The sequence below is a fragment of the Sardina pilchardus genome, chromosome 1 (genome assembly GCF_963854185.1).
Source record: "Sardina pilchardus chromosome 1, fSarPil1.1, whole genome shotgun sequence".
In the NCBI taxonomy this organism is placed as follows: domain Eukaryota; kingdom Metazoa; phylum Chordata; class Actinopteri; order Clupeiformes; family Clupeidae; genus Sardina; species Sardina pilchardus.
Window position 1 is genome coordinate 45,723,190 of NC_084994.1, and position 72,089 is coordinate 45,795,278.

At 44.0% G+C, this 72,089-nt stretch overlaps 2 protein-coding genes across 13 annotated transcripts in view; both read left to right on the forward strand.

Annotated features, from left to right (window-relative positions):
* The first annotated feature begins 5,506 nt into the window (after positions 1 to 5,506).
* Positions 5,507 to 59,630, forward strand: LOC134092998 (serine/threonine-protein kinase Nek6-like). 12 transcript variants are annotated; one of them, XR_009940270.1, is made up of 10 exons: positions 5,535 to 5,627; positions 13,578 to 13,666; positions 15,658 to 15,822; positions 22,590 to 22,728; positions 22,848 to 22,955; positions 29,926 to 38,706; positions 39,688 to 39,803; positions 48,244 to 48,337; positions 49,319 to 49,434; positions 58,940 to 59,630. XR_009940270.1 is itself a non-coding variant. In XM_062546228.1 (6 exons), the coding sequence occupies exons 3-6, from the start codon at positions 15,674 to 15,676 to the stop codon at positions 30,697 to 30,699; spliced, it is 1,170 nt and encodes a 389-aa protein (XP_062402212.1). In that variant the 5' UTR covers positions 5,507 to 5,627; positions 13,578 to 13,666; positions 15,658 to 15,673; the 3' UTR covers positions 30,700 to 39,303. The 12 variants fall into 12 exon arrangements, 2 of the variants coding, with proteins under 2 accessions (XP_062402212.1, XP_062402221.1); XR_009940271.1 differs by lacking the exon at positions 48,244 to 48,337 and having other exon boundaries at positions 58,940 to 59,033; positions 59,192 to 59,630; XR_009940275.1 differs by lacking the exon at positions 48,244 to 48,337 and having other exon boundaries at positions 29,926 to 38,526; positions 38,613 to 38,706.
* Positions 59,631 to 63,847: 4,217 nt separating this feature from the next.
* LOC134079110 (uncharacterized) overlaps positions 63,848 to 72,089 on the forward strand; it is a 17,771-nt gene continuing 9,529 nt past the window's right edge. The window contains exons 1-2 of the mRNA XM_062535286.1: positions 63,848 to 63,946; positions 67,096 to 67,218. The gene's annotated coding sequence lies outside the window, so the exon portion shown is untranslated. The remainder of the gene's footprint in view (positions 63,947 to 67,095; positions 67,219 to 72,089) is intronic.

Below are 72,089 nucleotides of genomic sequence, written 5' to 3' on the forward strand. Positions count from 1 at the left end.
AAAATTGAGAATGTTAAAACATTTGCTGTTGATATTGTGGCAAAACTGGAGGATGCTGTTGTGCACTGCTTACACAGACGAGACCAACAGTGGGCAGCACAGCTGAATCAATTAAAACTCACCAGCACCCCCAAGTTGTCTCCCCTGAGTCCGAGTGCAGATCAAACTGTAAGGTTTCAGTATGACACTCAAAGTCCCTCCAGCCTCACTGGTGTAAGAACAACCAAACTCCCCATTAAATTGAACTTTCCTGAATTTGGCGGTGACAGTAAAACCAAAGACCCCATGACTTACATAGAATTATGTGAAGAATTTCTGGATTTAAGACCTACACCAGTCAATGAAATAGTGGCCACATTGTCCTCTGTTCTGAAAGGCTCAGCCAAAAGCTGGTGGAAAGCCGAGCGAAAGAATATCCACACATGGGAGGAATTTAAAAGTGTTTTTCTAGCTGCATTTCTGGCCACTGATTTCGTTCAGGAAATTGAAGAACGGTTGCGCACTCGTATCCAAAATCCCAATGAGTCCATTAGGGACTTTGCCTATGATTACAGAGCCCTCTGTCTAAAATGGAAACCGGACATTGAGGAAACTGCTCTTGTACGCCGCATTCTCAGTAACGCCAATCCAAAGATTGCCTCAGGCCTACGTGGAACAGTGAGCACGGTGGCTGAGTTGGTAAAAGTTGGCAGCATGATTGAGAATGATATAGCATCAATGAAAAATTACTGGACACGAGTCAATAACGATAAAACAACTAAATTGCAACCAAAGAATAAGAAAGCTGAAGTGGTTGTTGTGAAGTCTAAAACACAGTCCCACACTCAGCCCAAACATCCACTTTCTCTCCTTGCTGTTAAAATCTCTATCAGAGGCCTCCAGGGAGCCGCTCTGCTGGACACAGGGAGCACATTTTCTCTGATGCGAGATAAACTGTGGCAGCAGATTAAGAAGCCACAGGAACACCTAACACCTTGTGGTGACCAGGAGTTTGCCCTGGCCAATGGAACAGCTAAGAAGGCATTAGGCAAAGTTAACTGTACCCTTGGCCTCCATAACACCTACTGGACTCACTCCATGTTTGTCCTCTCTGATGAAGATCTGGCTTTCCCTCTCATCTTAGGCCTGGACTTCTTACAAAAGAGTGGCGTGCACCTGGACTTCATGCAGGGTACCTATGGAGTGAGAAGTGGAGCAAAAATGACATACTATCCACACACTGACCAGAATGAGTGGGAAAATGAATGGTGTACAGTGAAACCAGCAAATATTCAGCTCTATTATGCCTTGCCTCATAGAGACCCAGCACCTAACACCCCTGTCCGTCTAAACATCCTGTCTGACTTACCCCAGAAGCCTAGACCTGAACTTCTACAGCTGATGACTGAGTGGCCATCCGTCTGCTCTGGAAAGCTGGGGAGAACGACCGTCGTGGAACACACCATCCGCCTGACTGATGACATCCCTCTGCGATGTCCAGCTTATCGGGTGTCACCACTCAAGAGCGAGATCATCCAACAGCAGCTGAAGGAGATGGAAGCTGATGGGATCGTTGAACCATCCTGCTCTCCATGGGCCTCTCCAGTTGTCCTAGTCCCCAAGCCTGATGGGAAATGGCGATTCTGTGTTGACTACAGACGCCTGAACAAGAAGACACTGTTTGATGCCTATCCCATGCCAAGGATCCATGACATCCTGGAGTCCTTTTCTGGCGCATCTGTGTTCAGCACGCTAGACTTGCGCTCGGGCTACTGGCAAGTCGCAATGGACAAAAGCAGCATTGAGAAGACCGCCTTCATCACGCCATTTGGTCTCTTCCACTTCCTTTCCATGCCTTCGGCCTTAAGAACTCGGGAGCCACATTTCAGAGGCTTATGGAGAATGTCTTGGCAGAGTTGAAGGGTGTTTGTTGCTTTGTTTATATTGACGATATTATTATTTATTCAAAATCAGAAGTTGACCACATCGCTGACTTGAGGAAGGTGTTTGAGAAGCTCCATCACGCCTCGCTGACTCTCAACCTAAAGAAATGTCATTTTTTCAAGACCTCTTTGACTTTCTTAGGCCATCAAGTGTCCAGTCAAGGAATTGCAGCCAACTCTGAGAAGCTTAAGGCTATACGTGAATACCCCAGGCCTACAAACATCAAAGAGCTCCAGAGGTTTCTTGGTCTTGCCGGCTGGTACCATAAATTCATCAGGAACTTCGCAGATCTGGCCGCCTCTCTGCACAACCTCAAGAAGAAGGATGTTGAGTGGAAGTGGACCGAGGACTGTGAGAGGAGCTGGGAAGGACTGAAAGAGGCACTCCAGTCTTCTCCAGTGCTTGCTCATCCAGACCTGTCGAAACCCTTCAAAGTCTCCACTGATGCCAGTGATGTCGGGTTGGGCGCAGTACTGACACAGGACGACAATGATGGCGAGCATGTCATTGCATTTGCCTCCCGCATACTGAATGAAGCGGAGAGGAACTACTCCGTCTCTGAAAGAGAGTGTTTGGCTGTTGTGTGGGCCGTGGAGAAATGGCAGCACTTCCTGGAAGGAGTCCAGTTTGAGGTGGTGACAGACCATGCAGCCTTGGCATGGGTCTTTAACACCCCCAAAACTTCGTCACGTCTCACACGCTGGACCTTGAGGCTTCAGCCCTTCACCTTTACAGTGCGGTACAGGAAAGGTACATTAAATGTCGTCCCTGATGCCTTATCACGGTGCCCGGTGCCTACTGGGAATACCACCATGATGACACCAAGCCTTGCTGTGTGCGCTGTGTCTACAAAGAGGGCTATTGATCTGCCTAACTCTTTGGATGAAATCTCTGCTGCCCAAGGACGAGACCCCTACATCACAGGCGTCCGGGAGCTAATGCCTTCCCCTGAGACCATTCATCCAAATCGCATCGCCTTTGTTGACCAGCAGGGGCTGCTATACAGGCGAGTGCCAATCGCCCAGGACGGACATAAGTTCCAGCTGGTGGTCCCACAAGAACTGAAGACCGCCTTCTTGTGGTATTACCATGACAACCCTCTGGGTGGGCACTTTGGTCGCCTGAAGACCCTAATACACATCTTGGATGTTGCCTGGTGGCCAGATGTCCGCAAAGACACCTGGGCCCACATCAAAGAGTGCTCTGTCTGCCAGCAACATAAGCCTTCCAACTCGAGGCCTAGTGGTCTGCTGCAGTCGACCCAAGTGTCCGAAGTTGGCGAGATGGTGGGCATTGACCTCATGGGCCCATTTCCTCGCAGCCGCAAGGGTAACTACTATCTGGTGGTCCTTGTGGATTACTACTCCAAGTGGGTAGAACTGTTCCCTATCCGTAATAGCCGGACCCCTAAGCTAGTGAGGATTCTCACAGAGGAGATATTCACCAGATGGGGTACGCCAAAATATCTCCTGTCCGACAGGGGGAGCCAGTTCACCAGTAACCTTTTGAGAGCAGTCTGCAGATCATGGGGAGTGACCAATAAGTTCACCACAAGCTACCATCCACAGACAAATCAGACTGAAAGGGTCAACCGAACACTCAAGACCATGATTGCCTGTTATGTTGATGGGAAACATAGGAACTGGGACCAGTGGGTCCATGAGTTCCGTTTTGCAATCAACTCCTCATGGCAAGAGTCCACTGGCTTTGCACCCGCCATTCTCCATCTGGGACGTGTTCTCAAAGGCCCTCTTGACCAACTTCTGTCAACAGCTCCGCCACCAACGTCTTCACAACATGCTCTCCTGGAAAGACAGTTAGAATTGTCAAGACAAGTCGCTGTCAATGTGAAATGTGCTCAGAGCAAACAGGCCAAGTACTACAACTTGAAAAGGAAGAACGTGGAATTCTCAGAAGGGGACCTGGTGTGGGTCAGAACCCATCCATTGTCTGATGCCTCAAAAGGATTCACTGCCAAACTGGCGCCAAAGTGGACTGGACCATGCACTGTAAAAAAGAAATTAGGAGCCATAAATTACAGAGTTCAGTTCCCTGATGAGTCCACTGACAATATCAATGTGGTGAATCTCAAGCCCTACTTTGGTCCTTCTCTCGACATATCCAGTCTGGGGGGGGGGGGACTATGTAGCCTCAGCCACATAAAGTGTTTTCAAAATAACTTGAAATGAACTAACAAATTAGTTATGTTTACATTTGAGCCAAGTAGGCTTATTTATAGCCTATTTCTTAAATAATAAAAATGTCTATGTAAATGAACACATAGAAAGCCTGGCCAGGCGCTGATCCGTTTTGTTACATTCTCCCTTTAAAGAATATATGGGCGTTAGCGTAAATATAGGGTGAGCATGCAGCCTAGGAAGTCTATAGGGTTTTTCACTGTCACTCACCTTGTCACCGTCGCACGCACCCACCTTCTCACTCTCTGTCCTATGGCCATAGACCCTTTATATCACATGCTCCGTTTTTGAATGAGACGCGGAAAGAGGAATGAATGGGGGTAGACGAATGCCGGTAACGCAATGGTCTGATATCCTTCAGAATTTCTTTAACAAGTCCGAATTAATGAATGTCAAGTATTGTGCTATTTTTGTATGGATTACTCTTCATCATTACGCCCGTTTTTGCTATGGAATCTACTGTCGGACTTTCGCAAATGAACTGAATTACAAAGAGGTGAGATCGCTCCTTTTTCTCTCTCTATTTTTTGCTGGCGGGATCTCCGTGAAATTGTCTACGTGTTTTTTTGACCGAGCTTACGGATTATCTGTTTTTTGGATTTTATGGACTGTTGGAAGCTTTGCTTTTTTTGTTGGAAAGCGCACGGCTGTGCGCGGGGTTTTTGCTTTGGAGTTCGCTGCTTACGCAGTGTGTGGACTAAAAGAATCTGCCCGATTGGGCTGCTATCTCTCTCTCTACCTTCTCACAATTCACTCACACAAATAAATACTCACTTTGAAAGATAATTTGCACGTGCGTTTCATGAACTTAGAAAATTTGTTGACGACTCACATCGAGTTTGTTACAACGTTAATTTTAATTCCCATGACAACTGCCGTTCTAGAGCCGGTAGCGTACCGGTAGCCTACGTTACAGTTACGTTACGTTCATTGCTACTGGTAGCTTAGCTTGCCAGGTGAGCGGATGAAAATGAATTCTTACAATAATGCCCCAAAATCCCACCAATCGACCTCCAGATGGTCTCCTTATGGTAAATGTTGTGGTATAATTTGTTGGTCATGTCATATAGCTCTATATGTTCACTCACAAGAACAACTAGTTGTTCGGCTGGCATTGTTTTGGTCTTGTGAGGAGAGATGACCAGGCTCTATACACCTATCCCCTTTGCAGTTGGACTTCCCCTCCTCAGTGTCTGGCCCGGCTCCAGACAATGAACGTACCTTACAGTGGGAGAGGTGGATCAACGAGTTTTTCTCCTCGATTTTTACTGCCGTTTGTGTGGTCAGGATGACTTGGTAGGGACCTCCCCACCAAGGATCAGCCCCAACACTTTCGTTTTACAGCCTTGATAAACACCCAGTCTCCAGGTTTCGCTTTCAGTGCCTGTGGGGGAAGAAGAGACGAGGGAACAGTATTTGCTTCTAAACACTCTCTGTGAGTTTTAATCATATATTCTGCTAGTCCTGGTTCATCATCAGGAGAGGATCGACTGGGAGTCAGATCCGGTATACTATATGATCTTCCAAACAATATTTTAAATGGTGTCAAACTCGTTGCGCTTGGTGTAATCCTTATGCTTAGCTGTACTTTGTCTAAACAGTCTGGCCATTGCCATCCTGTCTCAGCCATAGTTTTTCGTAGCTTGGATTTGATCGTGCCATTTGCTCTTTACTAAACCAGCACTCTGTGGATGATAACTGCAGCTTTTCAGGTCAATTTTGAAGTGTTCTCCAACTTTGTCTATCACAATTAACTAAATGTGTGCCATTATTGCTTCGTATGACTTTAGGCATTCCGTAACTTGGAATAATTCTCTTGCACAATGCTTTTGCTACTGTCATAGTGTCTGGTGTGTGGCATGGGAATAATTCCACCCTCTTGGAGAATGTGTCTATAATAACCAGAACAGATTCCAAATTCCTGACTTTGTTCAATTGAATAATACATATGTATGGTGTGGAATGGGTGTTCTGGCGGAAACTGTCCCCGTTTTGGGCGGGCGTGCATGTCCTTGTGTGTTATGCTTTATGCAGATGACACATTGATGACAACATTTTTTTGAGTAGCTTGTGAATCCATATGTGGTATAATGTTGGTTTACTAGTGCACACATCTCTCCTGTTGAGACATGGCTTTGCCCATGACTCAAAATAGCCGCCCATTTATACATTGATTTAGGTAAAACAGGTTTTCCTTCAGGGCATAGATGTTGTCACGTAGTATACAACCATTTTTTCTCCACATTGTTTGTTGTGCTTTTGTAGCGTGTTGCTGCATATTTTTGAATATGTCATCTGTCTCTGTGCTTTGCATAAATATCCCAGTGGCTTTCTTGGCATGTTGGCATGTTGCCTTTAGAAATATAATCAGTTTTGTTGGTGTGTGCTTCACATTTACAGATAGCTAGGCTGCGTGGTAATTATATACAGGTTTAAAAGCAATACTTCATGTTTTACAGGTTTTCTTTTGTACCCTCGTCGGTCCCAATGGGCACAGAAAATGTGTGAGGCAGCGAATGCATACTGGCAGTCTGTATACAGTGACATCTTTTTTAGCATAATTTGCAAGCTGTTGTTAGAGCAACCAGTTCCACAGCTTAGTTTTACAGTAACTCACTGGCAACACTTACTGTAGTGTCTCCCTTGTGTTTTCCAGTAATTGATACCCTTACCGCAATTTTCGTATACATGATACCCTTACTGCAATTCTATTGTACAGTTTGATGGCTTTACTTTAGTTTTATTTTACAGTAAATAATAGACTTACCACAAATGTCCAGTTGCGGTAAATAATTCAATATAAATCATTTAATAAATTCCATGACAATTATAGTCAATATAAATGTTTTATTATTCTTTACCATAACAAATTACACACATTAGATGTTTTCAAAAATACTTTTATAGTAAGTCAATTGAACACAACAAAAGAAAACAGACATAGTAGATATATCCATATCATCCCCCAATCAGTTATTGTCTTATTAATTAGCAATTATGTACTAAATCTTCATGTTATATGAGTATGAGTATGAAAACAGTGAAATTAAAATGAAAAACTCGTTTTGCCATTTAATGTTCAAAGGGTCAGTGCAATTATCCTCCCAAATGTAAAAATAAAATTAAATATATACATTTGGCTTTTAATTTTCCTGATAAACACGATACATTTGTGACAAAAATAAAAAATAAATTGAAAACGTCTATTTGTCATTTCATTTTCATTACCATCCTGGTATATTACTACCAAAAATTCAAATAAGAATGTTAGTTGGAAAATGAAAATGCAAACTTCACTTTGACTTTGCCTTTTCCTGACAATGTGCTTAATGTATGCCAAAATGATAAATAAAATTAAAACTGACACCTGCTTGCGATTTATTTTCCATTTCTCAATTTTCATTTTCATTTTCAAGTTCACAACATGCAAATGAGCTGCATTGTTAATGAGATGTATGGGTGGTGGACTATTGCACTCTCCCACAGAAATGAGGAAAACAAAACATGTTAGGCATACATTTGTTCATTTTATACTCAGTGTCAGGGTCCTCAGTAGCATGTAGAGGATCCATATGGAGCCACAACAGCTTGGCACCTTCTTCTCATGCTGGTCACCTGGCTACATTCTGCTGTGGGATGGCATTCCATTCCTCGATAAGGATCTGTTAAGTCAGCCAACCTGGTTCTGTTGGTGACTCTGGCACGTACAGCACGCCCAAGCTGATCCCACAAGTGTTCAATTGGGTTGAGGTCTGGACTCACGGCAGGCCATTATATCCTCTCCACTCCCAAATTCTGGAGGTCCTCTCTGATGATCCCAGCTTTATGGGGGCGAGCGTTGTCTTAATGGAGGATGGCATTTGGTCCCATATTCTGGAGATATGGAATTGCCACTGGCTCCAGAATCTCATCCCGGTATCTAAACTCACCTGGTAGCACTTGAAGCCCAAAACGAGATGTCTGGCAGCAGAACCCTATTACTGGCCATTTTGGCACATTTTTGGTTGGCACTACTCAGACATTTGGCTGTATTGCTCATTCCATGATTGCCCTATGCTTACAAGCTATACCTCATTGTAAAGGTGACAAATCAACAATAAAAATGATATGAAACACTTTGCTGGTTGGTATTACTAAAGGGGAGATATAATGGGCCAAAGTCAAGTTTCCTTACTTTTTGTGAGCGGTTTAGTTCTACAAATCAAACAAGGTAGATGATTTTATAGTTTACATTATGGTAAAAGCACCAATTAGGCTACCAGCCCTTTCGTTCGGAAATTCTAAAACAACGGTGCATTTTAATACTACACCAAAATAACATTTGATTAATACCTTACCTTTTTCAGTAGTCACAGGTGTGTACATTTGAACAGAATCTGGTTTGGTTCTTACCAGGGCGTTAATCTCCTGAAATATCATAGTTTAGTGCTGGCCCGTTGGTTCGCCTATTCCACTGTAGCTCCAAGCGGTTAAGTATCGGTTTCATGTTTACAACACTCTTCGAGTCATGCCGTGACGGTAAAATGTAATTTCTGCTACATAGCTTATTTATTGCGTGGGTGATTGAGTTTCCATAGGTATCCGCTGTCTTGGTTTGTATGGAAAGTGACACATACAACAAGACGGGAACATAGGGGACGTGCAGCGTAGGCTACAGCAGGCCTAGCTGGTTTCGTTTCAGCACTGGCTCGCGGTCATCGAGATGCAATACTGACAAGAAAGCGAGATGCAATACTGACAAGAAAGTCGGGGGCAATCATTGCCAAAAAAGTGACCACAAGATGCATTATCGACATCAACGACGGGGGCAATCATGAGAGTAAACAATGGCACATGGCCAACTTCCACAGCTGAATTACTAGGCCTATAGCCTAGTCTCCCCCTAGTGAATACCTCCAGTTGGGTGCGTAATGCTGCAGCGAGTCAGTACACACACAGGACACAGCAGGTCGCACACGGGCGCATACGCTTACGCTTGGTCTTGGATTTGACATGGAACTACACTCTCATCTGGCGTAATAATCAAGGCAACTTGCAAACTACTGGCACTACTACGGCTTGATGGGGACTATTTTCAGATTCTGCGTACAATATCACTGCGCCTATGGTACGTTTGCAAGTTGCCTTGATTATTACGCCAGATGAGAGTGTAGTTCCATGTCAAATCAGCCTAGAAAAATGCCAGGTTTCATTTTCAGTTGGTCTTATTGCACTTTCTAACTTGAGGAGACACATTTTAAATGGGAAAATTACCAGAAATCTTAGTCACTTTTAAACATGAAGCTAGCAGGCGAGAAGCTACAGTAATGGTCTAATCCGATTCAATGATCTATGCTAGGCTGAAGCTAAAAGTTGTATCGCCAGACTCACAGAATGGCTGGATGAACGGGAACAAGGTAAATATCGATTGTTTTGCTCGAGGGGAGGTGGAAAATGAGCGTATTTCCAAAAATGGCGGAATATCCCTTTAAGAGATGGAGGGAGGGAACCGTTATCCAAAGATTCATTATATCTAATCGGGGAGTTATTCGTTTATCCTGAAATATTTTATATATTTCAATGTGGATTCCATCAGGTCCAGGACTTTTTCCTCCCTTCATGCTGGAAATGGCCAGAGACAGAACTTCAGCAATTAGTTCCAAGTCCAGGGATTTTACAGAATCATCGTCCAGAATTGCAAAACTTAACAAATCTAAAAATTCCTTTCGTGTTTTAATAGTTGTAGATGAACAGTCTGTGTAATATAATTCTTTGTAAACGTTTCTGAAAGTTCTATTAATTTCCTGTGGGTCACTGGCTTCTAAACCCTCATCAGTTGTAATTGTATTAAAGGTAGGGCCTATAGCCTACTATGCAGGATTGGCGATTTCATCGCCGGTTTCGCTTTCATTTTCGCTCGTTTTATGCTTGCATATGTGACCTGTACTATAATAGCTTAAAATGACTACGCCACTCTCAGTTATAAGGGTGAGAGAACCCTGTACCATACAGTTAAGGCAATCCCCCGGCAAGTCCACTTTAGTAAAGAAACTGAGTAGGATACAGCTGTCATATAATCAAGTTCTTATTTATTTCACAGAAGGGTTAAAGGCAAAGAGGACAATAGACTAATCGCCAACAATAGGCTAAGACAGTAGCAGTGTGCAAAAAGGCAATGGTCTTAATGACTGTGCAAATGGCAATAATTGTACTAATAAGTTGTAATAAATAGTTTGTATTACGGTAGCATTTAGTAAACAATGACTGAATAATAAATATGGTCACCAGAATACTATTAAAGGACTATAAATAACATTCAACAGTCTGACAATACAATGTGCAAATTCACAAGTCACGAGCTTAAGCTCAATATGATCAAGATATTACTGAAAAGCTAATATTAAGACTCATAGATGAAATGATAGTACCAACCCGTAACACAGCACACAGCAAAGATGTTTCACAAAAACAATAAACAAACAAAACAAACAAAAGGCTATAAAGCAATACAGCCGTCACTTAAGCGTGTTCAAAATACACGGCACACCAGTGAGAAACTTGGGTTGGCTACACACACACACCTTAGACGACCTGGGTATTACCCAATCAGTGACCGATATTGCACTTAGCCCGTATAGATATAAAGAATGGGAACGGAAGTCAGCGGCGCAATGCATTCTGGGACAAAAGGGGCGTTTTCCTCCATTTGATGAGGCCGCGGCGCGAATTATAAACAAGAAACCTATGGTAATTCGAACAAGATCGGCTAGCCAAAACAGTAACACTAGATGTAAACATCTAGGCTACTATGCTAAAAACTACTAGTAGAAGTAGTAATGGACCGTACAGAGACAAGCTCCTGCCGGACGCGAGGAAACGTTATATAGAAAAGATGTCTTTGATCGGTAGCATGGATCCCTATGACAGACCGTCTGGAGAGTGGACGTGAGACCCTGAAAGTGATACAAAGACACTCCGTTGTTGATTTTTTTTACCTGACGATCGTAGGCACGGACGTTACATCCAACAACACAACAGGTTCGTCCCATGATGTGTGAAAAACAGTGTTAGAAACAGCTAGTTAGCAATGTTTTACGATGTTTACAATGATACAGCATTGGCAGCAGCGTACAAGTGGCCTCACTTATGTATCCCAGACGCCACCGCGGCGCAACCGCGCAATGTTCGACACGTCACATTCCCATTCTCTATAGATATTGCACAAGTCAGAATGCTAATAAAGCTAATATAGCCTACTAGAGAGGGATACTAAATCACTGTAGATATTGCACTAACCCGTGAACACTTAAATATTGCACAAACCCGTTGAATATTACACAAAGCTAATACAGACTAATTGACATGAAATACTAAATCACGATAGATATTGCACTAACCCAATTAGGCCTCTATACGGAGACTGAAACACTAGGCCTACGGTCTATATTGCACATTGCCCACCACGTCCATGAGAGCTCAATACGAAACAAACAAAGAAAACAAACAATAAAATTCGACTGGGAAAAACAGTGGTGCCCCCCTCTAGTAGCAACCTCAATTATAAACACGGCCGCGGCAAGCCACCGTGTAGTAGTATAGGCCCGTCCTAAGAGTAGAAACGGAGATTTTACCATTAGAGGAATTGACTGGTTCGTCACACTTATACTTAGCATTTGGCATGAAATACACAATATAAAAACAGGTGTAGCATAGCTTAAACCGGGGATGATACAAGAGGAGAACACATTACCTTCCGTTTGATTCTCTTAACCCCAAAACTTGTCTCGTTGCATATACGGCGTTACAGCTGGGCTCACACCACCAGCGAAACTTCTTGACTAATACTCCAGTATGAAAAGGCTCAAATTCGTTGCATATACGGCGTTCAGCTGGGCTCACACCACCAGCGAAACTTCTTGACTAATACTCCAGTATGAAAAGACTCGAATTCGATTCAAGCTACAAACAATTCAAGCTAGCGCTAAAGCAAGCTAGGCCACGCTTGCCAACGACACAGGTGCACTCAGGTGAATAGGCTCGGCGTCTCATACCAGGGGCTTTGCGGATATGACGTTTTAAGGCCTAAGGGAGAGCTCATTCATCTAACTGTGGTGCCGCTGGGTCCTAAAGCCTGGTCAGGTATATGCAAGGGGGCAGGCATATTCCCGGAAGTAGAAACACGAAATGAGCTGGTGATCAACACTCTGCTAACTCCCTTGGACGGCCATAGATTTCAGATTTTTTTGCGATCCCATAACTTCATGTAACATGTGCCCTTTGTCTCCCTTATAGCTTCTGTGTATTCTATATAGGGTATCGAAGGCAAAATTAATTCATTTCTTCCCCGTATATTACGTTGGTTTCCCGTAAAGAAGTATTTTAGCATGTCTGTTGTAGGGAAGCTAACGTTCGCCCGTAATGTTTGGATAAGAAGCTGAGTGAGCCTGCACGAAAACCATGACGGAGAGTCATTCGCAAGATCGGTGAAAATGCGTGTAGCCTACGGTAGCCTACTGTTTGATATGGTAAAGCATTACCTAGAGGCAAGTACACATACTAATAATATTAAAAAACGAACGTTAACAATTTCAGAGGTTTTCGATCTATCAGACGAGTTACAGCAGGCTAACGTCATAAAATGAGTTTGAGTCTGCGCAGTACGATGAACAGGAAACGAATTTTTGTTTCAGCCCCCTCTCATTGAGAACGACGGAGTCTGTTTGTCCATTTCTTTTAGGTCTATGGGTATATGCACAGACAGACGGGGGAAGAACATGTATAGATCAGAAAGTAAACAATACTGCCATTGGCTACATCCACCCCCACTTTCAAAGGGAACCGTCCCGGTGACCCACCCCATTGGACTGGTCCAATAACCAAAAGCAAGTCTGAGGTCCCAGGTCCTAAAGCCTGATCGATCATGCATATGTACAGACAGAGATAGGGTAAAGGAGGTGATCTAATAGATCAAGAAGTAAACACAGTGCTGCCATGGGCTACACATATTTCTCTGCAGAGCTTCCCCTACAGCTTTAGCGCGTATATTTTACAAAACTCCTCAATCGGTCAGTCTGCCGTGCCTTTTCATGAGACTTTACATGACACTTCCTGGAGTAGAGCATGGGTGCGTGCCCGAGGTCTCCTGAAGTTGCAAGTGTGGTTCTACCGCTACAGACCACTAGAGCGGCCAAAAAAAAACACCGTTCGACCGGTAATGACTCATTTAATCATATATTCTCAGTTTCCAACTGCTTAATACGCCTGGCTAAAAGCTTACTGGCTTTTTCACCTTGCTCATAGTAAGATTGTTTCAATTTCATTAGGCTTTTGGTTGCCTTGTTTATTGACAAAACATTATATGTAGCTCTATTTTCAGTCTGTTCTTTAAATAACGCTTCAGAGGGTTTATTAAAATAATCTATTTTTATCTTTTGTTCTAATTGTTCCATCTCTTTCTTCCAACTTCTATGTTTAAAGCTAGTGTGATTAATCATCTGACCTCTCAAGAAGGCTTCAAAGGCTTCCCATCGCACAGCAGCAGATGTTTGATGAGTATTCATTTCAAAGTAAGAATTGATTTGTGCCCCAATACATTGCAAAAAGTCTGGATCTTTTAGCCAGAATGTTTGTAGACGCCATCTAGTGGGCCTAAGAAAAGCTTTGGGTGTATTCAAATTAAACAAAACAGAGGCATGCTTTCCATAGTGTAATAGACTGGGTTTCTAAAGCCCAATTCACACCAAAGATTCCCGACGCGACGAGACTGAGTTGCAGCGGTGTGAATTACAAGTTGCACGTAGTTGCAAGCAGTCGCAAGCCGTCGCAGAGCATTAAACACGTTGAGTCGCAGTCGCAAGGTTTTAGAGCGTCGGGGCTCGTCTCGTCGGGACGCTTTGGTCTGAACCCTACTTAATGCGTAGATAACAATAATGTGGTTCCCTTAGTCACATGACGTGTGTTTTGAGTAAGTAGGAAGCATGGAGGTATTATATATCAGGGGTTCCCAAACTTTACCACCTGCGACCACCAAAATATCGGTGCCAGAGACTGGCGACCCCTAACTACCCCAGGATGTGATTGAAAAAATAAAATAAAATGTGCGCACAGGCCATACGGACTTAACACGGGCTTAACACAAAAGAACAGAGCAGCCTGTTATGATTAAATGTACTTTAAGATAAAAGCAGAATACATCCATCCATGTAACATGAGTGCACATTATTGCTGTCATGTGCAAACTTAACTTTGAAACACACTTTCATTTCCATTTTAACATAAGAATAACTCAGTCAAGGTAATATTCACAAAATGTTGTACATTTACAGTCAACTCCAAAAGTATTGGAACACATGCTAAAGTCAACAATATAAAATCATCTTTTGTAAATTGATCTTAATGCTTAAATGAAAAAATGAGGAAATATTCAACCTTTAAAGTGTAAGTCCAGCAAAAATGTTCTGTGAATGAATAATGTATTGTAAATAAATATATGTTTTCCTTAAAATACAGGAGTCATAAGTATTGGAACGCCGTTAACCTATGTGTTAAAATTCCCATAGAGGCTAGCAGATTTTTATTTGTTTTATTTTTTAAATGGCAGTTATTTCATGTATCCAGGACACTATGCAGTCACCATAAAGTCACCAGGGCCTTTGGGATTAAAATAAACCCACATCAACACAAACCTATCACCATACCAAGAGATTGGCATGGTTTTATTTCAGTTAGCCTATTAGCTGGTTTCATTCTCATTGAGCTCAATATGATTCAATCCAGCTAATAGACTAATTGAAATAAAACTATGCCAAACTCTTGGTTAGAACTCATCTCTAATAATAAAAGTTATCCGTTCGACTAAGCTCGTGGCCCGCATGGATAAAAAACATTTGCACGCTTTAGAATGGCAGAAGCCAAACTAAAGGACTATAAAGAGGTAAAGCAGGCTTTTCATGATTATATCGGAGTGCATAAGTAAGGGATAATCAACGACGCGCCGTGCGTTTATAGGAAAATAATGCACGTTCGAAGTGGTAGTAAGGACCCGACGCCGCAGGCGGAGGGGACTTTACACTTCGATAAGTGCATTATTTTCCTATAAACGCACAGGGCGCGGAGTTGATTATCCCGCTTATACCACTGCTACTATCATTTTCGTTTATATTGCCGCCGTCTTAGATACAACATTGCTGTTTTTACCGTTACATTCACATTGGCGAATTAATATTCAAGTGTAATAAGCCCAAAAGAAGGGAACTACTTCATAGCCGTGCGGTATATAGAAAAATAATGCACGTTCCAAATAGCGCATCACAATAGGAAATTTGACCAAGCAGTGGTATAACATTCTTTATAAGTTGTATCCTGCGCCCTCTGAGTGCTTTTCTATAGTTATTATGCATTTATATTCAGTTATGTATTCAAATATGCAAATTATCTCATTAACTATGTGTGATATAAAAATGTCCCAAGCACAAATGGATTCTACTCAAAAAAAGTACTACAGAATAGTCACTTCGTCCATCTGCTAACTTTTACTTCATTCTGTTGTGATTCCAAGATCCCATTTTCTTCTGATGGCACAGCAAGACGCCAGCACTCTGGGCGAAGGCCAATTTGGGAAGGTCTACAAGAAGTTGTATAAGGGCCAATGGGCTTGTATTAAGAGGGTTCCAGAGGACCGCATCAGCGAGAGAGACCTAAGGAGAGAGTACAAAGTGTATTGGTGAGTTACGTCTGTGGGCAGGAGTTCATGGTGAATGGTACTGTGCTGCGTGGATGTCGACACTGAGTGACACTGGGTATTAAAGAAACACACGACCATTTTGTTCATACTAAACCACGTTATTCCCTTAAAGCTGCATTTTTCAAATCATATTAGCTTGAACCTGAACTGTCATGGGATTCTGGAAGTAGAATATTAAATAGACTGTTTAGTAAAAATCCCGAATTCTCTAGAACCCTCTAAAGCCTGTAATCGTGCTTGCAAAAATCAAGCACTCCCTGTTTTGTTTAAGCAATCACGTTAGGGGGGAGGAATCGCTACCAAACACATCTAACCAAACACCTCCATGTTTTCCATATTAAAATACAGTTACACGAGTAGTCACATGACCAAGTATGGTGAGACAAAATAAAACGTGGTGCATTTCTAAGCAGGTAAAAGGGATAACTATATTGTGTGGTGGAATTAGCCTAGAAATCTAGACGCACCCTAGCAGGCCTAGCGGGATGGTCTAGGGTCGCACCGTTGAGGCCAAGCCTGCGCTAGGCTCCAGGCCAGCCTAGCCAATCAGAACGCTCTATCTGTGTGCGGAGTCCTTGAGCCGGCCTTAGCTCACCTTCGGCTTCCGATATTGACGCCAGGGGGCTGGACCATGCGTCCTCGTTCGACGAGTTGGGTGTGAGACTGTGTTCAACAACCATAGAGAAAAATAAAAGATGGATGAGGCTAACGAAGCGCGCTCGTTTGAATCGGCTTTGGAAGAGTTAGACTTGGGCTTTTCTTTGAAGGTTGGGCAGAAAGAAGCACTCAAATCATTCGTTTTAAAGAAGGATGTATTTGCCGTTTTGCCGACTGGCTACGATTGGTCACAAATGCTGGCCTATTACGTGCAGAGGCAGTTTGAAAAACAACTGTTCATCCCACCCACAGGCTTCAGCTCGGTGAATGGTCCGACCCCAGACTATACATTTCTGTGTAGTTTGGCTTGCCAGGCTATGGCGGAATAACATTGGGAGCACTTAGACTCTGCGCAGTAATATCCTCACTCCAAAGTGAAACTGAAAGTGCAGGAGTGAGGATATTACTGCGCCACACAAAATAGTTATCCCTCTTACCTGCTTAGAAATGCACCACGTTTTATTATGTCTCACCATACTAGGTGTTTGGTCGCTTCTAACCTCATCTCTGTTTGGATCCTAATGAATGCATTGGGCTAGTTAAGCGCGCCAGAGCCAGTGAGTGCACGCATTGAAACGTGAGATGTATGTATCAACTCGTCTTAGTTAAGGGAATAACATAGTTTAAAGGAATAGTTCGGAATTTTGGACATAGGACCTCATTTCCAACTTAGTCGGGGTGATATAGGTCGGTGAAGACCATTTTCAGTGAATTTCTGCGCTTCCTTGAGTTGCAGCGCTCATCTCGTGCTAACCCGGTGCCGAGATAACGCAAGTCAACGGTAACATCCAGCCTGCCACTGAAAACACTCCTCAGAACACCCGAAACAAATAAATTATAATGTCAGACTATCAATGCACATGCCTGTGTTGATAGAACAATGTTAGAAATAAAACAAACCTTGCATAACATTGCAATAGCCTACTTTCTTCCCTGTATGACAGTGGCGGATTGATATTGAGAAACTAGTCCCTCAAAATGTAATAAATCATTGAGTTGCAAGGTTAGTTTTATTTCTAAAATTATTCTATCAACACGGACATGTATATCGATAGTCTGACGTTTTAATTGACTTGTCTCAGGTGTGCGGTGGAGTGAGTAAGACTGTTGTTGATGTCAGACTGATGTTACCGTAGAAATGCGTTAGCTCTGAACCAGCGTTAGCAAAGGGGGACGCTGCAACTGAAGGAAGGGGGTAAACGCGATAAAAACGGTCTCCACCGACCTATATCACCTCGGTAAAGTTGGAAATGAGGTCCTATGTCCAAAATTCCGAACTATTCCTTTAATATGAAAAAACGGTGAAGTGTTCCTTTAACATGAATAGTCAAGTACACCAGCACTCTTGTGTCCTCGTTCTTGCAACATGGTGTCCAGTGTTGCCACAGTTACTTTGAAAAAGTAATCCGATTACTGATTACTCCTTTTAAAAGTAACTTAGTTACTTTACTGATTACTTGATCCCCCCCCCCCCCCCCCCGCCCCTTTTACTCGTAACCGAAAAAATACAGTAACGCATTACATGCATCACTGATGGTGTCAGAAGTGTATTAGCTTCAGGTAATGAACGGTGCGTCAGCACAATTACGCCGTGAGTGCATGCACATGCATATTTCGGGGTTTTTTTCTTTGTTTTCACTAGTTTAGCACAGTATGAATTGCTAGCGCTACAGGCTAACGAGCTAGTTTCAGCTCCGTGGCTAACGAAGATTTGTGGACGAGATGGCATACAACTACCCGATCCCGACCCCCAGTCCACACCAACAGAGCAGAATTATGCCCAAATTAAAAAGGAATTCCTCAGCATTGTATTCGCATGCCAACGCTTTCATCAGTACCTGTATGGGCGCAACAATGTCACAGCAGAGACGGATCATATGCCTCTCATCGCTATTTTCAGCAAGCCACTGCTGAATGCCCCAAAAGCGCCTACAGAGTATGTTGTTGTCACTACAGGGCTACAACCTCACAGTTGTGTACAAGCCCGGCCTGGAAATGTATGTGAGCAACACACTTAGCAGGGCCACAGTAGCTGACATATGCACTAACTCCAGGCTTGGTGTGCACACGGTCTGCAGTCTGGAAACTGAACAGAGGGAGATAGAACACATCAACCAGGCCGACTATTTCAACGTCACAGACAAGAGACTCTGAGCAGAACTGAAGGTGAGAGAATATTGGGCGTACAAGGAGGAGCTCAGTGTTCAAAATGGAGTGCTGTTCAGAGGAGACAGGGTTATTACCCCTAAAGCCCTGTGTCATGAGATGTTGGTAAGGGTACACTCAAGCCACATAGGGGGTGAGGCCTGTTACAGGCAAGCACGTGACACGCTGTATTGGCCAAGGATGCGAGCTGAAATCTTAGACTTTGTAGGCAAGTGCACAGTCTGCAATGAGTATGCCATTACCCAGCAGAAAGAGCCTATGATGTCCCATGAACTGCCAACACGCCCATGGCAGATAGTTAGCACTGACCTCTTCCAACAGAATGGCAAAGACTTTCTCCTGATAGTGGATCATTATTCGGAGTTCTGGGAGATTGATCTCCTCCCAGATCTCTCGGCCGAAACCACGATCAAGCGCTGCAAAGCACAGTTCGCTTGCCATGGGCAGCCTGATCGGCTTATCTCCAACAATGGTCCTCAGTTTTCATCCCGCGAGTTTAAGCGGTTTGCAGAAGACTGGGAGTTTGAACTCATCACGTTATCTCCGGATCACCCCAAGGCCAATAGCAAAGAACTTATGCAAGAAAGCTCACCGTGAGGGCGAGAATGCCTGGACAGCGATCCTGCAGTGGCGCAACACGCCGACCGAAGGGATGGACAGTACTCCGGTGCAGCACCTGATATCAAGGTGTCTTAAGACAGCGCTACCAGTGGCCAACAAGCTGTTGGAACCGTGTGTGGTGTCTGGAGTGTTGCGTCACAGGAAGCAGATCTCCAAAGCCAGCTATGACAGCTCAGCGAAGGACCTACCAGAGCTCACGGTAGGCCAAGGCGTATGAATGAAGCCAATGTCTGGTGATCGGACTGGCATCTGAAGACGGGGATCCTGCGTGCAGAGTGTCGCCCCCACGGTCCTACCTGGTCGAGGTAGAGGGATCGCTATACCGCAGAAACAGGGTAGATCTGTGGCCGGCAGAGCCAACTACACCACAAAACTTAGACAGTCATGTGCAGGGAAGCTTGCTGAAGGAGCTGAGGGAGGAGCTCCCCATGAACCAAAAGGGGCCAGAGTCACCAATCGTGGAGCCTGGTGGTCACACAGCATGCGCTTTCCCACCTAGGCATGTCAACAGCCCAGCTGTGGATCCAACATCCACACCGACAAGGCCCCGCATTATGGTCGGCTGACCAGGGCACCAAACAGACTTGATCTTTGAATAGTTTGTTTGTACACCATGAAAATAAAGGTACATGATGCACAAGTGTACAACTGTATTCTGTTTGTTGACAGTGTGTTGGAACATGTTATTTCGTTTTGTATTTTTGTATTCAGTAGGCCGGTGGTCGGCAATAGGCGGCCCGCGGGCCAGATGCGGCCCGCAAGCAAAAAACATCTGGCCCGTGAGATCTTTTGAACCAGAGAATGAAAAAAAAAAAAAAACTTTTTAAAAATCGGACTGCCAGTCTCAAACATGCTCTTTATTTTGAAACGTAACTTTCCAGAACAGAAGATTTTCAATCAATCTAAATGCTCAGATATTTGTTTAATCTGAATACGAGTGAAGCACGCAGCGAGGTGCAGCGTGAACGCACAACATGCAAAATCAAATGAAGTCAGTGGACAGCGCTGGTTCTCAAATTCCAAGCTAGTCCCTAAAACACATGTTGTCATTCAAACAACGGACATAGGCTTATGGTGATAATTAAAACACGACTTCTTTTAAACAGGCCTGACATCAAACAGGCAATTTACGCACATAGAACTGTGAAAAGTAAAACACGAGTTTCAAACATTAATAGCGTGCGTGTTATTTAGGAACGCAACCTTTAAATTAGCATGCTTACTTTCGTGGTGCCGTCTTGTGCTCTTTGCATGCTGAGAAACCGTTAGTTGTTACAGATCAGGCATGTGGGCTTTGCATTAATACAATTAGGGAGGATGAAGGCATAGTTCTCTGTCCATTCATCATTAAAGATCCTGTTTTCGCTGTTAACTTTTCTCTTCAGATTTTTTCATAGTGCCATTTTTTGACAGCTAACAGCAACGCGTGGAAATGTTTTTCTGGTGTTTTTTATTATTATTTTTTAAAGACACAGGCATATAATAGCGCCCCCAATGACCAGTCGACAAATTTAACCTACATCAGCCTGCTTAAATGTCTCTGCTCTGTCATTTCAAGAGCGCCTATCATTTTTACCTCCTCCGATATTAATTAATTAAATTAGCCATTGTTTTGGTTGTGAACTTGTGGCCCGCTATGTAATGGCTCGGAAAATATCTGGCCCGAGGCCAGACTTAATTGCCGACCCCTGCAGTAGGCCTTAGTTCTGTACCTTATGCTATTTCGTTTTGTATGCCTCAGTTATACTGGTAGCCTAGTTAGGTTTAAGTTCTGTGCCTCAGTACACTTATACAGGTAGCATAGCTTTTATTATGTAAAAGGAAGATGTTACAGGATGTACTGCCACCTAGTGGTTGATTATGCTCTACTACACCTAGTCTATGCTTTACGACACTAGGAGATTAAAGTGTAATTGCACCCCATAATTCCACCCACTTCACATTTCTGAAAAAGGCTTTCAAATTGAGCAGAACGTTCTGAAATTTGGAAGGGAGGGGAACACGCGAACCATTGTGATTTTGTGTCAATCTGGGAATGAGTGCTGCAGACATGGCTTATCACAGGTAATCAGGGCAGCAGACGACCCGGTGATGTAGAGTCGCCAGAGAAGTGCAGTACAGTAGTGCAGTAGTGCAGTTTTGAATCAAAATGCCATGGCATGTTTCAACCTGTAGAAGGTCTCGTCTCATGAGGGGGAGGGGTTTGGAGGGCAGTTTGGAGCTTGGTAGAGGTTGAATTTTCTGACTTTAGACTCGTAATTTTGAAGACTTGCCGACGGCAGCTTTAACTAAGATGAGTTAATACATGCCACACGTTTCAATGTCTGCACTCAATGGCTCTGGCACGCGGCACTACTTTGATAGCACTTAGTTAGCCCAGTTAATTCATTCGGATCCAAACAGAGATGAAGTTAGAAGCGACCAAATACTTACCTCCATACCATACATTATAGTTATTCTTCTTACCCGCTTACAAAAACACCATGTTTCATTTTGTGTCACCATACTTGGTTGTGTAACTACTCGTAACTGTATATAAGGGAAAACTTGGAGGTGTTTGCTCAATTCTAACTTCATCTACGTTTGGATCTGAATGAATGAACTGGGCTAGCTAAGTGCTATCAAAGTAGCGTCGCGCGCCAGAGCCATTGAGCCAATAGCTCTGTCAGTTAGCATTGCGCTAGCTGTGCTATGCTTTAAAACCGTTCTCCTTAAAACTGAGGTTTTGGAGTTTAACACGCAGCTGCGCACAAAGTTGAATGTGATTGCTGTGTAATAACTCGCATAGGATCAGCTGGTTCCAATAGATAAACTCAGGTTAAACTGCCTGGAAGCCGGAAGTACTCTGATTTTGAGTTTTACCCCAGCAGATGTGGTCTTAATTTAACAGTCTTAACGCATTTCAGGATCTTTACGGGATAATTTTTCATAAATATATCATGAAATAGTCTATGGTACTTTTGTGGAAATCTGAATCTGCCCTCGCCTTATCCAGTAGGCTATTAATGAATAGTTTCTGACATTCTGATATGTCTTTCAAACCGGAATTGTACATACGTCATGGTTGACAACGTATCAGAATTTCAGAAATAGTCTCGTCTGCAGTCGTCTTAAGGGGGCTACATGAAGTCAAATGCGCCTATCTTTACAGACCAATTGACAATACTTTCATCGATTTGAAATGGGTATGTGATTTAGGATAATGTTTATAAATAGAGGCCATGACAAAATTAGACTAGAAAGATTATTCGATTATAATTAGACATATAATTGTTTTGACATATAACATTATAAAATTGCAGTAACGTACACCATACAAATGTGGTGAGGCTTCTGGGTGTCCCCTGGAGTCAGGATTTGAAATGGAACATTCCTCTGGAGTTCATCTCAGGGGAAGAGCTGGAGACAACAATCTTCCGCCCTGATAAGTCTAAAATACTGGTTTGTATATGAGCGAGTGTGTGAGTGATCTTTGATTTGCTATTGCCAACTGGATTCTTGTAGATACATTGTTCTTATAAAATATGTTCTTTTAAAAACAATTCAAATGTGTCCTACAGTTGACCCCTACTGTCTCAGGAACCATTATCAAGGGCATGTGTGCAGGGCTGAGTCATCTTCACAGTAAAGACATTGTGCACCAGGACATTAAACCTGACAATATCATGGTAAGAGCTGCACCATTCGGACAAGGAAGTTTGAATCAAACTCTCAATTGAGATGTTTGCTCCACATTATGAAGTCATTGAATCATGTTTAACGCTGGTTTTTTTGCATTGTGAGCAGCTTAAAGTTCTCATCTCATCGTTTTTTCATTAATTTTGCGGTGATATTTAGTATTAAAGGAGAATTCCGGTGTGAAATTGAGCTTAACTGTACCGAAACATGTTAAGGTGTACTCACACGTGTTGTAAGACGCACTTTCGCTCACCCCCAGCATTCCCTAACTCCTCCGTTTTCAGCCTAGCTTGCAGTAGGCTTGAATCTATTAGATTAGGCATCACGTAGCCTATGCAGCTAAATCGCTATTTTTAAACCATTAAAAAGGTTCAAAGTAACTCCACACTGCATTGGTAGACTTCTGAGGGTCCTGACATTTAAAACGAGATACTTAGAACTTTGGAAGTGCACAGGAAGTTTATTAAAAAAGACTGTTTATTCAAGCAGTACCTTCATAGAATCTCTCCGCTGGGCGCCATCTGACGAGCACAAACGAACAGGAAAGACAGGGGGACATATTGCAAACATTTTGAGCTTTGTTACTCATCATGCTCATGTAGACAGTATAACTATATATTTCCTATGGAATTACTTTAGCAATATGTTCCCCTTCCTGTTCGTTCGTGCTCGTCAGTCGGCTTATCGCGACTTGATTCCAAGATGGCGCCCAGCGGAGAGATTCTATGAAGGCACTGCTTGTAAACAGTCTTTTTTTAATAAACTTCCTGTGCATTTCCAAAGTTCTCAGTATCTTGTTTTAAATGTCAGGACCCTCAGAAGTCTACCAATGCAGTGTGGAGTTACTTGGAACCTTTTTAATGGTTTAAAAATAGCGATTTAGCTGCATAGGCCATGTGATGCCCAATCTAATAGATTCAAGCCTACTGCAAGCTAGGCTGAAAACGGAGGAGTTCGGAATGCTGGGGGTGAGCGAAGGTGCGTCTTACAACACGTGTGAGTACACCTTAACATGTTTCGGTACAGTTAAGCTCAATTTCACAACGGAATTCTCCTTTAATGAATGCCCTGAGAGCTGGTTTTAGACGAAAAAATGCTTTGCTGGGTCTGTCATGCTGTTTTAGCTTGTTGCGGGAGGTGGGAGGGGACGAACGACAGGACACATTCGCTAATCTACTCGCCTCTGATTGGCTTAGAGCACTGTGACGTAGGGCTGCAGCTATCGATTCTTTTTGTAATCGATTAATCTAGCACTTTATTGATCGATTAATCGATGAATCGGATAAAAAAATGTTGCGTTTTAAAACAACCAAAACAAATAATGCATAACGAAAATTATATGGCTATAAAATGATCACGCATTTCTAAAAAAAAAAACAGCCAAAACTAAGCCCATTTGTTAAGTGGCAGTGACAATAACTAAACAACAATACAGTTAAATCAACTTACCTATTGTAAAACATGGATAACATGTAAAACTGTAAATACAAACTTAAATAGTAAAGGCCAGGTATATGTGTGGTCGGAGTGGTGTGAGGTTAATGGAATTAGCAACTCAGAGAAAGGAGGAATGAGGATGGGCCCAAAGTAGGGTTGTTAATGAATAATCGAATATCGAATAATGTTTGTTAAGGATTTATTCGAATAAAATAAATGCCTAATGAATAATCGTTTTAGTCTCACGCAATATGAGAACAGCAACATTTTCCGGTATTTTGTGCGCATGACAAAAACAAGCAGAGATGAAGCGAGCGAGGAAAATGACCTCTTCTTTATTTAGGGGCTCATGGGAACGGGGTACCTAATAAAACGTAAGCAGGAAGTGTTGTGGTTAGAACAACGTGAAGTGCAAGAGTTAGAGAAGTGTGTGTTATGTTAATGAATGCGGGAGAACTGTTTTGTGAAGCATCTCCATGTTAAACGAAAAGAAGCCTATTAAACTGGTATTCCGAGACATAGTCAGGGGGCCAATTCTGAAAAGGGCTTCCGTTAAGACTTTTGCGGACATGTTTTGGTACAAGCGGTCACCCTATTTTTTTAGTTAGAAGACACCCATTGGTAAGATATTATGGTGGTTGTCAAGCTAAAAAAATTTTTTTTTGACTTGTGCAAGCAATTTCAGGCCAGTTTTTTGGTTTCCTGCTCAACATGACATGCCAACGATAAATGTTGAATATCTCCACAACCACAAGGACCATATAGATAAAAATGGTATCGAATGAAAGCTAACACTCGTGGGATGTCTGCTGAAGTGTCAGAATTAACATTTATTGTACAGTATAAGAGACAACAGACCTAGAACATGAAAAAAACAATCTCCGCCTAAAGAGAACCAGTTTTCAAAGTGAATATCAGATTGGAAACATAACATAGTATTCCAAAACCTCTATCAATCAGTACCCCTATCTATGGGAATGAGTCAAGCCAAGTTTAAGGCTTGTAGGGAGAGACAGTGCACTGCTGCACATGTTGTAATACTTTAATGTTATGGTGAAAATGTAGAACTGTAGATGGTGGTCTATGGTGCTATTTGACTTCATTAATGTACCAGGTTGTGACAAATTATGTTTAATGGACATATCACTATAGTTATCAATTCTACCCAAACATAACTGCTCTCTCAGTTCTTTAGGATTAGAGGTTAGTAACTAGTTAGCAGTAATAACTTTGTAATAGTCGTATGGCAAAAGTATTTTTCCCCATCCAAACAGTGGTGCTCGGGTATAGGCAGCCAACAGAAGAAGGCACATGAAGGATGGCATGCTTTCCCCCAGCTTTTAACCACAGAGGTCAGGTGCTTGGAGCTTGGTGAGTACAGGTCAGGTGCTTGGAGCTGACGATATGTGAATGTGAGGAAAGTGCAAGTCAGTGCAGTACCAGGCAGTGTCGATGTCCCTGACCAGGACTCAGACTGAGCACATGGACATGGTCCCTGGGTACCTTCTGTTGGCTGCCTACCTGAGCACCACTGCTTGGCTGCACTGTAAAACCCGGGAAGTTAACTTAAGTGTAAATAAGTCATTCAGCTTAGTTATTTCTATGTGTGTAGTTTGTGTTGGGATAACTTTAAGGAGTCAAGTAAACTATACTCATTTTATTCACCTAATTTCAACTTGAGTAAAATACAGTCATGGCTGAAAGTGTTGGCACCCATGTTAAAGTTGACTAATAAGAGGGATATAAAATCATCTTTTGGAAATTGATCTTAATGCCTTAAGTAATAAAATTAGGAAATATCCAACCTTTAAGGACACCAACTTTCTATGTGAATGAATAATGTATCATAAATAAATAAATGTATTGGCACCCCTATGTAACCCTATGGGAATTTAACACAAAGGGTTAACATAGGGGCAGGCAGATTTTTAAAGGCCACTTATTTATTCATGGATTCAGGATACTATGCATCCTGATAAAGTTCCCTTGACCTTTGGAACTAAAATAGCCCCACATCATCACACACCCTTCACCATAACTAGAGATTGGCATGGTGTTTTGTTCAGTTGGCCTATTAGCTGGTTTGATTTGCATTGAGCTCAATGAGCATCAAACAGGCTAATAGGCTAACTGAACAAAACACCATGCCAATCTCTAGGTATGGTGAAGGGTGTGTGATGATGTGGGGCAATTTTAGTTCTAAAGACCAATGGAACTTTATCAGGATGCATAGTATCCTGGATCCATGAAATAAGTGACCTTCAAAAATAAAAATCTGCCTGCCTCTATGGGAGTTGAGAACATAGGGTTAACATAGGGGTGCCAATACGTATGACCCCAGTCTTTTAAGGAAGAATATTTATTTATTCATGATACATTATTCATTGCATGGGGTGCCAACACTTTCAGCCATGACTGTATATGCCACTCATTTCAATTAAGTAATCATGGCAAGAAGTATATTCACAATAAGAAATGGCTGACCACACATTACATTTCCCAGGATGCCACTGTCCATAGTATTCTTAACACATTATCACATATTAATCTTGACTGAAATTGAATCTTAAATGCAAAAGTTAAACTATATTTACGGCTATACTATAGCTGTTATGTTATTGTGTTATTTACATTGACACCACACACCATCAAGCAGATGACTATCCACAACAGACTTGGCCTGTGGGCTGATGTTAAAATCTTAGATCATGTGTAATGCTTCTGACAGACGCAATGATAATCTGAAGATACAGTATATCATGATGGCCAGTACTGCCATGGTGATGAATATTATGTTTCACAATTACCATCATTCTGCAGTAATCCTATTCATTTAATAGAAATTTAAACCTATAAAAAAAATCCTGAAATCCTTACTCCTGAAGCTCATATCCTGTCCATAAGAGGGGTAATATAGTTACTCAATGTAAACATGCATAATGTGTCTGTATATATCTCCCCAAGAGACAATGCAGACAGACAACAGGAGTCTCAATCACACCATTGGGATACTCAACTTTGTGACACTTTCAAGTGACTATAGGTCAAAGTCAAATTGGGAAACGCAATCAACTTTGCATTAGGCCAAGAAAAAGTGAACTTCAAAATGTTCTTTATATTTTGAGAATGGGCTTCTCCTTAATGGTATATCTGATCATATTCTGAAAATCATCAACACAATATTTTTGCCCATCACCTGGTAAACAGTAAGAAGCCACAATTAACAGCTAAGAGAACAAATACTTATTAGAAAATCAAAGAAGCATTTACCCATAATCCATAGAAAATAGCTCACACATTGAGTACATTGCATTTTTTCGTGTGTAGGCCTACATAATTCTTACTTGTCATGATGACTTACTTGATATGAGTGGAAGAAAATAATTCACTCAAGTTGTTATAAGTTGAATAAAATTAGTGTAGTTTACTTGACTCCTTTAAGTTATCCCAACACAAAATGCAATACATACTGTACAGTATACTAATAACTGCAGTTGAATGACTTATTTACACTTAAATTGAGTTGCCAAACTCAAATGTCAAGGCATCCGGTTTACTCAAATAATTTCAGATAAGTTAGCTTCCCAGGCTTTACAGTACTCAAATAATTTGAGTTCAGTTAACTTCCCGGGTTTTACAGGGGAAAAACATACCTTTGCCATACAACTATAACAAAGTTGTTATTGCTAACTAGTTACTAACCCCTAACCCTAAAGAAGTGAGAGAGCAGTTATGTTTGGATTGAATGAATAACTATAGTAATATGTCCATTAAATATAATTTGTGTCACAACCTGGTATATTATAGAAGCTAAATAGCACTATACACCACCATTTTTTCACCGTAACATTTAAATATTATAACTTGTGCAGCATTGCATGTCTCTCCCTACAAGCTTTTAACTTCGTCTTGACAACCACCCTGATATCTTGACTATTTGTGTCTTCTAACAAAAAAATAAAAAAAAATAGGGTGACACTGACAGCTTGAACCAAAACATGTCTGCAAAAGTCTTAACGGAAGCCCTTTTCAGAATTGGCCCCCCTGACACAACAGTGGCCCTTGTGTTGTGATACTCTTGTGGTATTTATTGATCATTATTTGTTAATGATCATGCTTGTACACAAGTTGGATTATATTGCACATTTGCCCAAAATTACAGTAGGTAACATGGAAGAAAAAGGAAGCACTTTGGGGGGAAAATCCGCTTTTTCCATTTTTAAGAATATAGTGTTAAAATGGACAAAATAACATTTTCTAAGCTGACAACCTGTCTAGAACTCATGTTGAGGGGTTAAATATCAATACTGGATAGGTTGTATGCTTGTACCAAAAAGTGTCCGACAAAGTTTTAATATCAGTTTTGGCCCCCTGACTATAGCAAGCATAGACAGTAAAAGATAGCAAACTAGTGGGAGGCGAGGCCATGAATACTAATTCTCGGTGTGACATCACACCGTTGGGGTTTTCTCATTCGCTCATTTTTCTCTGTGATTTCTTTCATTGCCTGATACAGGTAATAGGGAGGGAAAGTAATCTCATCGCCATCTAGCGGTTGCGTTCCTAGAGGCTAGCGGGAGGGGATGGGATTTTCTTTTAGAAAAAATACATCTCGGCGCATGATGGGAACTTAGTTAAATGTCCTCAATATGCTATGCATTTAGGTCAGCTCTATTGCTTCTAGTGGTCATACTTTATTTTTTAGGATCAGTTTAATTGTTTTGAGTTTGTTTGTAACATGGTGATAACGAACTACAGTACTAGCTACAGTAGCATTTGACGTCACCAGTTTGGGCGCTTCATCTCCAACTGATCAAAACGGCAATTTGCTGAACTGGCTTTACATATTTTTGTAATAACAGAGAGCGATGTAAACCGCGTGGTAATTACCTTTATGTTGGGACAACTTGTGTTGTGCTCCTACTCACACAAGAGTTGGCAGTAAGTCTGATTGTCTACTAACTAACCAACTAGCTAACAGGCTAATAAACAAACGATGCTAGGCGAGTAACGTCGTGGAAGGGTGTCACGTCATTTGAAGTTGTAGTCCATTTATGAAATGAAACGAGCAATTACGTTTTTTTTTATTAAGGCGAAATAGGGTCTGATATTTTCACAGTTAGTAGATTATTACAGTATGAAGACTGAAAAATATTTTTGGTGGATAAGATCGCTGGAATAGCTGCGTAGTATTTTTTTGAAAAGTCGGTCTATGGGACTTAACATTGGAGCTGCTCTTCGATAGGAACGCAACCACTTGGGGCGCTGGTTTTCACTTTCCCTCCCTATGGGGGTAGAGGAAAATGTTCACGTGCAGCATGCAAATACAACTCGTAGAGACCTATAGTATTTCAACAAAAACAAGTATTAAACAGTTTCTCGCGGAATGAGACCTTTAAATACCTTCGTCTTCTACCTTAATAGCGTCACACCCATGGTATCTGACCTTACCCACATTACACAAAGATATTGCAGAGTGCCATTCTTTATAATTGTTTCTACTGCTGTTGTGTACTGTTACAGGTGGAACATGGAACAAACCGCGCCGTCATCATAGATCTAGGACTGGCTAAATTCTTCAAGGGTGGAATAACGTCGGCCCAGAACTTAGGCAATTTTGCTTACTCCGCTCCTGAAATCCTGCTGCAGAACGGTGTGCGGGACAAGCGCTCAGACGTCTGGGCAATGGGCAAGGTCATCGCTGAGCTGCTCATCAGGCCCAGGGACAGGCTACCTACTCTCAACGTCACATTCAGGAAAATCTGGCCAATCCTACCTGAGCCTTACAGGGGAACAGTGTCCAAAATGGTGTACAGCAATCCTGCTGCTAGAACCCGCATGCCGATAGTGGAGGCTGAGATTATACAGGCTTTAGCTGGTGTCATGAAGCTACCTATGAAGCTGCCTAGACGGGAAGTGAAAGCAGAAAGGCCACAACAGGTTCAACGAATGCCACTGGCGGCAGAATATCCACAACGGGGTCTGGGACAGTCACAACGGGTTCTGGGACAGTCACTATGGGGTCTGGGACAGTCACGATTGGATCTTGGACAGTCACTATGGGGTCTGGGACAGTCACGATTGGATCTTGGACAGTCAATATGGGGTCTGGGACAGTCACGATTGGATCTTGGACATCAGCCACTATGGAGTCTGGAACATTTGCTTCTGACACAGTCACAAATGGATCTTGGAGACCCAAAACTTGCTCTGGAACAGTTCCTATGGGGTCAAAGACAGCCACAACAGGTTCGGGGACAGTCACTATGGGATCTGAGACAGCCACAATGGTTCTAGGACAACGCCACCATCTGGCCAAGCAGTATATCCCTTTGCAGACTGCACCGAACATTCCATTGTTTCATACTCAATGGCCTCATGGCACAAAAAGGTGTATTGTGTGATTATGCTACATGGCAGAGATATAATATACCCACCACTGTAATCAGGAGAAACAGGGCTTTCAAATGGTATAAAATATAGCTAATAACTTTTAAGAGAACATACATGTTTTTTAAATATATCTTTAAAATTCAACCCCAAAAAACACGAAAATAGCAATTAGTCAAGATTAATCTCATTTTCCCCAATTTGTGTTGTAGGTAGAGAGAGAAAAACCTAGAGTATATTAGAGATTCACAATTTTGTCCTCTATTCACTGAAAAAAACAGAACCAATCTGTCACCTTTTGTTCAAATGTTATGATACATTTATTGGACCTTTGCAGATGGCACAACACATTCCGTTTTTTTCATACTGATGCCCCCGTGACACAAAAAGGCTTGTTGTGTGGATATGCTAGATGCTAGAGATATAATATACCCATCATTGTGATCAGAAGAACTAGCCCTTTAAAATGGTATACATCATGGTTAATAAGTTTAAGTGTAACATACATTGTTTTTAAACAAGACCTTCAAAATTCAACCTTAAAAAACACAAAAACATATATTTGTCAAGATAAATCTTATGTTTTACCTAATAGCTATCGCAGATATAGTGTGTGAGATATAGACAATGGTGTGCTCTCTTCAGTGAAAGAAACAGAATCAATTAATTACCTTTGGTTCAAAAGTTATGATCAATTTACTCATAACTGCAAGTTGAAGTGACGAGTAGAATTTTTAAAAAGTAGAATGCTTTCATTCCCTGATTTCAACTCCAAAATACACAGATATATTGGTAATGTAGTAAAATAAGTGTATTTAACCATCTCAGTTGTATAGCTAAATGTGGCATGTTTTACCTTGCCTTAAGAGCCAATAACCTTTGTGAGTGAGGAAAGACTAAAGGTGAAGTAAAGACTAGCTGATGGAGAATGCCTCTCTCTGTGTATCATTCTGTTACGAAAACAAGAATAGAGAAAAGACACTGACACAAGTTTTCTAATGGAAAAAATGTTTTTCATTTTATTTTAAAATTGATCAATTATATGAAATCTTTAGGAACCCAGGTATAACACTAAAACAAACAAGCAGTAACTACTAGAACTAGAGTAAGAAGACAACACTGTAACAAGCGTCTGCGCTTTCTACTTGACATGGGCCTGTCAGGGAATGGCTAACCAAACCCAAAATAGATTGTCATAAGAATGCTAATTAGTAGAAATGTAAATGTAAATGTAATGAAACTGTTACCACTATTCCTGACATTATTATAACAAGTAATGCCCTTGTAACGATAAAAAATGTGCACATGCGCAGTTGCGCACGCACGTGTGCACACTCAAACACAAACATTGTTACTCAGCTGAGGATGATGGGAGATCACTCCCCTCCAACTCCTCTTCTTCCACATCCTCTTCACCCAGTAGCTGGCTATCCAGGTACTCCTCCCATGTCCATCCCTGCATGATCCTGTAGTTTATGCTCACCGATGACCTGGAGCTCCTCAACGGTCAGTTGTCTCCTTTCCCTGAGAGACTCCATCAACCGTGCATACTGGCTCTTCTCCCCCTCCATCTAAAATAATGAGGAGAAAAAAAGATAAGCCTGTAAATAACTTACTTGGTTGTTACAATACAATCTGAGTCACCTCTAACTATGTCCTTTTTCACTAAAGACACGGTCACTGGAAGGCTGACTGATGATTTGGAGAAATAACACACACACAAACATAGTTACCCAGCTGAGGATGATGGGAGATCACTCTCCTCCTCTTCCACATCCTCTTCACTCAGTAGCTGGCTATCTAGGTACTCCTCCTCTGCAGTGTCCATCCCTTCATGATCCTGTAGTTGATGCTCACCGATGACCTGGAGCTCCTCAGCAGTCAGTAGTCTCCTTTCCTTGAGAGACTCCATCAACCGTGCATACTGGCTCTTCTCCCCCTCCATCTAAAATAATGAGGAGAGAAAAAAAGATAAGCCTATAAATAACTTACTTGGTTGTTACAATACAATCTGAGTCACCTCTAACTATGTCCTTTTTCACTAAAGACACGGTCACTGGAAGGCTGACTGATGATTTGGAGAAATAACATTAGCCTGTGAACTCACTTGAAGCAAGTTAGTATTAAATCCTTGACTAAACATTATAGACCAGCTTGCAAACCAATATTGATATAAGACAACTTGAGCAAGAAAATAAGACAGAAACTATCTAGAGAGCGCATGTACAGTATATATGCACACACACACGTGCTATTTCCTGGCAGCGTAAAGACGAAATATTGCGTCTCGACGTGGAGTAGAGAAAATACCCACTTGAGTTCACAACATGTTAACGTTAGTTGGCGAGTATCGCCATAACCTTGATCAAGAAAATTATAGTCTACGACCTAAGCAATAGTTATGACACTATACTACACGTCTTCAGTTATGCACTCATACAAAAGTAGCCGACGATAAACGAAAACCTTGCGTTAGACCAGAGAATGGGTATTTCTCAAAGTCAAGAGCTCGTCCTTGATAGAATGCTTTCTTTCAAGTCGAGTGCTAGAGAGACAAGGCTACACACCTTCCCAGTACCCCCTCCAGCCGTCAAGATCACATGCAATGGAACAGCCTAGCGAGTGTGGAAGTGCACGTCAATTGTGCACGGTTCCGGCTGCGCGCTTAATTAGAACCGTGGAAATTGTGCTGCTTTTACAGGAGTTCCGACAACTGCAGCTGCACTTTTCTCTAAATAAACTTTTTGGTGTAGCCTACAGTATTTCCACTTTCGACTTGGTCTTCACATAATCACAATCCGTAGTTCATAATTATGTTAGTGGCAATGGAAAGTTATACCGGTAATTGGCAACAGCAACGGTAATGTTAAACTTCTACAAAGTTCGTATTGGGCGAAATTCTGAGATAAATTAATAACAAGTCTATCACAACTTGTTCATGCACATTGACATATGCATTTATGATGAATATGCACAATAACTTGATAAATGCCTGAGCAAATATACAATGGCATTAACAAAACACTTGATAAATCATATTTAGCCTACATTAACACGCACTGCTTCTTTGCATCTACTTTCCATCTCCCTCTCTCTCTTTTTTTTTAAACCGCACCGTCAGAAAATTTCTAATTGTTCATACGCAAAGGATTGTGGGTTATTTCTTCACTCCGAGGATCCATCGATGCATCCTCCAAAATTCTCCGAAATTCTCAGAACGAAGGACTCAGTACTCGCTAGAATTTGAAAGCATCCTTGACTTTGGAACAGTGCTTGACGAGATTTGATGACGTAACGTCCTTGAAAAAGTGGCTTGGAAGGAGCAATCCTTGACTTTGAGAAGCACCCCACGTCTAATAAGGGGAGAACTGCCACTGGCCGGGTTTCCCAAAATTGTTAAGAAGCTCTTAAGTGCTAAGAACTTCTTAGGAGCGTTGTAAGAATGTTCTAAGAACGCTCCTAAGAAGTTCTTAGGACTTAAGAGCTTCTTAACGATTTTGGGAAACCCGGCCCTTGTCGTTATACTTCCGGTTTTAAAATGGTTGCAGTTCCACGCTGGTTCCATTAGAGGCGCTCACATTTGGAGTGCAGAATGCATGGAGGTCTATGAAGCAATACCCCTCAAAATCCACTTTTCTCAAAATATAATTTTTTGTCAATTAATTTGAATGTTGTTTTCGAAAGGGGATGCAAAGAAATGACATATTGCGAGGTGTTTGAATTTTTAGAGTCACTTATTTGCTTTAAAACGTCTTTTAAAATGTAAATGACGTCATACACTCAAGCTTCATTAGCAGAATGCTAGCGTGGTATGGGCAACAACAACTCAACCTGTAAGAAATCGGAAGGACATAAGTACTCGTTCATTCAACTTTTGACCTGAAACCCATGTTGAACTTGCAAAAACTACATTCAAATCTGAGATTTCTCAACGACAATTGGGTGAAAGAGACAAATTTAGCCATCTAGCTCCATAGGCTCCCATTCATTCTGCACTCAGGCGATCGCCCCCAGTGGAATTCTGGTGGAACTGCAACCAAAAGTCGTTACAATAGGACTTAATAGCGAGTGGCAAGGCTCTCCGTAGACGGGCTCTGGTTAGACCCTTGGCACAACCACAACGTTTGGATACGTTAGCACCTTTCATGTTTGACAGATCATATCTAGCAAGCTAGCCAACTTGGCTGCATATAACTGTAAAATGTGGTACATATTTCTACGAAATAGCTGGTTTATTTAAGAATAAAATAGCCTACCAATAGATGTCCTTCACATGAGGTGATATAGATAGATAGATTTGAGCGAAACGAGAGGGCGCGTCGCGGGTAGAGATGCGCGGATGGCGGTTACAGCCGCGGACTCCGCGGTTAAACCGCCGATCGGGCGGATGACCTTACAAAAAATAATATTTTAATTAGATTCGGGCGGGTGGCGGTTGAACCGATCAAATGAAAAAAATATATATAAGCTACATTGTTAAATACTGTTACTTACATCCAATAAAAAACATGCACACTTTTCTCATCAGGCAGTAATTTGGTCTAGTTGTGTCTATGCAGTGCATGCTGCTTTGTTTACTATCAGAGATGGCAACGCCGCCAGTGAATGTGCGTGACAAACTCAAAGGTAACAACAAGTTTAAATTAAGTTGCCTATGTAGCCTATGTTTTCGTCTGCCGTGTGCAATAAGAAAGTAGAAGTTTATAACTTGTATGTAAGGCCTGCTGATATGGATTGCACTGTCTGCCTGGAAAAGACGTGCACTCGTGCAATCAAAATTAACGGGAGTCTTCAGAACAGGCTCGTCCTAGTCGTCACCCTGACAAGCTGCATAGAGTTAAAGGTATACTATGCAGGATTGGCGATTTCATCGCCGGTTTCGCTTTCATTTTCGTTTCGCTTTTCATTTTCGCTCGTTTTATGCTTGCATATTTCTCTGCAGAGCTTCCCCTACAGCTTTAGCGTGTATATTTGACAAAACTCCTCAATCGGTCAGTCTGCCGTGCCTTTTCATGAGACTTTACATGACACTTCCTGGAGTAGAGCATGGGTGCGTGCCCAGTGTCTCCTGAAGTTCAAGTGCAAGTGTGATTTTACCGCTACAGACCACTAGAGCGGCCAAAAAAACCACTGTTCGAACGGTAATGACTCATTTAATCATATATAACAGTATGGAAGGAATTGATTAACTGAAAAACGTTGCATAGTATACCTTTAATTGGCCTGTAATGCGAATGGCTTGTTGTTATTCTATTCGGACTTTCTTTCTTTTTTGTATAAAGAATAAAGTGTAATTGCCATTAATTAGACTAAATAGCTGCATCTTTCTAGAACAAGAGCTTTCTCGCGTCGCATCAGCGTCTTGGATCACCCATAGACCTTTAAACAGAGATCTTTGCTTTAAACAAATAGCGGATGGCGGGCGGGTGCGGTTCTGAAAAAAACATAAAAAACGTAGGTGCGGACGGATGATGAGTTGTATGATGCGGTTGCGGATAGAGTAATAGTCCATCCGCGCATCTCTAGTCGCGGGCATGTCGAACCAAAAATATTTCTGGAGCTGGAAATGTACAGCTACTGTAGCGTGCTAACGGTAATGATTGCTGTTGTATTACTGACAGGCTATTTCGTTCAAACTTGAATACATCTCTAAAGTAACAGTCTTAGTTGTTAGCTTTCCATGTTACCCCCCAAGAAATCATTGAAAATAGTAACAGTTTACTAAAGACAACAGTTTGCTAAAACACCAGCAACCAGCTGATGTGAACACAGACGCAAATGGTCATATACACACGGTGCAATTGCTAGTAAAATGGCTAAATAAAAACAACGAAATAACTGGTTTATTTGGGAATAAAACAGCCTACCAATCAGGTGTCCTTCACATTAGATGATATAGATAGAGAATTCTTGCTTTCTCTTCAAGCAGTGAAACAGTTTCGCGCCACAAATCCCTTAACCAATCATATCACTGTAAAGCCTATTGGTGCATTCCAGACAGCATTTAAACTAGTGGGATGTGGGATTTATCCTACCTCCAACTACGAAAGATGCACTGGAACGCCTGTCGAAGTGGGAGCTCCTACTCGCGAACTCGTAGGAGCTCAACCTGTCCCGACCTCAACAAAATGAAGTGGGAGGATTATACGTTAGACCGGCACATCCGGGAAACTTGACTCGCGAGAAACGTTCCAGCCCCTTCCGGGGGGAAAACAAACAACGTCTCTCATTGACTCCAATGCAAATTAGGGTCAATAAACGTAATTCGTACCGAAATCGTAGGGGTTAACAATAACAGAAAACACGACGAATCAATAGGACCACTCAATATATTACCACTTTGCCGGTCGTTGACCGTGAAAGATACGTCAAAAGCTTAATTCAATCAAAGTAAAAAACTTTCCCCTCTGCCTCCCGAGTAGCCTAGGCTACTAGCAGTAGCAACAACCCCACTCAGTGGCCAGTGTCATACCCGGACATACTCGTATCTCATTTAGTCTCCAGTTAAATAACTAAATTGTTTTCCTGTATTTTTGGCCTCTTATTTTAATTTTAATGTAGTGTAGGCTAGTTGACTCACAGGCTCGGATGTAAAGTATGTTCGTTAGATAATTCCAAGATATGATCATTTCTGTCATAGCCGATAGCCTAGTGTTAGCCTAGATTTCCGTTTTCGTTGGTCTGATTAATTTTTGGTGTAGCCTAATGTTAGGGGTTCTTAGCTTTGTGGTTGGTACCGCCCAAATTAATCGGCAGAGGGGGCCTACCTTTATTTTGTTTTTTCTCTTTTCTTTTTCTTTTTATGTGATGATTTTGTGACCTTGGGTGTCATGAAAGGCACTTTAAATAAAATGTATTATTATTGTTATTATTATTACCTCTTTCTCTCTTCTACCCCCTCTCTCCCTCTCTGGTTCATGTGATTTTCTTCATACTTTGTTTTATCTGGTGTATTTGATTTTCTAACTTGTTTAACTTGTTACGTTTAAGTTCAAGTTTGTTGTTTGTTTGAGATTAAGTTGACTTTGTTCATTTGATCCTTTGCTATGTTATATTTACCTATCTGGACTTTATTTTAAATTCAATTGAAGTGGTATTACCTTACACTTACCGTCAAGGCTTAATGCCTAATAAATTCATTTACCCACCAGTTGCATATCTCTAAGTCTTGTGTATCATGCCATGCATAGTCATAGCTGACAAACTAGTTATTTGGTCATTTATTAGAGATACAAGTTATTAATCTTATGGAGTCAGATAATCATGTTTTTTCTCATAACATTACCATAGATATGTAATGGGTAGGACGGAGACGATTAGAATTGCACCTTGATTGGATCAGGTGGGTGCCACTTGGCGCTGCCCAGTTAAATATAGCCGTGTCTTCCGGTGTCTTGATTAGTGCCTTTCGTTACTTGGCTGTAGCCTACACAGGAGCTCTTTTGTTGTGCGAGTGAACCCTGGCTTGGTGCCTGTGATCCTTCACTGGAGTGTGTGTTTGTGTCCAAACTTCGCCTGACAAACTTTTTGGCTGTGGGCCCGTGTGTTTCAACAAAAACGTAAGTTCCCTGCTTTTACGTATGTGCAACCTGTCCGCACTTTAGCCATAGGCAGTTGCCCTTATGAGTCACGTTTATTTGCATTTTGTTCACAGTGGCCACCTATATAGAGTGAGAGGTCGTTACGAGTCAAGAGGTCGTTACGAGTCAATTGCGTGTTTGTTGTGCAGTGGATGTAAGTTCATGGATTCCTTTCTCCCTCACGTTTGGTTGTTTGTTTATTGCGGAGTGCTTACGATTGGATACTGTTTTGTATTGTAGTTTTGCCTGTGAACGTATTGTAAAAGCGGGTCCACGACGTGACCGAAAACCACAATAGTTTTCCGGCTCAGCACGGCGGCCTGCGTTTCTCCAGGTTGGTAACGTATGCTACTTTAGCTTCTCGCCCTGTTCATTGATCATAGCCAATAGTAGACCATTGCAGCTGGGAGTAATTTAATCAGTTCGCTGGCAAACAGCTTTAGTCTGCTATGTCTGTATTTTTATGACATTATGGCCATGTTTTTCTTGCAGGAGAACCATCATCCGCTGCCTTAGCCACTGTTTTTCCTGTGCTTTGATTTTAGTAGCTTTCGTGTGAGCGTGTGGCTTAGCCACCTTGTTGCCTAGAGGGGCTGTCCTTACTGTTCAATGTTTGTATGTCTATTGTATGTGCTATTTATTTAGGCCATTGGGTCAGTGCAATATTCTGGGAAGGGGGGACAATAATCTTGTGTGGCCATTGGCTTGCTGAGAGTGATTTCCACCGATTTGTGTGTGGCTGATGTGCTGTTTATCGAGTGTTTGCTTACTGAGTCATTTCTGAAGTTTACCGTGTGCTATTCATCCAAACACCTTTTGCTGTGATCTTTATTGCCCTCCACCGTGAATTTGTTGCCCTGAAGGCCTACTGTCTGTCGTATTGTGTATGTTGTTTAAAATACAATAAACATTGTCTTTATTTTTGATAATACTCCAGTCCCTCTCTCTCTCCATTTTTATTTCTCTTTATTGGGAAAGCCTGCTGGTCATCTTGGGGGTTAACATCCAAATTCAGGTTTAAACCCGTAATCTCAACACTCCCCCCTAGGGGTTACATTTGGCGTAGTCGGGGCAGGATTGATTGGGACTGGTGTAAGAATCATTTGTGTGTATGTCGTGTATGCGTGTTTGCTTGTTTTTGTTTTGAGTGTGAAGGTGGTACAGGAAAAACAGTGGTTGAGGATTGTGCATGGACAGTAACACTGCTGCAAGTGAAGTAATTTGTATCTAAAAACAAACAAATTAATAATACTAATAATCACAACCTTTTTTTTTTTCTTCCCTCTCTGGTCTTGCCCTGTTTACAATGTCTCAGGAATTGGAGGAACAGGTCGGGCAGCTAACGGAGCAGCTTAGGCAGTTGCAAGCTGACAATGAAAGGCTACGACAGGGAAATTTAGCACCTACTCGGGAGGTAGAACAGGGATTAAGGTATGTTTATGTCCCTCGAGAACGTAAATACCCTAGGTTTGCTGGTAGTTCGGAGGCCCCTCCAGTAGAAGAATGGATTGAGGAGGTCCGTCGATGTTTACAGGTTAGGCACATGTCCACTAGCGAGCAAGCACATTTTGTATATGATCTCTTGGACGGGGAAGCAAAGTTAGAAATTAAACTTCGCCCAAATGCAGAACGAGCTGAGCCGGAACAGATTTTCTCCATTTTGACCGAGACTTTTGGTTGTAGCCATTCCTATATTGACGCTCAACAGAAATTTTTCCAATGCCGCCAACGGGAGGGAGAAACGTTGCGTGAATTTTCACACTCACTAATGTCGTTGATGGAGGTTGTTAAACGTAAACATAAAAATGCCATTGCTAAACCTGACTCTGTCCTCCGTGACCAGTTCGTGGAAAATGTTAGGGATAAAATGCTGCGCAGAGAGTTAAGACAATATATCCGCCTTAATCCTGAGTCCTCGTTTTTGGATTTGCGTCGTGAGGCATTTCGATGGGCTGAGGATGGAGAGGGGGCCCGTCCTGTTCGTGCAAGGGCTTTTTCGTGTGATGCTAGTCCAGGGTTAGCGGGAGAATGGCAGGCAGAAGCCCAGGCCGTGGTAGCAACACCAAAAGATGATCTGACTGAGCTTAAAGACTGCCTACGCAGGCAACAGGCCCAATTGGATACCATCCTCCAACATTTGTCCTCTGGCCCTGGGCCATCTAATTTATCGAATAGGCCAGCTAATTCTCAGAGGCGATTCCGTTTTGACGCAGATGGCCGACCTATTTGTTTACGGTGTGAACAGGTAGGCCACATGGCGAGAGACTGCCAGGTTGGTTCACGACAGGCGTCACGCAGTGGGTTTATGTCCAGGCCGGCGGTAGGGAATGGGCGGGGTGGCTCCGCTAGTGGGCAGCAGGGAAACTAGCACCCTCTAGTGCATGGAGTCAAGCACTAGAAGGGGGTTTGATCGGCTCAAATTCATTTAGATCTACTTTGCCATGCCCTTCTACATTGATAGGCGAGTGTCCTGTGGCAGATGTTCGAATGGGAGGTGTCACTGTTACCTGCCTTATAGATACTGGTTCTATGGTATCCACCATCACAGAGTCGTTTTTTAATAAGCACTTCCGCGTCCTGGGGCATGACCGGTTACGTTCCTGTGGTTGGCTACAGTTAAAAGCGGCCAACGGGTTAGACATTCCATACCGAGGGTACTTTGAGTTGGATGTAGAAGTCTTGGGAAGAGTGCTTCCTTCTGTAGGTGTCTTGGTGGTTCAAGACCCACTGGGCTCTGCACCCAAAGCGAAGAAGGAGTCTGTCCCAGGGTTGATTGGGATGAATGTCCTCCGTTGTTGCCTGCGGGAATTCTTCTGCCAAGACGGTACCCGTCTATTTACTTCTACCACACAGACAGTCCCAACTGTTTGGGAACATGCTTTATTAGCGTGCCAACGCCTCGAGGACCTCTCCACTTCCGGTGTTCTGGGCAGGGTTTTGACTGCTCCTGGGTCTTCCACCTGTGTCCCAGCTGGCTCTTTAAAGCTTGTGCCCGCTACCTGTAGACAGGGACTCGGCCCATTGATTTCTTCTGTGCTTTTGGAACCAGTAGGGACAGGGTGGCAGTTGCCACCAGACTTACTTATTCCAACCTCGCTGCTTCCTGTCAGAGATGGCACCGTGGACGTGCCGGTGGTGAACGTGGGTACTGAAGATCGGTGGGTAAAACCTCGCACCCTGTTGGGGGAAATACACCTGATTGCAGCATGTTCTGCTAGTAAGTCCTTCTGCTTTCAGGAAGAAAATGACGTTCAAGGCCCCATCGCACTTATCCGATCAGTGGAGGTTACTACAGCACCCTTAGTTGAGTTTGCAGACCTTTCTTGGCCTAATCTGACTGAACCTGAGCAAGGCGAAGCCAAGTCTCTACTTCAAAAGTATAGTGACACGTTTAGCTGCAGTGAAGGGCCTTTGGGTTGTACCGATTTACTGGAGCATGAGATTCCGTTGATTGATGATACACCAGTGCGGCAACGCTATAGGCGACTTCCACCATCCCAGTACGATGTAGTGAAGACGCACATCCAAGAATTGCTAGAGCAGGGAGTTGTGAAACAGAGTTGTAGTCCTTACTCCTCGCCCATCGTAGTTGTGGAAAAGAAAGATGGATCCATTCGCCTTTGTGTCGATTACCGACAATTAAACGCAAAGACTAGGAAAGATGCTTTTCCTCTGCCGAGGATTGAGGAGTCTTTGGATGCCCTCACAGGCGCATCTCTCTTTTCCACGCTTGATCTAGCGAGCGGTTATAATCAGGTGTCAGTTGCTGAGAAGGACCGCGCTAAGACCGCCTTTTGCACGCCGTTTGGTCTATTTGAGTTCCAAAGAATGCCTTTCGGATTATGTAATGCGCCTGGGACTTTTCAGCGATTAATGGAAAGAATATTCGGTGATCAGCGTTTTCACTCCCTCCTCCTGTACTTGGATGATGTGGTGGTCTTCTCATCCACGTTCAAACAACACCTAGAACGCCTGGAGTTGGTGTTTAGTCGTCTGCGCGATCACGGACTCAAGCTCAAATTAAAAAAATGCCACTTTTTTCAGCCTGAAGTAAAGTTCCTGGGTCATGTTGTCTCAGCTTCTGGGGTCTCTACAGACCCTGATAAGGTCAAGGCAGTCAGAGAGTGGGACACTCCATCTACAGTGACAGAGTTAAGATCATTTTTGGGCTTTGCATCATACTATCGGCGTTTTGTGGAGGGGTTTGCGAGGTATGCAGCCCCTCTTCATAAATTGGTCGCCAAACTGCAGCCAAACCCTAAGAGGAGTAGGACAGGCAGTAACACCAACCTGCGGGACCACTGGGATTGGGGCTGCGATCAAGCTTTTAAAACTCTAAAACAGAAACTGATAAGCGCGCCCGTATTGAGCTATGCTGACTTCAGCAAACCGTTTGTGCTTGAAGTAGATGCGAGTGGGCTTGGGCTTGGCGCAGTTCTATCCCAGGGACTGGATGGGGGGCAGCGTCGTCCAGTCGCTTATGCAAGTAGAGGCTTGCGCCCGACTGAGCGAAATATGAATAATTATTCAGCCATGAAACTTGAACTGTTAGCGCTCAAGTGGGCAGTAACAGACAAGTTTCGAGATTATCTGCTTGGCACCAAATTTACTGTCCTGACTGATAACAACCCACTTTGCTACTTACGAACAGCTAAATTAGGTGCTGTCGAACAACGCTGGGCTGCGCAACTAGCTCTCTTCGACTTCACCATCGAATATCGTCCTGGTGCATGTAATAAGAACGCGGATGCCTTATCGCGTCTGCCAAAGCCGCCAGTTCCAGCATCCATGGAAGAGGTAGCTTCAGGTATCTCTGTACCAGTTGAGATCAAGAGTGTAGTCGCGTCTCCATCGATTGATGTGCAGGCCATAGATGCTTGTCCAACGAGGACCAGGGCCAACCTCCAACTTTTGCAGGCCGAGGATCCTGTCCTAAAGGCCTTCCTAGTATATTGGAAGAGGGGTAGTCCCCCTACAGCCTTGGAAAGGGCTCATGAGTCTCCTGCGGTCATAGAGCTTGTTCGTCAATGGGCAGATTTAGTTGTTCGTGACGGCGTCTTGTACCGGAAAACGCATGCCCCTGGTAGCACTACGGAAGTCTTGCAGTTATTACTGCCTCAGAGCCTGATGGCAGAGGTGCTCACGGCTCTGCACGACAGCCACGGCCACCAGGGGGCAGAACGCACAACTAGCCTTGTTCGTCAACGTTGTTATTGGCCTTTAATGCGTAAAGACGTTGATCGTTGGTGTCGCTAATGTCGGCGGTGTATGGTAGCCAAGGCAACCCAGCCAAAATTGAGGACCTTTATGGGTAGCCTATTGGCGTCGAGGCCCCTGGAAATAGTAGCCATTGACTTTTCCACATTGGAGAAATCCAGTGATGGAAAGGAGAATCTTTTGGTCGTCACAGATGTGTTCTCCAAATTCGCACAAGCATATCCTACAGTAGATCAGAAGTCAGCAACAGTAGCTCGAGTCTTGACGGAACAGTGGTTTTACACTTATGGCGTCCCGCAACGCATCCATACAGATCAGGGGCGTAACTTTGAAGGTGAGCTTTTTCAACATCTGTGCAGAGTCTATGGAATCCGTAAATCCCGTTCTAGTCCTTACCACCCAGAGGGTAATGGGCAGTGCGAGAGATTTAATCGCACCCTGCACGACTTGCTCCGCACTTTACCCCCTGATAAGAAGAAGCGGTGGCCCTACCATCTGCCAAAAGTCCTGTTTGCTTATAACACCACAGCCCACCAGTCTACGGGGTTTTCCCCGTATGAACTGATGTTTGGACGTAAACCCACCCTTCCGCTTGATTCCTTGTTGGGTATAAGTGACGATCCCTCAGACTTGACCACTGTGGAGTGGGTCCGAGAACACCAGGAACACCTTTCGGCAATCTATAGCCAGGCCCGAACCCAGTTAGAGGCAGCAGCTCAACAACGAGCCAAGAACCATTCGGTCCCCTTGCCCATCTTGCCTCCGGGTACATTAGTGTACCGCCGCAGTCACCCGCATGGCCGCCATAAGATCAGTGACCGCTGGGAAAATGTGGTGTATGAGATTGTTGGGTGTCTTGATGAGGTTGGCACACTTTATAGCATTAAGCCGAGAGGTCAGTCAGGTCCCGCAAAGAACATCAACCGAAAGGAACTGCGTCCCCTCCCAACTGATCCAGACCCACCCCATCTCTTGTCTGTGGTTGAAATGCCTAGTGTAAGCCCGGCGGGCTCCGCAGTAGATGATGTCTATGACCTTATGGGTGACTTTAATGGCAGTATGGATGATGATGATGGCTCGGGGGTATTAGTGGCTTTTGATACCCCTCCAGTAAGTGGACTAACACCACCTACCCCTTCTGATCTCTCGGTGCAGCAGCCAGTTGCTCTAGAACAGACGGGCCCAAACACACCAGCAGTGATGGTCAGTAACGCGTTAGAAGTAACGCGTTACTGTAATCCAAGTAACGATTTTTTTTCAAGTAACGAGTAAAGTAAGGGATTACAATGGCAAAATCAGTAATTAGATTAATGTTACTTTAGGCTGCGTTACTGCGTTACTAAACTGCGATTTTAATTGCTTTGTGAGACTGCCTGGTGACAATCAGTATAATGTCCAACGCATTGCGAGAGATGTAAACAACAGACGAGACAACAGAGTGCAGGAGAGAGCATGACCATGCTGCATTTAATAGCCTACGTGAGTTGGGGTTTTCCTAAACTTTTCCCATAGTTCGGGACTTGGACTTCTTTTGCATATCTTTACTTCACTTTTATTGTTCTTTCTACTTTCATTTCATTCGATGACTTATGCTTTCACTCTGGACTGATGCTTCAACTCAAATGTCTTTTCAAATTCGAAATTGGGGTCGTTGACGTTCAAACTTGTTTTCGGTGGACATAATTAAGTTTGTACCGTCGGAGTCTTTGCGAGACAATGAGCAAAATGTCCGTAAATAATAGAGCCTGTACAGGCCCGCCGCTCCGCATACGCAGAGTACGCAGAGCGCGTAGGGCCCCAAGTACCTGGCGGGGGCCCCCAAAATTAAGGTTGCTATTTCTTTTTAAATGACAATTAATATATTATTACATTACAAAGAATATAGAAATCAGTTATGAACATGCCCATCGTTGTTCCTTCTTAATTGTGTTCTAGCACTCAATTCGGGCAAATTAGATGTTTTACCTAATATATAAAAAGAGTCTCCCCCCGCTTCCCTGAAATGGTACAGCCTTCAAAGTTCTCGTGTTTTGAAATTGGCGCACATCCTTCTGCCTGAAGTTTGCCATAATAATAAAACCCGTCTTTATTCAAGCTGAATTCGAATGGTGATTCATAATAGGAAGTACGAGGCAATATGGATCTGGCACTGAAAAACGAAAGAAAATAAAATAAAACTGAGAGATGACGCTTGTGCAGGTTCGTGTTGGTTTTAATTATTTTGCTAACGCTAGCTAACGTCAGCAACCTAGCCTAGGTCACCTAGCAGTTCGATTTGATGTAGCTCTAAGCCCTACATTATATAAAATCTAGACTTCACAATGCATGTGACATGTTTGCAAATAGTTGACAGTCGTCAATGTAGATATTTGGCACCCAATATGAAGTCAACAAAATTCTAGCAGTTTGTGCAAGATGCACTGCAAGATTCGCACTGCTGCTTCAGTCCAAAGCTTTTCTGCAAAGGCTGCGGTGAAACAACGTGATCAGCTATCAGAGATTAGACAGGAGTTACACAGGCAGATCAATGTATCAAGAATAGTGAGTATTATTTCAGAACTCTTATTTAAGGCACATGCATGTAATATCTCCATTCAATTTAATTTGGTTGGGCCAAAATGTGCTAGGGTATCTTTACCTTTGGTCATTTACAAAATGCCTCATGGTTTTATTTAATGTGTAAAATTAGAGTAGGCTATCATTTAAAGTTTTGCATATGTCCACAAAATGAATATAATATAATAGCTTAATATGCTTCCCATATCATTGTGAAATACACAGGCTGAAATAACGAAGTGCTTTATAGATAAACAGCAGATTTAAGATGATTCACATGTTGTTTTTGAGTCACTTTTTATATGAACAGTAGTAGCCTACTACAAAATGATATTATTGTCATCAGAAAAACTTAATGTTTTGGTATTTTTATTTAGCTTTCGCTAATCACCTGTAGTTGCTGATATTTTGTTACTCTATGATTACTTTTTTTTTTTTTGGGGGGGGGGGGGGGGGGGGGGGCTCGTTGGCATCTGGGGGCCTCCATGTCCATTTAAGCTTAGGGCCTCCAGAAGCTCAGCAGCGGGCCTGAGCCTGTATCATCTGCGTTCTCTGTAGTCGCTTTCAGACATAACCCCTGCGGTAGCCTATGAGGTTTGCCAGACGGAGGTCCGACTCTTCGGTTAATTATAGGCTACAGAATCTATGTATGTTTGAGTGAGGGGTGAGCCGCTGTCGCAGGACTTACTGTTTTTATTTTACCACCGACAGCGCGCCCGTTCCGAATATTGTTGCAACAATGCAGCATGTATTCTGTTACATCCGCAGCATCGATGAAAGATTGGAGCGTGACATGCAGGTTAACTGCGCAACGTTTAATTGAAACTCAGCAGTGACGCTCGTTGTTCATTTCACATAATCTGAACGAATTCACGTTCTTTATTTACAAATGTGTTGCATGCAGTTCATAGTTAACAGAACTCGTTTATGCACAACACTGCATTTGATTCTATTTTATATGATGGAATATGCAGAAAGAATAAAATTAGGCTGAAAGGTGTATTGCTTTATAACATATTCAGGTTGTGTAGCCTAGTTAGTGTGTTTTTGAAAAGTAACTAAGTAAAGTAATTGTAAAGTAACTAATTACTTTTGGGGAAAAGTAATCGGTAAAGTAACGGGATTACTTTCTTGGACAAGTAATCGGTAATCAGTAACTAATTACTTTTTCCAAGTAACTTGACCAACACTGCACACCAGTACAGAGTCCGACAGTGACCCTTCCCGCTAGTAGACTAACACCATCTACTACTTCCGACGTTACAACGCAGCAGCCAGTCGTTCTAGACCAGCTGGGCCCTACCACCTCTGAACAGAGTCCAACAGCTGATTCTTTAGATTCTGAGGTTGAGTCATTAACATCTGGCAATAGTTTGGCTCTAAGAAAATCTGTTAGAAGAAATGCAGGGCACCACTCTAATCCCCATAACCTTCCTTGTACGACTGTTGGGCAACCCTTGGTGGCTCTTGCAGAGGGCGATCTGACTATCCACTCACATAGTGCTGTGTTCAGGCCATGGGTTTGACCCTTGTCCTAGTCACCGGGACGGTGACATTCAAGGAGGGGTGAATGTAATGGGTAGGACGGAGACGATTAGAATTGCACCTTGATTGGATCAGGTGGGTGCCACTTGGCGCTGCCCAGTTAAATATAGCCGTGTCTTCCGGTGTCTTGATTAGTGCCTTTCGTTACTTGGCTGTAGCCTACACAGGAGCTCTTTTGTTGTGCGAGTGAACCCTGGCTTGGTGCCTGTGATCCTTCACTGGAGTGTGTGTTTGTGTCCAAACTTCGCCTGACAAACTTTTTGGCTGTGGGCCCGTGTGTTTCAACAAAAACGTAAGTTCCCTGCTTTTACGTATGTGCAACCTGTCCGCACTTTAGCCATAGGCAGTTGCCCTTATGAGTCACGTTTATTTGCATTTTGTTCACAGTGGCCACCTATATAGAGTGAGAGGTCGTTACGAGTCAAGAGGTCGTTACGAGTCAATTGCGTGTTTGTTGTGCAGTGGATGTAAGTTCATGGATTCCTTTCTCCCTCACGTTTGGTTGTTTGTTTATTGCGGAGTGCTTACGATTGGATACTGTTTTGTATTGTAGTTTTGCCTGTGAACGTATTGTAAAAGCGGGTCCACGACGTGACCGAAAACCACAATAGTTTTCCGGCTCAGCACGGCGGCCTGCGTTTCTCCAGGTTGGTAACGTATGCTACTTTAGCTTCTCGCCCTGTTCATTGATCATAGCCAATAGTAGACCATTGCAGCTGGGAGTAATTTAATCAGTTCGCTGGCAAACAGCTTTAGTCTGCTATGTCTGTATTTTTATGACATTATGGCCATGTTTTTCTTGCAGGAGAACCATCATCCGCTGCCTTAGCCACTGTTTTTCCTGTGCTTTGATTTTAGTAGCTTTCGTGTGAGCGTGTGGCTTAGCCACCTTGTTGCCTAGAGGGGCTGTCCTTACTGTTCAATGTTTGTATGTCTATTGTATGTGCTATTTATTTAGGCCATTGGGTCAGTGCAATATTCTGGGAGGGGGGGACAATAATCTTGTGTGGCCATTGGCTTGCTGAGAGTGATTTCCACCGATTTGTGTGTGGCTGATGTGCTGTTTATCGAGTGTTTGCTTACTGAGTCATTTCTGAAGTTTACCGTGTGCTATTCATCCAAACACCTTTTGCTGTGATCTTTATTGCCCTCCACCGTGAATTTGTTGCCCTGAAGGCCTACTGTCTGTCGTATTGTGTATGTTGTTTAAAATACAATAAACATTGTCTTTATTTTTGATAATACTCCAGTCCCTCTCTCTCTCCATTTTTATTTCTCTTTATTGGGAAAGCCTGCTGGTCATCTTGGGGGTTAACATCCAAATTCAGGTTTAAACCCGTAATCTCAACACTCCCCCCTAGGGGTTACATTTGGCGTAGTCGGGGCAGGATTGATTGGGACTGGTGTAAGAATCATTTGTGTGTATGTCGTGTATGCGTGTTTGCTTGTTTTTGTTTTGAGTGTGAAGGTGGTACAGGAAAAACAGTGGTTGAGGATTGTGCATGGACAGTAACACTGCTGCAAGTGAAGTAATTTGTATCTAAAAACAAACAAATTAATAATACTAATAATCACAACCTTTTTTTTTTTCTTCCCTCTCTGGTCTTGCCCTGTTTACAATGTCTCAGGAATTGGAGGAACAGGTCGGGCAGCTAACGGAGCAGCTTAGGCAGTTGCAAGCTGACAATGAAAGGCTACGACAGGGAAATTTAGCACCTACTCGGGAGGTAGAACAGGGATTAAGGTATGTTTATGTCCCTCGAGAACGTAAATACCCTAGGTTTGCTGGTAGTTCGGAGGCCCCTCCAGTAGAAGAATGGATTGAGGAGGTCCGTCGATGTTTACAGGTTAGGCACATGTCCACTAGCGAGCAAGCACATTTTGTATATGATCTCTTGGACGGGGAAGCAAAGTTAGAAATTAAACTTCGCCCAAATGCAGAACGAGCTGAGCCGGAACAGATTTTCTCCATTTTGACCGAGACTTTTGGTTGTAGCCATTCCTATATTGACGCTCAACAGAAATTTTTCCAATGCCGCCAACGGGAGGGAGAAACGTTGCGTGAATTTTCACACTCACTAATGTCGTTGATGGAGGTTGTTAAACGTAAACATAAAAATGCCATTGCTAAACCTGACTCTGTCCTCCGTGACCAGTTCGTGGAAAATGTTAGGGATAAAATGCTGCGCAGAGAGTTAAGACAATATATCCGCCTTAATCCTGAGTCCTCGTTTTTGGATTTGCGTCGTGAGGCATTTCGATGGGCTGAGGATGGAGAGGGGGCCCGTCCTGTTCGTGCAAGGGCTTTTTCGTGTGATGCTAGTCCAGGGTTAGCGGGAGAATGGCAGGCAGAAGCCCAGGCCGTGGTAGCAACACCAAAAGATGATCTGACTGAGCTTAAAGACTGCCTACGCAGGCAACAGGCCCAATTGGATACCATCCTCCAACATTTGTCCTCTGGCCCTGGGCCATCTAATTTATCGAATAGGCCAGCTAATTCTCAGAGGCGATTCCGTTTTGACGCAGATGGCCGACCTATTTGTTTACGGTGTGAACAGGTAGGCCACATGGCGAGAGACTGCCAGGTTGGTTCACGACAGGCGTCACGCAGTGGGTTTATGTCCAGGCCGGCGGTAGGGAATGGGCGGGGTGGCTCCGCTAGTGGGCAGCAGGGAAACTAGCACCCTCTAGTGCATGGAGTCAAGCACTAGAAGGGGGTTTGATCGGCTCAAATTCATTTAGATCTACTTTGCCATGCCCTTCTACATTGATAGGCGAGTGTCCTGTGGCAGATGTTCGAATGGGAGGTGTCACTGTTACCTGCCTTATAGATACTGGTTCTATGGTATCCACCATCACAGAGTCGTTTTTTAATAAGCACTTCCGCGTCCTGGGGCATGACCGGTTACGTTCCTGTGGTTGGCTACAGTTAAAAGCGGCCAACGGGTTAGACATTCCATACCGAGGGTACTTTGAGTTGGATGTAGAAGTCTTGGGAAGAGTGCTTCCTTCTGTAGGTGTCTTGGTGGTTCAAGACCCACTGGGCTCTGCACCCAAAGCGAAGAAGGAGTCTGTCCCAGGGTTGATTGGGATGAATGTCCTCCGTTGTTGCCTGCGGGAATTCTTCTGCCAAGACGGTACCCGTCTATTTACTTCTACCACACAGACAGTCCCAACTGTTTGGGAACATGCTTTATTAGCGTGCCAACGCCTCGAGGACCTCTCCACTTCCGGTGTTCTGGGCAGGGTTTTGACTGCTCCTGGGTCTTCCACCTGTGTCCCAGCTGGCTCTTTAAAGCTTGTGCCCGCTACCTGTAGACAGGGACTCGGCCCATTGATTTCTTCTGTGCTTTTGGAACCAGTAGGGACAGGGTGGCAGTTGCCACCAGACTTACTTATTCCAACCTCGCTGCTTCCTGTCAGAGATGGCACCGTGGACGTGCCGGTGGTGAACGTGGGTACTGAAGATCGGTGGGTAAAACCTCGCACCCTGTTGGGGGAAATACACCTGATTGCAGCATGTTCTGCTAGTAAGTCCTTCTGCTTTCAGGAAGAAAATGACGTTCAAGGCCCCATCGCACTTATCCGATCAGTGGAGGTTACTACAGCACCCTTAGTTGAGTTTGCAGACCTTTCTTGGCCTAATCTGACTGAACCTGAGCAAGGCGAAGCCAAGTCTCTACTTCAAAAGTATAGTGACACGTTTAGCTGCAGTGAAGGGCCTTTGGGTTGTACCGATTTACTGGAGCATGAGATTCCGTTGATTGATGATACACCAGTGCGGCAACGCTATAGGCGACTTCCACCATCCCAGTACGATGTAGTGAAGACGCACATCCAAGAATTGCTAGAGCAGGGAGTTGTGAAACAGAGTTGTAGTCCTTACTCCTCGCCCATCGTAGTTGTGGAAAAGAAAGATGGATCCATTCGCCTTTGTGTCGATTACCGACAATTAAACGCAAAGACTAGGAAAGATGCTTTTCCTCTGCCGAGGATTGAGGAGTCTTTGGATGCCCTCACAGGCGCATCTCTCTTTTCCACGCTTGATCTAGCGAGCGGTTATAATCAGGTGTCAGTTGCTGAGAAGGACCGCGCTAAGACCGCCTTTTGCACGCCGTTTGGTCTATTTGAGTTCCAAAGAATGCCTTTCGGATTATGTAATGCGCCTGGGACTTTTCAGCGATTAATGGAAAGAATATTCGGTGATCAGCGTTTTCACTCCCTCCTCCTGTACTTGGATGATGTGGTGGTCTTCTCATCCACGTTCAAACAACACCTAGAACGCCTGGAGTTGGTGTTTAGTCGTCTGCGCGATCACGGACTCAAGCTCAAATTAAAAAAATGCCACTTTTTTCAGCCTGAAGTAAAGTTCCTGGGTCATGTTGTCTCAGCTTCTGGGGTCTCTACAGACCCTGATAAGGTCAAGGCAGTCAGAGAGTGGGACACTCCATCTACAGTGACAGAGTTAAGATCATTTTTGGGCTTTGCATCATACTATCGGCGTTTTGTGGAGGGGTTTGCGAGGTATGCAGCCCCTCTTCATAAATTGGTCGCCAAACTGCAGCCAAACCCTAAGAGGAGTAGGACAGGCAGTAACACCAACCTGCGGGACCACTGGGATTGGGGCTGCGATCAAGCTTTTAAAACTCTAAAACAGAAACTGATAAGCGCGCCCGTATTGAGCTATGCTGACTTCAGCAAACCGTTTGTGCTTGAAGTAGATGCGAGTGGGCTTGGGCTTGGCGCAGTTCTATCCCAGGGACTGGATGGGGGGCAGCGTCGTCCAGTCGCTTATGCAAGTAGAGGCTTGCGCCCGACTGAGCGAAATATGAATAATTATTCAGCCATGAAACTTGAACTGTTAGCGCTCAAGTGGGCAGTAACAGACAAGTTTCGAGATTATCTGCTTGGCACCAAATTTACTGTCCTGACTGATAACAACCCACTTTGCTACTTACGAACAGCTAAATTAGGTGCTGTCGAACAACGCTGGGCTGCGCAACTAGCTCTCTTCGACTTCACCATCGAATATCGTCCTGGTGCATGTAATAAGAACGCGGATGCCTTATCGCGTCTGCCAAAGCCGCCAGTTCCAGCATCCATGGAAGAGGTAGCTTCAGGTATCTCTGTACCAGTTGAGATCAAGAGTGTAGTCGCGTCTCCATCGATTGATGTGCAGGCCATAGATGCTTGTCCAACGAGGACCAGGGCCAACCTCCAACTTTTGCAGGCCGAGGATCCTGTCCTAAAGGCCTTCCTAGTATATTGGAAGAGGGGTAGTCCCCCTACAGCCTTGGAAAGGGCTCATGAGTCTCCTGCGGTCATAGAGCTTGTTCGTCAATGGGCAGATTTAGTTGTTCGTGACGGCGTCTTGTACCGGAAAACGCATGCCCCTGGTAGCACTACGGAAGTCTTGCAGTTATTACTGCCTCAGAGCCTGATGGCAGAGGTGCTCACGGCTCTGCACGACAGCCACGGCCACCAGGGGGCAGAACGCACAACTAGCCTTGTTCGTCAACGTTGTTATTGGCCTTTAATGCGTAAAGACGTTGATCGTTGGTGTCGCTAATGTCGGCGGTGTATGGTAGCCAAGGCAACCCAGCCAAAATTGAGGACCTTTATGGGTAGCCTATTGGCGTCGAGGCCCCTGGAAATAGTAGCCATTGACTTTTCCACATTGGAGAAATCCAGTGATGGAAAGGAGAATCTTTTGGTCGTCACAGATGTGTTCTCCAAATTCGCACAAGCATATCCTACAGTAGATCAGAAGTCAGCAACAGTAGCTCGAGTCTTGACGGAACAGTGGTTTTACACTTATGGCGTCCCGCAACGCATCCATACAGATCAGGGGCGTAACTTTGAAGGTGAGCTTTTTCAACATCTGTGCAGAGTCTATGGAATCCGTAAATCCCGTTCTAGTCCTTACCACCCAGAGGGTAATGGGCAGTGCGAGAGATTTAATCGCACCCTGCACGACTTGCTCCGCACTTTACCCCCTGATAAGAAGAAGCGGTGGCCCTACCATCTGCCAAAAGTCCTGTTTGCTTATAACACCACAGCCCACCAGTCTACGGGGTTTTCCCCGTATGAACTGATGTTTGGACGTAAACCCACCCTTCCGCTTGATTCCTTGTTGGGTATAAGTGACGATCCCTCAGACTTGACCACTGTGGAGTGGGTCCGAGAACACCAGGAACACCTTTCGGCAATCTATAGCCAGGCCCGAACCCAGTTAGAGGCAGCAGCTCAACAACGAGCCAAGAACCATTCGGTCCCCTTGCCCATCTTGCCTCCGGGTACATTAGTGTACCGCCGCAGTCACCCGCATGGCCGCCATAAGATCAGTGACCGCTGGGAAAATGTGGTGTATGAGATTGTTGGGTGTCTTGATGAGGTTGGCACACTTTATAGCATTAAGCCGAGAGGTCAGTCAGGTCCCGCAAAGAACATCAACCGAAAGGAACTGCGTCCCCTCCCAACTGATCCAGACCCACCCCATCTCTTGTCTGTGGTTGAAATGCCTAGTGTAAGCCCGGCGGGCTCCTCAGTAGATGATGTCTATGACCTTATGGGTGACTTTAATGGCAGTATGGATGATGATGATGGCTCGGGGGTATTAGTGGCTTTTGATACCCCTCCAGTAAGTGGACTAACACCACCTACCCCTTCTGATCTCTCGGTGCAGCAGCCAGTTGCTCTAGAACAGACGGGCCCAAACACACCAGCAGTGATGGTCAGTAACGCGTTAGAAGTAACGCGTTACTGTAATCCAAGTAACGATTTTTTTTCAAGTAACGAGTAAAGTAAGGGATTACAATGGCAAAATCAGTAATTAGATTAATGTTACTTTAGGCTGCGTTACTGCGTTACTAAACTGCGATTTTAATTGCTTTGTGAGACTGCCTGGTGACAATCAGTATAATGTCCAACGCATTGCGAGAGATGTAAACAACAGACGAGACAACAGAGTGCAGGAGAGAGCATGACCATGCTGCATTTAATAGCCTACGTGAGTTGGGGTTTTCCTAAACTTTTCCCATAGTTCGGGACTTGGACTTCTTTTGCATATCTTTACTTCACTTTTATTGTTCTTTCTACTTTCATTTCATTCGATGACTTATGCTTTCACTCTGGACTGATGCTTCAACTCAAATGTCTTTTCAAATTCGAAATTGGGGTCGTTGACGTTCAAACTTGTTTTCGGTGGACATAATTAAGTTTGTACCGTCGGAGTCTTTGCGAGACAATGAGCAAAATGTCCGTAAATAATAGAGCCTGTACAGGCCCGCCGCTCCGCATACGCAGAGTACGCAGAGCGCGTAGGGCCCCAAGTACCTGGCGGGGGCCCCCAAAATTAAGGTTGCTATTTCTTTTTAAATGACAATTAATATATTATTACATTACAAAGAATATAGAAATCAGTTATGAACATGCCCATCGTTGTTCCTTCTTAACCCTTTCATGCGCAACGTCCACATGCGTGGACATTAACTTTAACTCTGTTTTCTACTTACTTATCATGTTGATATACACCAATCCACTTCAGGGCAGTTTTAGTAGGTCCTTGGCAATATATTAACAATATGTATCATCTTATATTTGGAATATTGACTGCTTGATGACATCATCAATTCAACATGAGTGACAGTAATGGCCATATGCTGAATGCTCCAGGCATATCTGTAAAAAGTTAGTACTCAAGAAGGCAAAATCATGTAAAAAAAAATATTATGATGTACAGGAGAGTGTGTCGAACAATTCTATGTTTTCAGAAATTAAATCGGATGTAAAATAGAGTTTGTAGACCCTAAAAAGCAACTGTCCACGTATGTGGACGTTGCGCAACAGAGGAGTTAAATGGCCAAAAATTAGATTTTGTAACTAGGACTTTTTTTTTTTTTTTTTTTTCAAATATGATTTTAACTGCTTTAAATTACCAAGAAACAAACATTTGGTAAACATATTTATAAATAATGACATAATTACATGTGGTAATGCCAAGGTGGTATGGTAATATGGGGGTAGTAGAGGGGTGGGTGGGTAGTAGAGGGGTGGGTATGAGAGTACTAGAGTGGTGGGTGGGTTCGTAGTAGAGGGGTGGGTAGTATGGATGTAGTAGAGGGGTGGTTGGGTAGTGGTGGTAGTAGAGGTGGGTAATATGGGGGTAGTAGAGGGGTGGGTGAGGGTCGGTGAGCAATAATGGGGGTAGTAGAGGGGTTGGGCGGGTAGTATGGAGGTAGTAGAGAGGTGGGTGGGTAGTATGGGGGTGGTAGAGGGCTGGGTGGGTAGTATGGAGGAAATAGAGGGCCATAGTTCCACATTTTCTGTCATTACATTTTATTCTTTTTTACCCCTTTGTTGCGCACTGTCCACATACGTGGACAATAACATAACTTCTATATAAAAGCATATTTTTAAAAAATTCCAACTGATTTCAATATTGGGCTCATATAGAGTAATAAAATCAATACTAAAAAAATCTAGACATTTTTTTTCATAATGCGTGCATGAAAGGGTTAATTGTGTTCTAGCACTCAATTCGGGCAAATTAGATGTTTTACCTAATATATAAAAAGAGTCTCCCCCCGCTTCCCTGAAATGGTACAGCCTTCAAAGTTCTCGTGTTTTGAAATTGGCGCACATCCTTCTGCCTGAAGTTTGCCATAATAATAAAACCCGTCTTTATTCAAGCTGAATTCGAATGGTGATTCATAATAGGAAGTACGAGGCAATATGGATCTGGCACTGAAAAACGAAAGAAAATAAAATAAAACTGAGAGATGACGCTTGTGCAGGTTCGTGTTGGTTTTAATTATTTTGCTAACGCTAGCTAACGTCAGCAACCTAGCCTAGGTCACCTAGCAGTTCGATTTGATGTAGCTCTAAGCCCTACATTATATAAAATCTAGACTTCACAATGCATGTGACATGTTTGCAAATAGTTGACAGTCGTCAATGTAGATATTTGGCACCCAATATGAAGTCAACAAAATTCTAGCAGTTTGTGCAAGATGCACTGCAAGATTCGCACTGCTGCTTCAGTCCAAAGCTTTTCTGCAAAGGCTGCGGTGAAACAACGTGATCAGCTATCAGAGATTAGACAGGAGTTACACAGGCAGATCAATGTATCAAGAATAGTGAGTATTATTTCAGAACTCTTATTTAAGGCACATGCATGTAATATCTCCATTCAATTTAATTTGGTTGGGCCAAAATGTGCTAGGGTATCTTTACCTTTGGTCATTTACAAAATGCCTCATGGTTTTATTTAATGTGTAAAATTAGAGTAGGCTATCATTTAAAGTTTTGCATATGTCCACAAAATGAATATAATATAATAGCTTAATATGCTTCCCATATCATTGTGAAATACACAGGCTGAAATAACGAAGTGCTTTATAGATAAACAGCAGATTTAAGATGATTCACATGTTGTTTTTGAGTCACTTTTTATATGAACAGTAGTAGCCTACTACAAAATGATATTATTGTCATCAGAAAAACTTAATGTTTTGGTATTTTTATTTAGCTTTCGCTAATCACCTGTAGTTGCTGATATTTTGTTACTCTATGATTACTTTTTTTTTTTTTGGGGGGGGGGGGGGGGGGGGGGCTCGTTGGCATCTGGGGGCCTCCATGTCCATTTAAGCTTAGGGCCTCCAGAAGCTCAGCAGCGGGCCTGAGCCTGTATCATCTGCGTTCTCTGTAGTCGCTTTCAGACATAACCCCTGCGGTAGCCTATGAGGTTTGCCAGACGGAGGTCCGACTCTTCGGTTAATTATAGGCTACAGAATCTATGTATGTTTGAGTGAGGGGTGAGCCGCTGTCGCAGGACTTACTGTTTTTATTTTACCACCGACAGCGCGCCCGTTCCGAATATTGTTGCAACAATGCAGCATGTATTCTGTTACATCCGCAGCATCGATGAAAGATTGGAGCGTGACATGCAGGTTAACTGCGCAACGTTTAATTGAAACTCAGCAGTGACGCTCGTTGTTCATTTCACATAATCTGAACGAATTCACGTTCTTTATTTACAAATGTGTTGCATGCAGTTCATAGTTAACAGAACTCGTTTATGCACAACACTGCATTTGATTCTATTTTATATGATGGAATATGCAGAAAGAATAAAATTAGGCTGAAAGGTGTATTGCTTTATAACATATTCAGGTTGTGTAGCCTAGTTAGTGTGTTTTTGAAAAGTAACTAAGTAAAGTAATTGTAAAGTAACTAATTACTTTTGGGGAAAAGTAATCGGTAAAGTAACGGGATTACTTTCTTGGACAAGTAATCGGTAATCAGTAACTAATTACTTTTTCCAAGTAACTTGACCAACACTGCACACCAGTACAGAGTCCGACAGTGACCCTTCCCGCTAGTAGACTAACACCATCTACTACTTCCGACGTTACAACGCAGCAGCCAGTCGTTCTAGACCAGCTGGGCCCTACCACCTCTGAACAGAGTCCAACAGCTGATTCTTTAGATTCTGAGGTTGAGTCATTAACATCTGGCAATAGTTTGGCTCTAAGAAAATCTGTTAGAAGAAATGCAGGGCACCACTCTAATCCCCATAACCTTCCTTGTACGACTGTTGGGCAACCCTTGGTGGCTCTTGCAGAGGGCGATCTGACTATCCACTCACATAGTGCTGTGTTCAGGCCATGGGTTTGACCCTTGTCCTAGTCACCGGGACGGTGACATTCAAGGAGGGGTGAATGTAATGGGTAGGACGGAGACGATTAGAATTGCACCTTGATTGGATCAGGTGGGTGCCACTTGGCGCTGCCCAGTTAAATATAGCCGTGTCTTCCGGTGTCTTGATTAGTGCCTTTCGTTACTTGGCTGTAGCCTACACAGGAGCTCTTTTGTTGTGCGAGTGAACCCTGGCTTGGTGCCTGTGATCCTTCACTGGAGTGTGTGTTTGTGTCCAAACTTCGCCTGACAAACTTTTTGGCTGTGGGCCCGTGTGTTTCAACAAAAACGTAAGTTCCCTGCTTTTACGTATGTGCAACCTGTCCGCACTTTAGCCATAGGCAGTTGCCCTTATGAGTCACGTTTATTTGCATTTTGTTCACAGTGGCCACCTATATAGAGTGAGAGGTCGTTACGAGTCAAGAGGTCGTTACGAGTCAATTGCGTGTTTGTTGTGCAGTGGATGTAAGTTCATGGATTCCTTTCTCCCTCACGTTTGGTTGTTTGTTTATTGCGGAGTGCTTACGATTGGATACTGTTTTGTATTGTAGTTTTGCCTGTGAACGTATTGTAAAAGCGGGTCCACGACGTGACCGAAAACCACAATAGTTTTCCGGCTCAGCACGGCGGCCTGCGTTTCTCCAGGTTGGTAACGTATGCTACTTTAGCTTCTCGCCCTGTTCATTGATCATAGCCAATAGTAGACCATTGCAGCTGGGAGTAATTTAATCAGTTCGCTGGCAAACAGCTTTAGTCTGCTATGTCTGTATTTTTATGACATTATGGCCATGTTTTTCTTGCAGGAGAACCATCATCCGCTGCCTTAGCCACTGTTTTTCCTGTGCTTTGATTTTAGTAGCTTTCGTGTGAGCGTGTGGCTTAGCCACCTTGTTGCCTAGAGGGGCTGTCCTTACTGTTCAATGTTTGTATGTCTATTGTATGTGCTATTTATTTAGGCCATTGGGTCAGTGCAATATTCTGGGAGGGGGGGACAATAATCTTGTGTGGCCATTGGCTTGCTGAGAGTGATTTCCACCGATTTGTGTGTGGCTGATGTGCTGTTTATCGAGTGTTTGCTTACTGAGTCATTTCTGAAGTTTACCGTGTGCTATTCATCCAAACACCTTTTGCTGTGATCTTTATTGCCCTCCACCGTGAATTTGTTGCCCTGAAGGCCTACTGTCTGTCGTATTGTGTATGTTGTTTAAAATACAATAAACATTGTCTTTATTTTTGATAATACTCCAGTCCCTCTCTCTCTCCATTTTTATTTCTCTTTATTGGGAAAGCCTGCTGGTCATCTTGGGGGTTAACATCCAAATTCAGGTTTAAACCCGTAATCTCAACACTCCCCCCTAGGGGTTACAGATAGATAGATAGATACTTTATTGATCCCCAAGGGGAAATTCAAAATTCCATTACCACGTGACGTGACACTGCATTTTTTTAATGATCCCCTCATGACCACACAATGGATTTAGTTCATATTTTTGCTAGCTTAGCATATGAAGTTAACACATTGTTTGACTGATTTGAATCAATACAATGTGAAAACCACACCGCCCCAGCTCACACTAACAAGCCAGAGAGATCAACAGCACACAGTGGGAATGACAGAGAGCCATTTAGTCCTCGACTCGACGGGGGGAAACAAACGACTAATGTGCATAAACAGGCTACTCAAAACCCTCTTTCATCCTTCTCTTTCACCTCCAAGTCAAGCTTTTTTCGCTCTTCCACTCTTTCAGGCTCAACCCTCTCTGGCTGATACTCTATCTGTCTCTCTCCACCTTCTTACAGCCCATTTCTCTCTTCCCCTCTCTCTCTCTTTCCCTCTTTCTTTCTCTTTCTCTCTCTGCCTCTCTCTTTGTCTCTCCACTGAGGCAGACTGGGGCCCTGACCTGTGTCTGAGGTGGCTGGTGGTGGCGTGGGCACCAGCCCTGGCGCGCCCCTAATGAGCGCCCGCGGCAGGTCCTGTGTGTGGGTCTGGGCAGCCTGTGTGTTAGCTAATGATGGGCTAATGGACCGGGCCACGGCACGCTAATGCGCCTCCTCCGCGGGGCGCCCAGCACGTCTGGCTGCATGTAAATGCGGGTTTGTTTTGAGTGTGTGCGTGTGTGTGTGCGTGTGAGTGTGCGTGCGTGCGTGTGCGTGCGTATGAGTGTGTGTGTGTGTGTGTGTTTTGAGAGTGTGTTTTGTGTGTATGTGAGCAAGAGAAAGAGAGAGAGAGAATATTATCCATTAGAATTCAAAGGAACACATGCACAATCGTGTGTGTGTATGTGTGTGTGTGTTCCATTAGTGAAATTGGCTGTGTGTTTGTTTGTGATGCCAGGTACAGAGTACTGTATGTTTTCCAGTACAGTGTGTTGTGGCTTTGTATCGACAGATGCCTAAGACTGATGAGACAGAACAGGCATTAAAGCTAGTTTGTGTTTGTGAGTGTGTGTGTGTGTACACATGCGCCATATGTGTGTGTGTCTCAGTTTGTGAATACTAATATGTGTGTATCTGTGTGTGTGTGTGTGTGTGTGTGTGTGTGTGTGTGTGAGTGAGAGAGAGACTGTTTGCATATTTGTGTGCATGTACGGATGGATGGTGTGTGTATGTGTGTATGTCACTGTGTACTGTAGGTGTGTGTGTGTGAGTGTGTGTCTATGTCATTGTGCGTACGTGTGTGTATGTCTGTGTCATTGTGTGTGTGTGTGTGTGTGTGTGCGCGCACGCTTCCCTTAGACTGTTTGTGCTGGCGTGGCGAGGGCCGAGGCTAATGAAAGCGGCAGGCAGGCATAATGAGAGATAGCCTGGGATAATGGAGAAGGTAATTACTGGGCCTCACAGCCTGCAGTGTTTAAGAATCACATCATCGATCGCCACGGCTACGAGACGCAAGCATGCTGGAGCAAAGGAGCGGAGAGAGAGAGAGAGAGAGAGAGAGAGGGAGAGAGAAAATGAATAAATTCAGCTTTCTGATAAGCGCAGGACCTCATCTGAGGGAACACCTCATGGAGATGGGGTCGTGAGGGTTCAATAGCTCCAAATGCGCGCACACACACACACACACACACTCACACACCTCTTCTAAAAACATTATCAGAACTTTCTAGACATATTTGTCTGGCAAGAGTTTTATCAACATCCTGTCCAACTTTTTTAGTTGAGCATGGTTCAAGGACTCCACAAGGTCATGGTTTCGATTTTGGAACAGAAAATGTTAATTTTGACCAACAGTCTTCTACTGTAAATACTACAATCATAACAGAATACAATCAATCTGCCCAGAGTTGTACAAATCTGGCCAAAGCTGGTCACTGTTACGGTGTGCAGCCCTGCAGAGGAAATTCCATGTCCCACCTCCTGCTGTTCCGTTAGCAGCACAATAGCCTGAGACAATCGCTTTGTTTTAATGACAGGAAGCACACGTGTGTGTGTTTTCCGTTTTTACAACTCTCACTGCCTCCTCTGTGGGGGGTGAGGTGTGTGTGCGTGAGGTAAGGTGTGTGTGTGCGTGTGGGGAGTGGGGTGAGGTGTGTTTGTGTGGGGAAGGGGGTGAGTGTGAGTGGGGAGGGGTGTGTGTGTGTGTCGGGGGGTGAGATGTGTGTGTGTGTGTGTGTGGAGTGGGGTGAGGTGTGTGTATGTGGGGAAGGGGGTGAGTGTGCGTGGGGAGGAGATTGTGGTGTGTGTGTGTGTGTGGGGAAGGAGGTGAGGTGTGTGTGCGTGGGGAGGGGGGGGTGAGGTGTGTGTGTGCGTGGGGAGAGGGGGTGAGGTGTGTGTGTGCGTTGGGGAGGGGAGGGGAGTGAGATGTGTGTGTGTGGGGAGCTGGGTTCTTCATCACCTATGATTACATGCCTGAGCCGTCAGTCCACACCGTACTGCCGAAGCTTTTGACAGCGCTGATCATCAGAGAGAAATAGCACAACCCTTTACCCTCCTTGAAACACACACACTCGCACACACACACACACACGCACACACACACACACATCTCCACAACCATTCATCATCATCATGAAGATTTACACACACACACACACACACACACACACACACACATACCCAATTGTCCACCCACCTGTGGCTGTTCTCCTTGTCTCCTTTCTCCTGTTGTCATGGCGTTGAGGCGGCTCCATCACCCCGGTGGCAGAGGGGGTGTTGGGAGATGGAGCGGGGGTGGGGGTGGGGTTGGGGAGACTGCTGCTGACGCCAGGGGATCAATCTCCAGTCACGCTGCTCCCTCTGCAGATTTCTAACTGTCACCGCCATCTCTCTCTCACTCTCTGGCTCCAGGACTGGTTATTATACACCTTTGGGTTTTAGCACTTGTTAGTGCTATGTCTCTGTCTCCCTCCCTCTCTCTCTCTCTCTCTCTCTCTCTCTCTCTCTCTAGGCCCAGTTCTGCTTAGCTGAGCTCCAGAGCTGTTCTCAGTGGAGGGGGGAGACAGGAGGAACGCGTAGGGGAAAGGGAGCGACGTTATCTCGGACGCCAGTGGACGGATGCCGTCGTAGACGAGCGCCGGGTCCCCGGGGACTCTCGGCGACGCGGGGCAGACGAGACGAGCAGATGGCTGAGGGGAAGAAGGAGATGATGATGATGATGATGATGAAGATGGAGATGGAGATGCTGTGTGACTCTTCAAAGGACTCTCGCCTCTCCCCTGGCCACATGCAGCGGCTAGGCTAACAGTTGCTGATGGGCTGAGCTACCTGTCAAACAGCATTCACAGAGGAGACATCATTGAGCTCCTGAAGCCCAACTCTGTATCTCTCTACACCCACCCCCCTCATTCTCTGCCCCCACCCTCTTTCTTTGTTCCCCTAGAACCTTCTGTTCCCCTATCTGTGCGGTCATTCATCTATGTCAAGCAACTTTAACCGAGCTGGCGAAAAATAGCTTCAAATAAATGGCCCCGCTTCTCCACAGGAGAGGTCTGTATCAAGTCCGTGCGTAGAGCATCTCTAGCGCTCGTTTTGTAAAAATCTATTTGTGTTGCTATAGCAACTCCCAAGAGATCGGGAAAGTACTGGAGGTCAAACAGGTAGGTGCTGAGTCACTTTGGATGAAACGTCTGGAACATGCCAGTCAACTCCATAACAGATCAAGTGCCGGATAGCGTCCTTATGGAATGTTTGACCGTACAGTATATCATAGGGCATTAGAGCTCGTGGCAGCTTTGTTACCACGGCAATTGAGCAATCCTGAAAGTACCGTGAGGTACCCCACCTCGGCCTCCTACCTGACTAGACATGTTTTAACGGGGCCAAGCGAGAAGTGAAAGGTGCCGGTAAAGCTGAACAATGGCAGTTCAGGCTCCCCTTTCCCTTCCTGGTACGGCGAGGCTTCCTTTCCCAGACTGGGAGTGTCAGAGGCTGAGGGGATGTGCACTCGCTGCCCCTTCCTGACATCTATTTGTCTCTGATGTGCGTCTGCGATAAGCAGCGATACAGGAAGGAGCCCTGAGAAGGGGAAAGACTCAGGGGCTGTGGAGAGGAGAGAAGAAGAGAGAAAAACAACTGCACTGAGAACAAGGAGACGAGTATGGGAGCACTTAGAGGGGAGGGTAAGTATGAGTGTGTTCAGCATGAGTGTGTGGTAACTGTAGCGAGACAATGAGACAATACACTAATCTGTTATATGACGGGGCAGGAAAAGCAATTAGCTCATGATAACAATATTAGGTAAACATTAACGTTGTTATCATAACAGTTTTGCTTTCTTGGCATTTCAAGGTGTGCGCGTAATCAGTTATCAGTAGCACAGTCTGATACTGAAACTTTGTTGCAATGGGTATTCTTGGTAAGTGATTTACCTCTGATTCAGGACAGTGCTCAGCTGTAAAGTGTATTAGTCTGTCGTAGGCTGGAACTCCACCTGTAGTTAACCTGTGTCTGCACTATTCACTCTTCACCTACATTTCTTCTAATTTATCATTTATTCCATTTTTAGTCGTTTTTTACACTGATAAGAGAGGCTGCAAAAAGCCAAGCTGTTGTCTCTTGATACCTCAGCTGAAAGTGCAACTCTAAAGTGCAAAGGGTGTTGAGAAAGGCTTCGATCAGGAGAATGAGGGGAGATGTTTGACCTCGAACACAGAAACAAAGCAACTGCTATGATTAGATATGAGGTAACCATGACCACTACAATGTATTGAAAGCAACTGGGGAGGCGCAACAGCATCTGCAATTTATTATTTTGTTTTGGACCAAAGAAATGTTCTGTGCTGACACATGCACATAAATTGTGCTCTTCCCTACTGCCAAACTCTGACTGTGGGAAAGTTTACAGCTTAATGCAATTTCACAATCTTTATTCAGAAACAGGTAGGCCTTCATATATATTATATACATTATAAACACTATATTCCACATTAATAAGAAACACTAATACTGACAATTTGTATGTTAAGAGTCATGTTATGTTATGTTAAGATTGTAATATATCCTTATAATTTAGTATAGTTTTTTTCTTGGTGGCTTGTTAAGTTAGTGTTCCTTCAGCTGTGGCTCAGTTGTCAGATGCATAGTGTCTGCCAAGTGTCTGTTAAACAGATGTCAGCACACAGTAAACACACTGCATGAGCTCTGACGAACATGAGCGTGAGGCTGGACAGAATCGGGCGCCTGTGTCCAGCAGTTTGGCCGGTGCTACGGTTTATGGTTCTCTGACGAACATGAGCGTGAGGCTGGACTGAATCGGGCACCTTTGTCCAGCAGTTTGGCCGGTGCTATATGGTTCTCTGACGAACATGAGCGTGAGGCTGGACTGAATCGGGCGCCTGTGTCCAGCAGTTTGGCCGGTGCTATATGGTTCTCTGACGAACATGAGCGTGAGGCTGGACTGAATCGGGCGCCTGTGTCCAGCAGTCAGGCCGGTGCTCTGGCCGCAGCTGAGTGCAGAAGAGATCACTTCAGATACTGTAGCCTCAGGCCAGAGTAGATGAAAGGCAGTGATAGTTCTCCTTTCCCCTGCGCACCCACTATCCTACTTACCCCCCAACCCCCCACCACCACATACGGTCATCTACCCATTCTACTACCCCTGGGGCAGGAATTCCACCTGACTAGTGAACAAATTGTAATCTTCCCTGCTGTGAAATACACCTGTAGGCGATGGGGTAGATCTCCACGGTCGAGCAAGACAATTTTGTTCAAAAAAAAAATCTCAAACACAGCTGTTCCTCTGATATGAGTGCAGCGATCCCTTGTTCAGTGGATGATTTTCTGAAGAAGAAACAAGGGTGCTGGAGGCTTCCAATGTGCTGCAGCACACGAGCTCAGAGGCTCGCTCTCTCTCTCTAGATACAGTATGTGGGTGTGTATTCGTGTGTGTGTGTGTGTGTGTGCGTCAGGAATAATGTATGGACTAGCATTGAGCAGAGCCATAATAATGAATATGGCATAAGCTGATGTGAGAAAACACTGCCTAAGTTATTTTTACTCACTAACACATGCCATCTGATTTTAATTACCTCCTCCAGTCTGTGTCAAACAAACATGCACACACACACACATACACACACACTCTTGAGCAAGCAATCTTGTGTGTGTGTGTGTGTGTGTGTGTTCGTGTGTGTGTGTGTGTGTGTGGGGGGGGGGGGGGGGGGGTTGGAGTCGGGGTGCTTGTGTTAGGGTTTTAATGTAATTTTAGGTAATATTTTATGTGTGTGGGGTTATTCAGTCTTAATATCTAGGGGGTATGTGCAATAGATATCCAATAAGGGTTGTATTATTGATGATGGGGTGACAGGGTCAAGAGGGAGGGTTGTGTGCACTAAAAAATGGCTGTCTGCTGTGGGGCCATGGCTGTAGGCAAGCTAGGCTATATATCTGTGTTTACATGTTTTCTTGTTCAGAATGTACTTTATGTTTCTTGTGTGTTCCCGATGTGGTACCTAAGTCTTGTCTAACTTTTGTTTTTGTACATGTAAACCACACTCTCTCTTGTCCACACAAATGTTCTCTCCTGTAGAGACAATAAAGGCGAATTATTATTATTATTATTATTATTATTATTATTATTAAATGCAAACTAAATGCAATTGCAATAACCCAATAACTGATGAGGTTGTATAGACACAGCATTCCATATGCATCCCTGGTATCTCCCTCCAGGTCAGTACGATCAAACACCAAGCCTTTCCGTCCAGGACACGTGGACTCTTGACCGCTCTCTATTTGTTGTGTGTTGTCACGGTTTCAAACCCATACGTAGTCTTCCAGTAAATGCGATGGCCGGCGGTGGGGATTGTCCGCAGGCGTTGATCTCTTGGCCATCTGTCAAAGACCTTGGGAAGGACAAGAGCGCGTTTGTCCTCACAGACTGGGCCGCTTCTCCTTCATCTGGAACGGGATTCCATAAACTCCATTGTGCAGGGCATGGCCTTCAGACCTCATGCCAGAGAGAGAGAGAGAGAGAGAGAGAGAGAGAGAGAGGGAGAAAGAGAGAGAAAGGGGGGTCCCCCTCATCTGACACAGACGGGGAAAGTCAGAGAAGCTGAATGAAAAATATTCTTCAAGTGCAACAACAGGAAGAGGGAAGCGCATGTTTATACACGCCCCTAGTCACCCACTCATTACTCACATGTGTTCGTCTCCTTCCCTCACTCCTCTCACTCTTCTCTCTCCCTCACTCTCTCTCACTCACTCTCTCTCTCTCTCTCTCTCTCTCTGTCTGTCTGTCTGTCTGTCTGTCTTATATTGGCTGAACCAGTGGATATTCCTCTTCTTGTGGATGAAGCTCTCGTCTGGACAAGGATTTCTCTCATCTGACAGACATGACGTGAGAAGGTACTAACAGTTCTCAGGCTTTCAACGCTCATCCTCCACATCTGCCGTGAGTACAAACATGTCCGTCCAACTTTACTCTTCTTCCTCCACTTCTTCCTCCTCCTCCTCCTCCTCCTCCTCTTCCTCCTCCTCCTCCGCTGCTTTCACCTCTCCATCACTGTGCATCATTTCTTCTTGTTGCCTCATTCTTCCCTCAGATCTCACAGTGGTTTCTCCCCTCTTATTGTTTGTTTGTCTGATAGTGCGTGCGTCATGTGGAGTTAGTGGAGGAAGTCTGGGTTTGTGAGGAGAGGAGAGCGCTTGTCAGAGGGTCCAACAGTGCTGCCTGGATTCCCCACACTCCTCTCTCCCTTTTACAAACGTGAACACACACGCGCAGAGAGATATGCGCACACACGCACACACACAGAGACACACACGCATGCACACACACACACAGGCAGACAGACTGTTGTGGGTTCGGAGGCTGTATATGGCAGCCACCCTGGCAGAGCCACTGACAAGCCTGTGAGGTCTGTGCCTCTGTGCCTGGAGGCCTCTCTCCCCCACTCTCTCTCTCTTTCTCCCAACTCTCTCCCTCTCTCTCTCTCTGTCCCCTCTCTCTCTCTTTTCTCAACTCATTCTCTCTCTCTCCCTCTCTCTGTGTCTTTCTCCCTCCCTCCCTCCCTCTCTCCCGGGCAAGCATCACGCTGACAGGCATCCAGCGCCCACTGGCCACGATGGTGGCGGAGGTGCCAGCCGGGTAGAGACGAGACAGAGTCGTATTGGCCCACACCGCGGCCCCATACATCCAACCAGCCCAAAATACCCCACACAGGATCTGTTCCACTGACGCCTCCCACTCTTGAGTGTGTTGTGGAAACAAATGACATGAGGTCTCATTTTTCAGCAGATGCCTTTCCTGCAGTGGAAGTTATATATTATACATTATAATAATAATATATTATTATTATTATTATTATTATTATTACGTTATTATTATTATGTTTGGCTGCATACTTCAAACTTTTAAAAGATTCACAAGGATGTTTGAGGTCTTGATTTTACATTTGCTTTATCCTTGATCTGAGGAAGTGGTTTCAACCATATTGAGGAAGTGTTTATACAGCTGTGTTTGGTAGTGATTTCTCCTTGGTCCCTACCACCTGTCAGCACCTCTCTGTTGTTGTACTAAAAAGCCGCAGAAAACACCAGCTTCATGGCAGACCCTGGTGACATTTAAGGACATGCTGCTGCTAACACGGTGACATTTTATGTTTCCTTCCCTCTGCCATAACCAACACCACCTGAATTGGTGGAGACAAACACTATCTTATTAACCATCATAGCCACAAAGACATGCTTCAAGTCCACACCTTCGAAGACAGCCCGTTATTAGTAGTGTTCAGGGGCACTTGAAGAGCTTTGACAAACTTTCCAACATTTTTTTTTTGTCAGTCAGTGTCGAGTGTTTCTTTCTCTGAGGGGTTTTGCAGCCTCTCGAAGTAGCTAATGACTGACACTTCTGGGCAATTGTTGTATAGAGAGAGAGAGAGAGAGAGAGAGAGAGAGCAGCCTTGATCCGCGAAGGTGAGGTGAGAGAGCATTGATGGAGGAGGCTATTTTCTTATTACCGTATACCCGCGGAACGGGAGTCGCTGTAATGAGCTCTCCTAATGGACAGGGCCATCAATTTCGAGGGCTAACGCTTTTATTAGCGCCATCAGAAGAGGCTAATGATTCGGCCAGAGCCTTTTGTTGAGAGCGATCCAGAGGCTCGATGACATTTTCCTGTTAACGAGCTACACCGTGTTCTCACATTTTGGAGAAGACTCAAAATAAAGCCCGAGAGCTGTGCGAGTCGTCTGCGGATATGTGCTTAATCTCCTCCCCCTCCCAGGAGGTGTGAAAAACTGTGTAACAGAGTCATAAATCTGGTTGCAAGGACGGAGTGTTTTGAACATCCTCCTGTTAAAACACACTAATGGGCTATTGTGAGCCTCGTATATTAATGTGAACCATGAAAGCTAGAATGGAAAAGTTGCCCTCTTCATATGAACTCTTTGTATAGTACATAACTAGTGAGTAATAGCACGTACTTTCCTCGCAAGTAGCCTATTATGTTGTGACAGGTGACAAACTGTAAGCCCAAAAACTGACCTTAACTGTAACTATACACAGTTTAACATGTACATACTGACATAAAAATCAGTAAGATAGTTAATTAAGTGTTATGTACACATAAAGTATAATTAGCCGTTAGAGGAGTATGAACATAGAAACAGAGTTTGCTTGAAAGAGTCAGAGAAGGACAGTTAACACATAGCTGCGTTAGTAGAAGTGGAAAATGCATGCGGAGGTTCCTTAACCTTTACACTTGTTGAAACCTCATGCGCTCTTACAAAGACTACAGTTCCTGCTTGTCAAAAACAGTGAGAAAACACAATGGGAACTATATGTGCTGGCTCTGAGGGATTTAGTCTTAAGCTTTGGAGAGAAACTTGAGACCATGTGAAATATAAAGGGCGTTTGAAGGGCGTTGTGTGAATGAATGAGTTGAAATGAATTCCATAGCTCCCTCCAGAGTCATCCCAGAGACGGTGATGATATAAAGCCTTTAACTGTGGTGCACACCTAATGGTAGTTAGGTATGTGATCTCATAGACATATACACACCCACACAGCCCACCACACCATCTTCCCCTCTCAGGGATACACACACACACACACACACACACACACACACAGCCCACCACCATCTCCCCCTCTCAGGGATTAAGATGCAGACCCCTCAGGCTCAGATAAATAAAGGAATAAATCATGCAGGAGTGTCTTCTGATGCCTGAGTGGGTTTTCATGGTGCTGCACTCCCCCCCCCCCCAAAAAAGAAAAAAATCAATGTTGATGAGTAAGTGTGTGTGTGTGTGTGTGTGCGCCATGCATTGTCCCCTAACTGCAACTATGGCTCAGAGACCCATCTAAAAATCTCTCTCTCTCTCTCTCTCTCTCTCTCTCTCTCTCTCTCTCTCTCTCTCTCTTCTCTCTCTCTCTCAGTCTTGCTCCCTGTTTCAATCATTCAATCTCTCTTGCCCTGTTCTGGAAGTCTCTTGTTCTCATTCTCTCTCTTTCTCTCTGATGAGCCGAGAGGGATGACCCTGGGTGCTGTTGCCATGGCGGCACAGTGGTATTTCCTGGTGCCCCTGAGGGCACCGTTTGCGCTCTCATCATCCACTTTCGCCCGCGTGTGCCGAGTGGCCAAGCTAGCGGATATCCTGGCCAAACTCCAGGATGCTCACGGCCAGGAGCTGAGGAGGATACATCAAGATTTCTGTCAATTAGGTTCAGGCCGATTTCTGCACAGTGGATCAACATGTGAAGCCCAAGCTCCGGGGCTGAGGCAATTTGCTGGGAAATGCTGGGAAAAAGGCTTTTATAATATTATTTTGAGTGGATGGATGCAGAAAGCACATACTGAAATATGCCTCATCTCTTGTCTATTTATGACATCTGAGTTACCTTTCGCTATTTCTTTTCCACTGGGTTTCAATTAAGCCTTTTTTTTTTTGTCATGCCGCTCCGGGTGTTGTTTTTTTGAGTTTGACTCTGTCAGACGTGGTGTGAAAGCTCTCCCACTTTCAGTTGTTTTTGACTCGATGAGTTTCTAGCCCAGAGGCGTCAGTCAGAGTGATCTATCTGCTCGCGTGCGACGCTATCCTTACATATCCCATTTCCCCCTCTCTGCTGACACATTTGCAGCAGGCGACAGGCAACCTGACAGGACACTGACCACTTTGTTTCAGCTGCATGAGCAACAGTTGTGTGGCCACACCCAACAGTGCTAGTGTGGTCCAGCAGAACTCTCTTGAGTGAGCCAGTGTGTACCTGGACTGTCAGAAGGGTGAGGGCACCAGACTGCTTCCAAGGCTTAAAGTCTTTCACAGAAGATGTCTCCAATGAATTCGGCTTGATTTAGTTTGTTTTGCAACATTGCAACAACACTTTAGCAGTGTGTGCTTCACAACAGTGAGATCTTTCATGTGCTGAGTGACAGCTTTTAGCCCAACAGTGTGTGCACTGCTCTGCCCATTTTGATGACAATCCAAAGTTCAAAGACAGTGCTGTTTAGACTACAGCAACACTAACACCACTTTGCCACCAACACCATTGTTTGTGTCGTCTGGCAAAACACCATACTATCTTGTTGTCTTTCATAACCCGCAGAGAGGTGAAATAAGCCTATCATGTGGATAGCGCAAAAAACATTACCAACAATGTCCACTGGAACCACATACAGATCAGTCAGCGGGGCAAGAAATGGGTGATGCCAGTGACAGGACTCTGATAAGAAAGGGTGTAGAAAAAGGCAAAGAGAGGCACGTTGGCTGGGTCATTGCTGTTTCACCTGTCAGGGTGGCTGACTGGTGCTTTTTCATAAATGGCATTTATTAATAATACGCCTCATTAAAGTGCCAGTTAGATGCCACGGGAGGAGTGATTGCACATCAAAGGAGAAGAAAATAAATATCCCGGAACATTCCCCCACATGCAGAGGGACCCGAGTCTCACACACACATACAGTAGCATAATTCAAAAAACAAGCAAAACAAGGGCCTCTTAAATCCTGTCGGCGGCGAGGCGGTGTGTTCCATTTGCCTTACAAAGCCAACGTGTCCTCTACAATAGCCGACGCGTCCCCGCGGCACTGAGAAGGAGACAATAAAACCTTGGCGGATAATAAAGATGAAAAGGGACAATGAAAATATCACAAGACGGCAGACGTTCAGACGCGGAGAGGCGTCGGTGTTGGCGGCGCGGCGGCAAGTAAATCTCATTTCGGCACTCTAAACAGACGCTAACAACGCGGCGCTTCAGTCGAGGGGGGTATCCTCTCTCCCTGATTTCGTTGCCGTCCAAGTGCGGGTGATTATACCTCTGCAT

Excerpts from the sequence above, each read along its gene's own strand:
- LOC134092998 (XM_062546228.1), top strand. The coding sequence starts at position 15,674 with ATGGCACAGCAAGACGCCAGCACTCTGGGCGAAGGCCAATTTGGGAAG. Across the intron at positions 15,823-22,589 it reads AGAGAGTACAAAGTGTATTG|TAACGTACACCATACAAATG; the intron begins GTGAGTTACGTC and ends ATAAAATTGCAG. Across the intron at positions 22,729-22,847 it reads CTGATAAGTCTAAAATACTG|TTGACCCCTACTGTCTCAGG; the intron begins GTTTGTATATGA and ends TGTGTCCTACAG.